We start from the raw sequence: 60469 nt of genomic DNA, 5'->3' as shown, positions 1-60469 counted from the left end.
GATGATGATGATGATGATAATTAGTGGCTCTTCCTTTGAATTGGGACATTGTTTGTCAGCATAGAGTTAATAGTACTACTGGTTGTCAGCAGCCGACTTGCCTGGTTATTCTACTTGCCATACTCTCAGCTAACCTAATAAATTTGCCTAATAAAGAAGCGGTGTTAGCCCCCCCCGCCTCCCCTTCCCCGTCAGCCGTCAGCCAGGAGTCCTTGGTCCCTGGCGGCGTCTTCGGCCATCCGGACTATTCGCAGCGGGAGAGCTGCCACCGTTATGACCAACAAAAAGTGCCCAGTAAAATGAGTTTTTATCCGCCATTAATTGTGCAGCGCCTGAATTGCTGAATTTACAATGCGAAATCATATTGCACGTGAGCCAGCGTCGAGTGCGTCAGTGGTGCTTTCTTGCTTCCACCGACATGGTCTAGAACTCCGCTGCAGTAGGAAGCCGAAACGCTAATGAACGTGGGTTGAAGCTATTGCCACGTCTATGCGATTGCGACATGTTTCGCAGCTCGTGGGGCATCTTACGAGCCTCACAACGGTAGAATGACGATGAACATTGCAAATAAAGAGCGCAGCATATGCTTCTGTGCTACGCAGAAAAGAAAAAGCTCTAAATTTCTTCAGTGACGTATTTATTTGCGGTTCGTGGCCACGAGTGAGTCTTCAGCGCCAACAACTTACTATATGGCAGCTAGACGACCCACCGCCGCCGCCTAGTTCCGCGACTTTTTTTTCTGAGATAGGGGGGGAGGGGGCGGAAGGGGGTTACAGTTACTGACGTCCACTCGGTAGTTTACAAGTGCCTTTCAGGTCTCTCATGATGGTGCCATTGATTACCTATTATGTTTTTTAAAGCCAGGTGTCGTAAAGTGGATGTAGTATACAGGCTACGCCTTTTTACAGCAAAGCTGTATATGCCCCGGTGTCCTAGCTCATACAGCGCGCATGGATAAATCGGCGTAGACAGGCAGTTTTTTGCTCCCAAGACCTATTATGCACGTTTCCTTCTTGAAGGGCGCCTAGTGTGACGATTTGGACGGTGTTTTCTCGCTCAGCTGGAAGGACTTTCGGAGCGACATCTTTGTGACTTTCACGTCTCACGCACACATCACCGGTTGCCGGCTATGCGCACACGTGTGCAGGGGTGAAGGGGGGGGGGGGGGGGGTAGACATGCACGCGCATCTAGGCTTCATGCGCTAACAGATGTTGCTGAATTTTTATTGGCTAGGATGGCTCTAGGCATCGAAGGGGAGAGGGGGTGGGTAGTACGGGACGTTGCAGCCAGTGGTCGCATATAGAGCGGAGGATGGTATGGCAGTCTTGGAAAAGGGGCCCGAGGAGTCGAAGAAGGCAAATTGAAGGCCGAACCTGGTGCAGGAGTAGACCCACGCTATACAGCTCGTGCTAGACCAGTTTTAATGAAAAAAAAGTCATAGCACTTCTGCTCTCTGAAGTAGGAAGCCAGTGAAGCTGTAGCTATGGCGGGCTTGGCTATGGTGGGGATTTTCTATTGGCGGTGAGCGCGAACACAGGCGGCGCTGCGAAGCGCGCCTCCGTGACGTCAGCTTAGGGATTCTCGCATTTGTCGTCTGCTTCACTCAGGATCGTTCTCCCTGCTGTTTCTTTGCGCTCGGTCAACGTCTGATGCTTGTCCGCATCAGAAGTGGCGTGTGGGTAAAATTTTATCATAATAATAGGCTTAAAATCGCATACACTAGCTCATGGTGTCAATTAAAGTATAGTTTTGGATACCGCTACGGGAGAAACATTGCCGGCGCCACACCATTCCTTGCGAAGCCGGTCCTGTGCGGAGCGCGAAGAGTCGGAGCTAGGCGTCAGCTTCTCATGTAAGCATTCGAACAAAAGGAACAGTCAGCTGCTAATAACCGACAACAGCGAAACTGGAAATCAAAACAAATTCTAGGCCTTCAGGGCTGTCGGCTTTGGCAGAAGGCATCACGATTCCCGGTAATCATATGTAAGGTAAAACAGTTTTTGCAACCTTGCCGAACGCTCGAACGCGTTTTGTCACATCACTTTACGTTGTCAAGGCATGAAAGTTTGCCGAAATGCACTATAGACTGCAAAAACTGTAGGTTGAGTTCCAAATAACCCAGTGTGTATATACGCGCGTGCTGATTCTAAACCAGGCATCTAACCAGTATGGAGGTTTATAGAGCAAAACGAGTCACGTCTTCGTTAAATTTTGGAGGGATATTTCGGAACATTTTGCACAGCCATATCTTCCCGATATTCGGATATGCGTTATAGGAAAACTGCACTCAAGAGGAGGAGGAGTAAGGGGAGGAGGGGAAAACTTTAACAATTAAATCGATTTGGTTAGTGGGCCGGGTCCTCAGTCCAGGACAAGAGAGTAAAAGTAATTTTCTTCAAATCATAGAACGCCATCCCGAGTAGAATAGGATTTGTTCTTCGCGCCTGGAAGGGTTGAAAAGCAATAAAGAGCTACTTGGAATTCTTCTTCGGTTTCGAGTCTTGTAATATATGCAGGTATACTATTTATTACGTTAGTTAGCGAGTATATCATGCCTTCAACACCGTAATCATGTCATCATTGTTCAAGTTGAGAGTCAATTCGTTATGATAACGATATAATTACGATAGAAATTCGGAGCACAAAAGCCGCCTTCGTGTACTGTGGACCACGTTGTTTAGGGCGCGATCGCGGTGGCGTAGCACAAACCTTCTCATTGTATTTGCATGTGAATAAACAAAGCACGCTGCGGATATGCACCTTCTTGCACGCAGCCGTAATGAAAGCCAATTTGTGAAGAAGGAAATGTATGCCATACCAAATGAACGAAATATCCACACGACCTTTGTGAGGCTCCCAAACATCCCGAAACCTCCTAATAAGAAGTTGGTGACGGCGCAGAAAATTAATGCGTTGAGTAGAAAAAAAAGCAAGAAACATTAATCCGATACAAGACAACAACGAAAGAAACAGAAGAAAGCCGCTTTATTTCCTGCTGTGCGATGAGCGTGTAGAGGCCGCTGCTTGGTACGTAGTATTAGACTGTTGAGTCTTCATAGGAGCATCTCAAAAATACTGCAGGGAAGCCTACGCATTTTGAATACTTATCGAGAAGGTCTGATCGCTGATCCTCGCGAATAAGCAAGAAAGGACGAGTTACACACGAACTTCTGACCGATACTCTGAAGAAAGTTGTTCTCTATCTCTTCGTGTGTTGCAAACTTGTAGGGGATACAGCTTCAAATTATTCAGATGCGTCAGAAGCTGGCAAAATAACTGAGTCGCTAGAAATACGCTTTTTAGCGCACTACAGCAAAGCGGGCGATTTCTAGCCCAGGCACTGTTGCCCCTCACAAGCGGAGTGTAGCAGACGACAGCGGCGCGAATCCCTAAGCCGACGTCAGAGCCAGGGGGCGCCACTCAAACATCTCACCGCCAATAGTGAATTTATATGTTATCGCTATTGGCTCGCGTCGGCGGTTCAAGCGGTAAAGATGCTCTTTATTCGGGAGAGTTTCGCTGTTACTCGATGAGGTGGAACTTGAGGCGGTAACGCCCTTGTGTGCTCGTCGGCGCTCCTTCAATTCCCGCTCTTCTTCCTCCGAGCGAATAACACGCGTCCGTCCTATAGCGAGTTAAAAGTGCAACTGTTGATTACGGCGCTAGCGCCGTTATCATCCGATTTTTCAACTTGTGAAAGAGGCATCGGTGGTGGCGGAAAGGAGCGGGGGAAGAGGCGGTGGCGAGGAGGAGCGGTGCTGAGTAAATCGTCGCCTCGGAGGACAAAACCCGGGACGCTAGCCACACACACCATTGCTGTAAAAAAATGCGATGAGGGTGAGTGTTTTCGTTGTCTAAAGTGTGCGGGTCGACAGGGCTAATATGATCGAAAAGATGACATGCCCGTTCTGATGGTGGGAAATTTCAACTTGGACGGCTCACATGGACGATGCGACCTGACTGCATGCTGCCGTGCTGCTGTTGTCCATGGACGAGCGTTTGGGTTGGTTTGTTACACAGACAGCAAGATGCCTACGACGTCGGAGGAAAATTTACAGCCACATATTTGTCCGCTAGAATAAAACTATAGAACTTCCAAGCTTCATTCACCTGCTAGGATAAAACTCTAGTACTTCCAAGCTTAATTCAGCTAATTAGCTAGGAAGTATGCTCAATCGCAAATTACAAACAAATGTGTTTTGTTTCGTGCACTCCGTGGACTGCGCATCGCTTCGCTGTTCATCGTTATTCACAGAGTGGAAGGCAACTGAATTTTTTCGTAGCTTGTTTGTGGTGGCTATCCATTGCTATTCCAGTCACGTCCATGCTTTACTTCCAAGTAACTGATAAAAAATAAACACGCAAAAATTTTCCCACCGGTAGATATTTAAAAAAACAATCCCAAAGCAGCTTAAAACCTGAGGCAAGGAGAGAGAGAGAGAAAGAGTAAACTATATTCAATTTGCCAGCTGTGTAGCTTAGTCGTCGGCCGTGAGCCCTTGTGCTCTGGCAGCGTCCTCAGCCAGCTGGACGGCCCAGAGTTGATCTTCCGGGCTGGAGCTGAGCAGCACGGTTTCCCACTGCTCACTGTTAGTGATTGTGCGGCCATTTGTGATCGCCTGCAGACACTGCCATAGCATGTGCGCCAGGTCCACTCGTTCCTGACATTATGACACTGGGGGGAATAGCGCCCTGGGTAGCAATAGCTATATACTAGGGGATTTGGGTACGAGTGGGTCTGTAGCAGTCGCCAGACCACCGAATGCCCTGCCTGACATTGGGACGAGTTCCGCATCGGAAGGGCCGTACGCTCGGTCGGTAAAGCATCGAGCGGCTTCGAGCGCAGACTCGTTCCCAAAATTTACCTTTTATATGTACCGCCAGCTCTTGAAAACACATGATGACGGGCAAAAGTACGTTAGCTGAGAAAGCACCGCCCTTTAAGGCTCACACGTAATATGCGCACAGACACCCCGGATCATTTACCTCCACTGCAGGCGCGTAGTCAAAACTTTTTTTTTCAGGGAGGGCTAAAGTTGTTCTCAATCCCCCCCCATCCCCCCCCCCCCTCTCTCGAAAGAAAAAAAAAAGCGCGGTAGTTTTTAAAGACTATGAATATAAAAGACATGTTTGGTTCATTTGCATCCTCGGCATCGTTCACGGCGTGGAGATGTGTGATTTTTTTCTCTAACGAAGCTGTGCTGTCTCTGTTGTACAAAGTGTGAAAGCGAAACGTCCGCGACCGCCGGGACAATACCCGCCAGAATCACCATAATCACGAGAGGTGCAGCAGTTGAAAGAAGACAACGACGAGTAACATCAACGGCTATCGGGGCTTTTCCTTGCGAAGGTAACGTCATTTCAGGGCCGCCTGTACTACGCTAGTATTCTCTGTAGTCTGTGCTGTGATAGCATACGTTCTTGGAAGGGACATGGAACCTACGCCGCCAAAACTATCTTTGCTCGCCAGTTTTGATGACTTCATCAGGCAGAGCAGGGACGACACGGGAGTCGAAGAGGTGCTCCTGGACGCCTTGCAGAATCAGGAGGAATGCCATCAGCGCCGGCTGGCTGTCGACCGCGAAATTGAAGAGCTGCGGAAGGAGGTCGCGGCACTTGCGGAAGCCAACAATGAGCTTAAAAGGAATCTGGCCCACGCGAAAGAAGTCTTGGAGAAAGAGGTGCTTCTCAGGGTGAAAAGCGAACAAGAACTGCTCGAAACAGAACGCCAGCTTCAGTTGATTCGAGAGTTTATCATCAGTCGCAACAACCGTACAGAGGAGACACCGACTTTTCTCGCGCAAGTTGGTGTGGAGCACCGTGACACGAAGCTGCGCAGCACTCAGGAGCCCAGTGGATCCGTCCGCTCGCCCTCCCATGCCACCCATGAGGACGATCATCACCGGAGCCCCCGTGGGAAGTAACGCTCGGTCACGGGTCGCCTCGCGGAGCCGGCTTCGGCAAAGAAGAAATCAGAGGGAGGACAGGAAGACGGAGATTAGGGAAATGACAATGTGGACTGGCGGTATAACTCTACATGTGATCCAACGATTCCGAAACTAGAGGCAAAGGAAACTACGCCCTCGCGTGATCATATTGTAGAAGCAGCTAGTGTCCTTCTTTAAAAATTGATCTTAATAAGACGAAGCTTATTCGTGTAACTAAAAATAAAGCACCGTGCTCGTCACATAATCTTTTGCTGGGTACAGACTGCACTGAAGCTGTTCAATCTGCAAAAAAAAAAAAAAAAAACACCTGAAAGTGATATCTCAAGAAAACGTATTGTGTGATTCGCATGTCGTTATAGTAATAAATAAACTCTCCAGCACAAGAGAAGTGTTACCTAAGATTCGTTTTTTACCACCACCAGCAGTTAAAGGGACCCAGAAAAGCCTTCTGTAAAAGTTACAAAAGGCCTGTATTGTCACGTAGCACCAATATAGCGATGCAATGCCGTTGGAATTATTGATCTACATTCAGTATTAGCTGCGCCAGAAGCAATTAAATGCACCTCTCCCCACTTGCCGATCGACTCCTCCTCCCTCTCTGCCTCCCTCAAAGCAGCTAGCTACATTCCTGCGCCTAGGCTCGCGTCAATTACTGCGGACCCGCCTTTACCTCGGGATCGCGCAGGAAGGAGGAAGAGCAGCCGGAAGCCAATGGCAGTGACGCCGCCGCCGGCCGACCTTGCCGGCGATTGGGCGAATCAGGGGGCGCCTTCGCCGTTGCGTCAGCAGCGATCGCCGTTGCGTCACCCGCGGTCGTCGTTGCGTCAGCCGCGGTCGGCTCGCTGCGGCGTCGCGCTCATCGGCTGAGAAAGGCGATCTTCAAAAATTGTTTACAAATTATCTGTACAACGTATGGGGCTCACACTTGGCTCAAAAATCCCCCGTTATGTGTTCTACCACCTGAATGCATTTGATTGCCACCTTCACAAAGCTTTTCGGGGTCCCTTTAAGGTGATCATGTACAACTCGATCCTCATTTGTCTCCAATAGTTCGTAAGGTCACTTGATGTGGACAATCACTACCGCCTCTAACGCACCAAAGCTGCAATTATACAAAAAGGGTACTCGCGCATTGTGGCCAACGCCCCTTTTGACTCATACACAGGCACTATTTCTAGGTAATTTTCAATTAACGCCTGCAAATAAGGTCTTATTTGCCGTTAAAGCTGCAATTTCTCCACCGGTATAGAACTTGTAAGAAAAACATGTACGCGCAGGAACAGAACTGCCAATTTAAGTCTAAAAACTATATATATATATATATATATATATATATATATATATATATATCAGTGTGCGGAACCGAAAAAATATCGGTTCAGTTCCAGTTCGACAAAGTCACGTACCGAACCGGTTCGGGAGCTTGAACCGGTTTGCGAACCGGTTCAAGTGGTAGCCAGCGCCTCAGACTGAGAGGCGGCGTTTTGCAAGACCTTTATTCGGTCGCCGAGCCCAGACCTTCGTCGTCCGCAGTCGAAGCGAGGGGATGATGATGATCATTTACAGATGATAATGGCGATGGGTGCACGGATATGACTAACCGGGAAACACACCCCTTGGTGTCCACAGTGCGAGTGATGATGGTGATGTTGCGTTCGGTAATAATAATGTTCGGCAATAACGTCCTTATGCTCACATGTTTCCCCTTCAGTTGAAGGCGGCCTCCTGGCCGGGAAAAATTACAACTGTCGACGTTGAAAGGGTTTTAAGCGGGATACGTGGACTATCTCTGTTCCACGACGCCTACGATCGGTTGAAGTGTCCACTGGCGTCACACAATAGTTGACTGGAGAAGTCTGTCGGATGACAACGTAAGGATCAATGTAACGGTGTAGGAACTTTGTTTCACAAAGTCCAGGCGTGCGTACAGGCGTCCATAGGAGCACATCGTCTCCTTCGGAGAATTGGATGGGGCGATGGGTTGCATCATACCGGGCCTTCCGTTCAACGTTCCGGAACCGCAGCGATGACTCAGAGGCACAGCACTCGCCTCGTATACGGGAGGTACTGGGTTCGAATCCTCGTACCGCCGGGCATCCACCGGTTTCTTTAACGGGCACAGGCGTCCCTGGTCGAGGGCGGACCCTTGAAAGGGGAATCCACGCCTGGAAAGCTGCCTTTATTTACCCTTGCGAGGGGCCCCTGACCCTTGCCCAACTGGCGGTGCCCCCGGTCATCATGCCGCGTTGCGCCATTGCCGAGGGTGAAAGACTCTGGCGGCATGTCGTGCCACAGGCGGTTGCGAGTTGAGTGTCCACCGTGGCAGTGGAAGGCACCATGTGCGTTCGTGTGCCTTAAAGGCGCCGGGTACCCACCGGTAGAATAGGTACAAGCGACTCCCCGGTCTGGCGCTCGGCCCTTGTGTGTGGGACTACTACGCTTGGGAAGTTCACCCGGCTTGTACGGGAAATCGCCCCTATGAAAAGGGGCGGCTGCAAAAATGCAGGAACTTTTTTTTATTGATGTGCCGCCCACTTGCATCTCACATTCGTGGTCTGCGGTCAGATGTGGTTAGTTCAGTTCACGAAGTCTCCCAGGAGTGGACGTTTGTGCGTTTCCCCAATATGTGGCTCAAGTCTATCCTCCTCCTCATAGCTCTTACCCGTTCTACTTACGCTTCGAACACAAAGGGTAGCGTTCAGCTGTTAACATCCCCATTTGACGAGATCATTCCGAAGTTCAGAGTAAGCTTGGTCAAATTCTATGTCACCTACCCTTACAGAGACAAGCACGACGAGTTTGTCCTTGCAACCAATGAAATCTTTCCTTGCAATCAATGCACATTCCTTGGAGTTCAGCTTGACAACCTCTTAAAATACAATGTCCATACCACCGCACTGAGAAAAAAGATGGCATATGGCATAAGAGTACTTGTCAAAGCCCGCTATTACTTTCGCCCGCATATACTGCTTACACTCTACAGTGCTTTCATTCGCAGCCATCTGAGATACTGCATCGAAACTTGGGGCCAGACTTACCAACTTCATTTCGATTCAGTACGGCATAGCGAGATAACGGACATAGCGAGATAACGGACATAGCGAGATAACGGACCCAAGTAGAGCCTGGTGTACCGTCGTCAGGGGGTCACGCTGAGGCTTCGAAAACCACCACGCGGTTTAAATAGTCATAACCGTTCGAACCTCGTGAACCGCTGGCGCTTGTCATATATCTCCCCGTTGTTTAGCGCAAAGAAAACTGCAGGTACATTTCAGGCAAAATCTGTGTATATAACCGGCAGCCACCGCGATCATTTAGTTAGAAACGCTCGTGCGGTTAGTTTTTACTAAGCGAGAAAAGCGGCCGCGAAAGAAAAAAATGGCAGGTTAGAAATGACGCAGAAAGGCTCCACCAGCGCAAGAAAGAAATGGCGTGTTCGAAACGCCGCAGAAAGGCTTCAGGTGCACAAGAAAAAAATGGCGCGTTCGAAACGCCGCAGAAAGGCTCCAGTAACGCAAGAAAAAAATTACGTGTTCGAAATGACGCAAAACAGCTCCAGCATACCAAATTAAAGCAAGCACAAAAAGAACAGCACTCCCGCTGGCGCAGTTTCAGGCAGGGGGTTCGCGAGCACTGCGAAAACGGGAAATTTGAATTCCATATTCATCAAGAGAGGAGTGACAAAGGGCGGCCAAGATGGGTGGTAGCAGTGAGCGGATAGCGGCGCCATCACCCATTATGGTGAATCACTGCTCTGCTCTTCCGACAGCTTTCACATTGAGTGGAACGGCTTTAATTTTTTAGCTGTGCAGATGGTAAGAGGAAAGTAAGGTTTGGTCGATTCATGGAAAGAGAGGATGAGAAGGTGTTTGTTGCCACGCATTTTCTTTGTCATTGTACCTGGTTCCTTGTGCTCGGAGATTGGCAATAAAGGGAAAAAAAAAAAAAAACGCGCTCTAGAGCAAGGCTTTCGGAAACGCCGGAAGCCAAACAGGTGATAGGGGGAAGTCGTTATCAGAAGGTGTCCGTAAGCTGACTCTACGTCAGGGGGGGGGGGGGGGGGGGAAGTTGGAGTAGAAGGTGGGGTATTTGTGGCTTGAAACATCTTGAAGATGGACAGTTCGAACCGAAACAGGTGGGCTCCTTGAGAAGGCGGGAGAGGCCGCGTGGGGTGAGGAGAGCAGACTCACGGCTCTAAACTACTCTCGCTAGAACGCTTTTTAGCGAAAAGTGTGCAAATAAAGCCAGCATGCAGGGTTCGGACAGTGCACAATTAGGTGCTGGAGATTGTCGGGTGTGAGGGAGGCGCCTCTAAGGGACAACGAGGCGGCAGGGATGGGATGTACCATTTACGGAAGATATCTGGTGTAAGGCTAGCATTGGCAAAATATTTATTTATGAAAATTTCGCCATATCTTGGGAAAGTGCGGAGGGGGTTTGTGGTAGTAGTAGTAAAAAGTTTTTATTTGGCCGAATCTTCAGGGCCAGCATGACGACCGCCTGGGAAACCAGTGTGAGTTGTATAAGCCAGACGAACCAGATGGTGATGGGAAGGAAAGAAGAGGGATACGAGCTCGACATATCTGAGCCGCCGGGAAGTAGAATAGGCAGTTAAATCAGCATACGCAGTGGGACAGCAAGGGCAGGAGGGGTAGAATCGTTAGCGGTAGAGAAATAGGAAGGAGAGAGAGAGAGAGAGAGAGAGAGAGAGAGAGAGAGAGAGAGAGAGAGAGAGAGAGAGAGAGAGAGAGAGAGAGAGAGAGAGAGAGAGAGAGAGAGAGAGAGAGAGAGAGAGAGAGAGAGAGATCTGCTCGGCTTCTTGGTTAGGTTAGAGGTCCTATAGTACTGGCGTGTTTTTAACTTGGTTCACAAGCGTGGTCCAATAGAGCTCTTCAAGCTCCTTAGGGGGTGTGACCCATGCCTCCCAGCAAGTGTGGCAGGAATTGGTTGCAGGGAAGATCTCAGGGTGCTTTGTATGTTTGGGCATGTCCAGAGGATGTGTTCATTGTTGGGGTGGGGTATTGGTCGCATGCAGTGTGAGCATTTTGGTGTGCCTGGAAGCCCGTCTGTGTAGTGTTGTATGTGTTGTGTTGGTAGCGTGCACGTCAAATAAGAACAGCGTCAGGGCGGGCGAATTGTCTAGGGTAGGGGAGGGTGGTTCTCTGATCTCTGACGTCCCGTAAGTATTTTCTACGAGTCTGATGCATTTCTCGGCGGTGCTCTTTTGGAAGCGAGGCGAAGGAGTAATCACAGCTTTCATTTGGGTGTGTAGAAGTAGTCTGGACTCCGTAGCGGTGTTTGATGGATGAGGAGGGAGTAGAGGCGTTTGTCCAGACGTAGCTGGAGGTAGATCTCCTTGATGGCGCAAGGCAGGGAGATCCTCCCACCGTTCTCCGAGGGCCCGGGCCAGGGGATCAACGGCGCCCGGTGAAGAGCATCGCGGGCTAGTTGATGGGTCAACGAATTGTCGTCAATCCCGGAATGTCCATTGACGCAACGCAGGAAAACGGTGGATGGCTGTGGAGCGAAGACCGCTCGTTCGACCTCCTGTAGAAATGTAAGGGATAGGGTGCGGTTTTGTATGCGTATAAAGGCGCTGTAGGGGTCGGTAAAGGCTTTGTAATCTGGTAGAGAGGGAAGGAAAGCAAACAACTGGAGGGTATGTGCATTGGCGAGAACCTCGAGAAAGAACCTTCCGGAGGGTGTGGGATTTGGGTTTGGTAAGGGGAGGGTGGTACAGAGCGTAGCCACACAAGGGCACTTCCTTTCCCTTCCTCTCCCACAACCCCCCCCCCTTCTCGAGGAGCCATAAAGGAGGCATCTGTGTAAGCAATTGTCTGGGTCGCTAAAAGATGAGAATGATGCTGCGCGGCCGCATGAGGACGACCTGCATGGAGGACAAGGGACATGTTTGACGGGAGAGGGAAGATACGAAGATTGGGCGCCGAAATCTCATCGGGAGAGGTAATGGGGGAAACGGGAATAGGAGGTATACCCGCCTGAACCAGTAACCACTGACCCTGACGGGTAAGGGAGAGCGAGGAAAGCTGGGGTGGAGATTGGGGAGAGAACGAAGGGAATGAAAGACTGCCGTGACAAAGCGCTTATCAGTAGAGGCGGTGATGGGAAGGTTCAGTGCTGCTTTGTATAGTCCCACCAAGGTGGCCACAAGGGTTTTCAGTTGAGCGTTGGTAAAGGAGACGTAAGGGATGAAGTAGAAGAACTTGTTGAGGGCGAGCGCGTGGGCACCCGTGGGGACCCGCTCGCCGAGTGACCACACGGCGCAGGAGGTGGGTTAACGAGTAGCAGGTCGCGGCAGCGCTGTGTAGGGCTTGTACGCTCTTGGCTGCACGCCAAGGGGCACCAGGAACCTTACATTTGTTGGCGACAGGAATGGCTGCGCCAAAAATATGGAGGGAGATGGGGTTGTGGGCGCGCTGGTACGAGGAATGGCTGAGGAGAGAGAGAGAGGTTTTATTTCCCTAAGAGCTTTCACCGGATGGGTGATGGCTGCCCGGGAGGAAGGCCCCGTGAGTTTGGCCGCCCGAGCCACGACGGCTTCTTGCACCACCGAATCCGAGTTGCCCAACGCCCTGGGCCAGTGCTCACCGGTTCGACATGGGGGATTGGCTGGGCATTGCCACAAACGGTGATCCATGATTGGACCAGCCCACAAGCGGGGCAGTAAGGCGACGAGTACGGAGAGCGGTACATGCGGTGCAGGCGGGATATATGGAAGAGGATAAGCTCGTATTTTCAGTAGCAGAAGAGCAGACTAACAGCGGTGAGAAAATAACCGATGAGATCCACGCCACGCTGCAAGGTATCCTGCACGTGACCTGGAGAGCCAGACGAACACCAGAGTGTGAAGTCGTCAGCGTCAAAGATGCGATAAAGATCAGGAATTTCAGCTAGTTGGGAAGCCATACGGGAAATAGCAATATTGAAAAGGGTGGGACAAGGGCGGAGGAAAACGGAGATTGAGTTTTTGCTAACGTGATTTCCACTGCCTTCTTTCCACGTCATCTCGTGAGAATATACGCTGTCGATGTAACTCATTTTTCTGAAGTCCAACAATTACAGAACTGACAAGAAATCCCACGACAATTTTGCCCGTACATTTTCTTTAAGTAAGGGGCATCGCTAAAAAAGTAATGTTGATAAGACAGAATTAATTTTTTCCAAACCTAAACATACAGTACCATGCTTGTTACACAACCTTTTTTCTGGGTACAGTCTGTGTTGAAGCTGATCAATCTGTAAAAACCTGAATGTGGTATTTCAAGAAAACGTGTTATCGGATTCGCGTGTCGGTAAAGTAATAAGCAAACTGTCCAGGACAACAGGCATGTTATCTAAGCTTTGTGTTTTGCTACCACCACAACTTAAGATCGTCATTCACAGTTCCTCATTTATCTCCAATATTTCGTATGGTTGCTTAGTGTGGAGCATCACTACCGACTCTTAACACATCAAAACTACAGTTTATGCAAAAACAGGTTCTCCACATTGTGGGCATTGCCCCATTTGACGCCCACGTACATAACCCCCCTTTTTAGGGGTTTATAAATTATGCCTGGAAATGGGGTCTATAAGCTTAAATTACTTTACCGGTATAAAACTTGTAAAGATAATTCTGACACGTCATGTACACAGTGGCCAATTTAAGTCTAAAAAACGAAAATATACCGTATGCGCCATAATAATTCCCCCATACATTATGACCTTCAAATGTTGCTTTTTGACCTACCTCAGTAACTAAACACGTTAGGTGCTAAGCCTGCTCCGGTATCTTAGGTAGAGGAAGTTTCGGTAGAGGGCTTTTTGATAGCCTTTTTGGGGCTCGGACCTTTCGGGACGAGGGCGGTTCGGAACAAAAATAAATTAAGGCGATCGTTTTAGGCGGCAGCATGCGTGCGTTGTTGACGTGGAAGCTGCAAGCATGTAAATCGTACCTATTTATTACAGATGTTCTTGTCCGTAAGAAGGAGGAGTACAACTTTTATTGTTTCGAAAAATCTTGTGGGTGGAGCCCTCAGTCCAGGGCGCCATTGGAGCAACCCGCCATCTTGGCCCGTTCGATCAGCTGCAGCTGTCCGCTGGGGCAAGAGCTAGCGAGTTCTCTCTCCCACTGCTCTGGGGAGGGGTTTGGGATGGGGTCAATGTGGGGGTTAACTTGGCATTCCCATACCATGTGGTAAAGCGTAATTGCGCGTTATTTTATGACACTGGAAGGTTATGCGACCTTGCAAACCATTTCCATTTATTTTCAGAAAAATTGCCGGAAAATGCGTAGCTTTCACATAATCTTATTGTTCAATAATTAACTTTTTCTAGCGGCCTATTATCACTAGTATTGTATATAACAAATCAGTAACAGTATCATGTTTTTTTCACTCAGTTTTCTTGTGATGACTTAATATCACTTTTTTGTTAATACGAAAGTGTTTTATTCCGGGATACAACCAAGATTTGACTGACGTCATATCCGTCACGGAAGTGACGCCAGTACAATGAAGAAGCTGCCTGTAAAGGGTGCACCCCTGCACACGGGGTCTTCTTGCGGAGAAGCATCCTTTAGTACTAAAGAGTACGTTATATTCGTTTTCGGGTTTTTTATTTTAACACGAAGGTGTTTTATGCCAGGATACACCAAGATTTCACTGCCATCATATCCGTCACGGAAATGATGCCAGTGCACCTTTGCCGAAGCGGCCCGCCAGCAGTACGTCGCTCGCCAAGCACACCCACAAAACAGCCGCTGACCCGCAAAGCATGATCAGCTGCAGATTTCGCTGCACATTCACATTTCACTTTCATGTTTTACCGATTCCCATGACAGAGGAATCAACCAGTTTTTTTTTTAATTTAAAGGGCGTGCAAATTATTGCCATTGTGCATATGTGTGCGTTGCTTTCTCTTGATAACTCAAAACACATAAATGCGTTATTAGCAATGCATTACCGAAGACACCTGTCGTACCCCGCGGCACGCCTCCATCCCAGCCTTATTGTCGTTTTCAGTGACTCCGGTGGGTTTATTGTGTTTGGAACTTAGAAGTTGGGAAGGCTCTGGAATAATAACCAAAGCTCTGTATAATTTTTTCTGCAACATACATAAATATATTTTTGGAAGTACTGTACATCTGTGATTTTAGGCGTTCTGCCCCAAAATATACTTGTCATAATTTAATCGTGGCTTTAGTCCTATCTGAAACAATGTCACCTGCAGCTCTCTACCATCAGTACCATTTTAACCACACAAATGTTCGTTAAAAAGGTATTGATGGTGTAAAATCTTGCCGCGTATATGCTCGCTTCATTGCAAATATGTTCGGAGGGCGATCGCCTTCTGCAGCCCCTGCAACGTAACTGCCTTTTGTAGCGCAAGCCACACTACGCTACCTCGGGCAGTCTTCGCGGGGTGACCAGTTTTGCCCTTGAGCGCTAGAGGTCAAACCGCAGCCCCTTCCGCAAGCGCCCGGCACGCAGCAGCGGCCCGATAACGGGGAGAGAAAAGCGGCAGGGAAGAGATAGGCGAGGAGGGAAAAGAGACGTGCGCGGGACGTTGCGCGGGAAGGCGAGGAGGCCGCCGCCGCAGCAGTAAGCGCGCGCCACGAAGGAACGCCATGAGGCCACGTACGGCGCAGAAACGTGTGCTATAGAGGAAGACGAACATACAGCTGTGGTCTCTCGTACAGCGGCGAGGTTTAAACAACGCCGTGAGGCGAAAAAAAGGAAAAAGGCTGCTGTTGCGTACAGCTTCGCTGCCTTCAAGTCTTACGCATTAGTGTGAGCTTGCTTCATTTTTTCTTTGTCCCCCGCCCACTTCTCACGCTGTTCCCCTCCTGTCTCGGTTCTCCCAGTATAAAGGCAATGGAAGTTTGCGAAATTCAATTCAACTTTTCCGCGTTCGCTGTGCTGGCGTGCTATCTTTTAGGACCTGTTGTCGCTCTTTTGGAAGCCGATCGCGGAGGCTATGCTTGGCGCTCCAGCCACGAGCTCCGTGCTTAAGCGAGGACCTTTGTTGTGTTTTGTGGTTAAAGCATTGTTTTTAACGCGTTTCTGGTGTTTTCTATCATGATAATTACGCCCACGTCTATTTTAATAAAAGAGCACTGCAAGAATCCCTTATGTATTTGTTTTTCCGCAAATATGCCTAATGTTTTCTTTTTGCTGAAAAGTATTGACAAGTATTGAGTATGCTACCAGATTTAATAGTTTGGAAATGTTTTGCCTATATAAACGGCTCGTTCACTAATTCTCACCTTTGGGCCGAGCGGCTGAATCGAGGGACGGCAGGACGGACGGACGAACAGACAGACATCATTGAATAAATGAAGCAAATGAATATAAATCAAACAGCCTCGACCGGTACCGCCGAAATAGAACCAGTTTATACCCAATCGTAAAATAAATGAATTTGCCAAATGGAAAGTGGACTTTTGACCACCCGAGGGTGGAGATAAAACCGTGGGGAAAGCTATATACTCAGCGACCCACAGCTAGGAGTACGGGCTCGGGAGACTTCCCATGATCTCCCCTGGGACGTAGCGGAAGGAGTTGGGTTGAAGGGAAAGGGAAGAGGGAGAAGGAAATGGGAAGAGAATTGGGACAGCGAGTTTTTGTTCTGATCCATAGATTTCTGACTCCTTTTCAGGCCCGATCTCTTACCTCAGGGAGGGCATCAGACTGTGCCAATGCAAAAATTTTACGGCCCTACAACGGGGTTGCCGATCACCCAGAGGTGCTGCTTGCGTGGCTACGACCGTCGGAGATGTAGAAAACCTATCAGGGGGTGGCGCACTGGCCCCTCCCGTGACACTCGGTTCCACAGCCGGTGATTCCGGTGGGCCCCGACCAGCGGTACTAACGATTCGTGGAGGGCGTTTTCCACTAATCAGGGTGGTACGTTGTTGTTGGCGCGTCTGGAATCTTCAGGGGCGGCAGAGGTGTCTCGTTACGTGAACGATTTTCTTGTGCTTCTGGAGTGTAATAAGGAAAGATTTGATACATGTGTCTCCGAAACACCTAATATGTTTAAGGTTTAGCCCTTCTAGATATTACTCATGAGGTTCCGGAGAATGGATCAATAAGATTTTTGTATTTGACCCTGGCAGTGGATGCGAAACATGTGTGTAAGCAGTACAAGCCTCGCGCCAACAATCCACGTGTTCCTCATCATTCCGCGCACTCCAAGCTGGGAAAAAGAGGAATAGTTAAGCTGTGCGTCTCGGATGCCCTAAGCAAGTCGTGCTCTTATGCCGTGCGAACTGCCTTCGACGAACAAGTCAGTCGGATCCAATCGGCTGGCGACCCACTCCACCTGGTAGCATCGGTGACGGAAAGCATTTTCAGGAATCTGAAGTATTGCCATCGTAAGGATGCGCACGATGAGCCTGCTCACGAGAGTGAGAAGAAAAAGGTTGCCGTTGTGCCGCACATTCACGACTTGTCTCACTGTTTAAAAGAGATTGCCAAGCGTGTAAACGTGAAGGTAGCGCTTAGCGCTCCCCACAAGCTCGTGAAATTCGCCAAAGACACTACAAAGACAGGTGCGAAGAACCTTGGATGCCACGTAAAGCATCATGTGCTGTACGTTACGTCCCATGTGTGGAGCGTGTGGTTTATCGCATTCCCCTGAAGAAATGTGGATCAGGTTACGTCGGTCAAACTGGCAGATGCCCTAATGACCGATTGAGGGAGCACGACAACAATGTCAAAAAAGGGACTGATGGGTTCTTAGCCTGGCATTGCAAATCTTGCGGGTGCAAACCTCAGTTTGACATGTGCGCGGTGACAGGAAGAAGTGGAAACCGAGCTACGCGAGAAATAATTGATTGATTGATTGTAGGGTTTAACGCGCCGACGCAACGCAGGCGATGAGGCGCGCCGTAGTGGAGGGCTCCGGATTAATTTTGACCACCTGGGGATCTTTAACGTGCGCCGAAATCTCGTGCACACGGGCGTTTTTGCTTTTCGCCTCCATCAGAAAAGCGGCCGCCGCAGCCGGGAATCGAACCCGCGACCTCGTGCTCAGCAGCGCAACGCCTTAGCCACTGAGCCACCGCGGCGGGTGCGAGAAATAATTGAAGCCCACGAAATTGAAAGGCAGGGTAGTAAATGTGTGAGCTGAGCGTCAATCACCTTGCCCCCAAAAGAGATAGATTTCCTTTCCAGCACGTGCTGTACATCGGGCATGACTTAACTTGTTGTCTGTGTAGATTGTGCCCAGTGCGTTAACGCGTGTTGATGTTGTGGTGTGCTACCAAAGATTATACGTCTGTTTTTTTGTTGCTGTTCTTGTTCTATTTTTTATCTTTTACTGGCGTTAACATGAAGAGTGCGTATAAAAGGTGCAAGGTTTCTCTTATAAAATTCAGTTGGAAGTCAGCGGTCGTCCCGTCGTATTTCTGTGTCTTTGTTTCTATTCGCGCTGTAGCTGTTTTTTAAAATGAACTACCAACTCGCTTAACAGTATACTTTGTGAAGCTTTTACGACAGTGATAGTAGGCTCCGCATCGGAAATGAAATCGAAGCCGTCAGGCGTTCTGTGCACGAAATTGGATTTTAATAATAATAATAATAATAATAATAATAATAATAATAATAATAATAATAATAATAATAATAATAATAATAATAATAATAATAATAATAATAATAATAATAATAATAATAATATTAACAACAACAACAGCAACGTCCGAACAAGCAGCCTTGAAACAGGAACAGAGCGCCTTTCGGGAATGCCTAATCCAAGCACTTGACTCCTGGTAAGACGCAGATCATCTCGAAGAGGAGATTGGCAGCCGTGAGCGCGGTGTTGCCGCTTGTGTCGTACGGTGGAGAAACCTGCGATCAGCGCACGAGGTTCATTATAATATTGACCCACTATATGTATGCTCGTCAAATTATGCGCTAAAACAAAACGCAAGTCCAACAATGGTTTCTAAACATAACCGGGCTCACGCGAGCCCATGGAAGCAACCTTTAACCGAGAGTTGGAGAGGTTCGGTAATAGCTGTTCTTATATCAATGATCGCTTTAAAATGCGCTAAGGTTAACTAGGCAGGGTTTAGACCTACTTGCCAAAGGGTGAACAACAATAATGTAATTAGGTCGCATTGTCTTGAGGACGAAAGGAAATAATTATCCGTACGGCCTGTCTGCGCGGTTTCTGCACGGGACGAGCAAGGTCCCGGTGTGTGCTATATGCTCTTTGCAAAACCTCAGGCTTGACCTATGCGTTCTTTTCGCTTAAGAGCTGTGAGAAGTAATTCATTTCCGTTGGAGCTCTAAACATTCCCAGGTATTGAAAAGTATGAACACTTGAAGACCTTTACGTAAAACAACTTAAAGGGACAGACAACCAATTTTTGTGGAGTGCATGTCGTCTAGCTCATATAAAAGCCAGTGTTTTATGTACTGGGGTAACCGCAGGTACTTTCTGAATAAACAGGCGGGAATAATTTTATTCTCACGCTAAAATTTCTGAAATCTGAAAGGTGCCGACACGTATTGTCTAAACGTGACACTAGCTTACGTGTCCAAACAACTCCTTCAATTTCAACGGGTGATTCAGAAAAACGCACGAAGGAATAGGAAAGGTTGCACATTATTGTTGTTTTAGCCGGGGACAAGTTTTTAAATACCTCCTTTCATCTCACGTGCAGTTCAAAGTACGTTGCCTCACGGCCCCCTGTCATGGTTGCCAGCATTCCTTCTGGCGGGACACGTATGGCTGGTAGATCTAAAAATTCCGATTTCAAAAGTTCTAGGGCGCTATCAGAAAAACCGTTTCGGGTTAAGGTGTTTTAAGGGTTTTAAGTGATGCCCTTTCATTTGGGATAAAGACGAAAATGTACTCGACAATGACCGGTCATGCATTACGAACGTGAAGACATTCAAGGACAGCTACAGATGATTCGGTTTTTATAAACTTGGTGAAGGCTGCGGGACATCTACTTAAATTTTTTTTTGTAATCGAAGTATAGTCACAGTGCCGATATGCCCCATTTGCACCATTTTTTTTGTCACTTTCAGCTTTCGGTACCGATAACCCGAATCAATATTTCCATTTTACTAGCCGGAAACCGAGCACAGGATTCTAGTAAAAATCTCGGAGTAAATTCATGACGCTGCACAAATGCGCCGGTATATTTTTGTATTTTGTACCAGTAATAACTTTAACTAACAAGGCTACACCGCAAAAAAAAAAAAAAAAAAAAAAAAACGGAATTTTGCATGCAGCATCCGAGGTTTTGTTAGAACGAGGTTGACCGTTTCGAATAAAGGCTGGAAAAGATAAGTCAGAAATTGCGAAGGAAATTGATAAAAATTTTAAAATACGACCGCAGTGCAATGAATTAGAAAGCAAACAAAGGAAGTTGTATGCTAATTGTTACGCTAAAGATTTGCTCAAAATTACGGTTATATTCATCAGATGCATGCCCTTTGAACTGCTTCAATGGTGGCCGCAAACAGTCCGGTCTGTCGAAATTTGCTAGTTAGTTTCAGATCCATAAACTTTCGCATTCAAGCATCCTGAACCAAATTGGCCAATGAGACGACTCCTCGATGCGCGAAGGAGAATAAGCGCTTTTGCTGGCACTAAATCCCGTGTCGTATGATTTACTATTGCTATCCCAATGAGGTTGACGGGTTAGTAGCGTTCGGGCTTGATTATTTGAACTGCCTGCAAAGCGTGTAGCGCCACGCGCTAAGCAAGTGTGCGTTGGAGCTAGCTTTAACTAAACGGTAACCCTTTTAGGCTTGATTATTTTATTTCTAGCAAAAAAAATGTTTTTCGCGTGCTTGGTTAAATTCTAGGACCCCATGATTAATTGAGAAATAAAACTGGTAGTGCAAGTATTATCAGATCAACAGGACGTCTAAGAAGGACATCAATTAAAAACAACGATGAATTTTTTTTTCAAAAAATAAATCAAATAAAAAAACAATTAAAACTGTTATTTTGAGCGCAATTGCTTCCGCGTATTTTACTCAATTTTATGACACCACAATCCTACAAACAAAATCAATCTTGTAGCGCGTATATATATAGATAAACAAGCATGGCATTAAAGCTAGGACCACAGCATTTTTAGCCGCTACGTAGTCAGCCTTTTCTTCACTGGGGCCTTTTCTTTGTAGCGTCCAGCTCAGCAATGAGCATTCTTAGAACTAATTCCTAGAAAACTAGCAGTTTTGTTTTGGCTCTCAATGCGCTAGGAGAACGTTTGTGAGCTGGCATCCATGCTCCGTGGATGGCTCCGTGCTTGCTCAGACCCCTGCAAGTCGCCTGTCCATGCAGATCTCCATGCCAGGCGTGTCTCGCTGTCAACCCCAGCGGTTTTTATGTCGTGACTTATTTGGCGCTGCTTTTAAAAGCCCAAATCAACTTATGTGATTTATTGAGAACTGCATGGTCGCGAAAGCCCCCCAGGAATTACGGCGTCAACTAAATGCCAACAATACCACAGCCCTACCGAATTGTCCTATGTACGCACAAGCACCAATAACGAAGCTCGTACATGTCGATATATCTCACCCCCTTCCCCTTAAACAAACATGTACATTGGAAGCTAGCAATTTGTGCATAACACGGGTACGAAAAAGTAGTTATCTGTATGCCTCATTTAATGTTGTTTCCCCTTTTTGCCAGATCGGGGAGGCAGTTGCAAGACTACGGAGTATAATTGTAGGCTCAGGCAAAGTTAGAGTTTGTCACTGTTATCCTTGTTTTTACTGTCTTGTTTCTCCACTCCTTTCAGAAATTTTCAGCTCTAAATTCGAAAATAAAAATGTGATCTATTGCACCTGCTTCATTGTCACAATTAAAGCTGAGTCACCCGGACATTGGATTGTGCTGTACCATAATGCCCTTACTTCTGTTCTGTATAAGTTCGTCGCAAGTTGCAACGACCGTAGTTTTGTGGTTCTGAAAACGTAAGCCAAGAGTGATAACATGATACCCGGAATTGTACGAGAACTTAAACCATGTTGGGCTAGTTGGTGATGAGATACAAAGGAAGGAACAAGGATTGCAAGAGCTGGAACATGGAAAAAGGATTGCAAGAGCTGGTGATGACCGGGACAGCGTGCCTTCGATAGCTATCACGCAAAAGGAAATCGCATTCTTGGAGGATGTGGCGATAAATGCAGTGATATCATATGGATTGACAGGTTAGGCAATCTTCTCCTCTCTTCTGTACGCGCTTGTTGTTCTTTCCATTAAGTGTGCTATTTATTTTCCGCAACTTGTAATAAAGGGATCAGTTGACAGTCAGCGCTTGTGGTGTGTGTTTCTGTCCGTCCTTCGTCAAAAAGTGTGCTGTTTCTTCCTTTGTGTCGCGAAACGCGGCTAAACCAAGTTTGTCGAGTGATAGCTCCGTTTTCGTGCCGGGGGCGCGCTGTGAATGTGCACACACGTAAACCGCAATACAAAACACAGACGCTGTTCGGCGCAGTCGGCGCAGAAGGCGCCAACGCACCGTGAACTTGGATGCAGCCAACACCTCCCCGTATCATTTTCTGATAGCACGCGCCCTTACTCTTTCCCCATATCCCTCTCCGCATCCCGTCCTCTGGAAACGAACGAGCGATTAGACGCTTTCATTGCGCAACTACAGAAGACGCTGGCTTGTCTTTGGCTGAGCGTGAAGGCCAGACTGACGCTGCGACGAACGAGCCGTTTTCTTGATTTGTACCTAGAGTAATAGAGCTTTCGCTCTAAAAGTGTGTTTCAAACAAGCACCGAGTTTGAAAGTTTTTTTAATTCGGCGTATACGCCGAATAAAAAAAAAACTCTTCAAAACGCGGAGCTCTGATATAGCGTGCCGATGTAAATTGTTGTACAGTGACGTTGTATACTGGGTTCGATTATGAGGTATTTAACCAATTCAGAAAAAAAGTGAGCGCAGTTTGTAGCATTTCCGGTGCTGCAACAAGTCCTTCGCGTCTTGCTTCATTGCGTTGAAATTCTAAATAGTGTAATTAGAGTGTACTATTTGCAATGCCGCATCAGTAAAAAAATTAAGAAAGAAAGAAAGAAAGAAAGAAAGAAAGAAAGAAAGAAAGAAAGAAAGAAAGAAAGAAAGAAAGCAACACAGTTCTGCTGTCGGAAAGGATGCTACTTATGAAACCTTGCAAAGTAATATCACTTCATCGCGAGTTTCTTTGCCCCTCACTGTTGATATCAGAATTATGAAGAAAGCGTTTTGATCATTCAATTAAAAAATCAATGTCATGGATGTAGGTATTAATTGAAATTATATAAAATTATCTCAGCTGTTCCTTAGGCCGGGGTTCAAACTGATGATGGGCTTTTTTTGTGTGAACAACCGGGAAGTAAACACAACGCGGAAACAGCCCGTCAAAATGGTTCGAAACGGAACACTGACGTCCGCTCAAGAACCTCATGCACTGTTGGAAAGCAACCATGCGAAAGTTAGAAATCTTCAACCTATAGTTTAGTGCGGCACGCTGGTGAACGCGAATACTACTTTTCAAAAATTAGATTCCATTTTTCTACCCCAGCTTTTTTCCGCTTTTGTAGTTCTTTACCTTACAAAAGTTTACTAGAACTGTTCCTCAACTGTGCTTTGTTTGGACATCATCAAACGCGGCAGATGAGATCTACGCCTGCTTACTTGTTCCCAAAAACTCGCGTACCCAGCAGGCAGTACATGGCTTTTTGTGACGTCAGCTAAAAGCGAAATTTGTTTTCAATAATATAGGTAATCAACACAATGAACTGTCAGATAAAGACGATGATCTGTTGAAGTACGTTCATGTTTCCATGCATATTATTAAATGAAGTCTGCCTCAGTGTTTTTGGTTTCCTCTGTTACGATGGTTCTGCCGAAGCAAAGAGTTTGCGCGATATTGAGGGGTACTTCCACCTTTAAGTTCCTTCATACGTAAAGAAAAGCAGTATGAAGGAACTTTACCTCAACCAGGTCGACTCCAACAATGTTCAGTCCTTTGCAGCTGCGTATGATTTCGAGTGCCTGCGCGCTCGTCAAACCACCGATTTCAGGCGTACCTGAAATTAAAAAGAAGTTGCAACGCAACAGAATGCGTATTTCGAAGAGGCAAAAACCAGATACAGGTGAGGCCTTATAATATAGGGCACCACGTGCGCTGCCATGAATATGCGCCCACTCTTATATTCATGCTCGATCAAATGACGGTAGACGCACCCAAACAGGATACCTACACGCCCAAGTATAATTTTATACTTATAAATAGGCCTGATAAATTATGAAGAACGTTATGCACCTGTTGCTAGTTTGGGAAGCAACCGATATTTGCTGCGAGCATTATGTGACGCGGAACGCTCGCTCAAGGTAATTTCATTACGATGCATCAAATCAGCTTTTGGGTGAGCTTAATGAGGTGCGAAAACACTCTGCAGCTACATTTGATGGAGTGCAAGACCACAAAAACGCTGCATGCATTGCACCAAGCGTTCGTGGTGCAGTGGATATCGTACGCAGCAGTTATGATGGGCGAAGGACAAGGAGCCTCCAACAGGCCCCCCATATCGTCGTGGCCCCGAGCTGTGACGCTTCCGGCAGCGTCTTCTCCTTTTCTTCCTTACCGTCCCTCCTCTCGCCTATATTGATGGAACCGGGCAGCGGCGCAGCCACTAGAGCACACAAATTCGCAAGAAAGCGGAGCGGCGAAGGAAGAAATAGGCTGCGGGGGAGGGCGCTGTGTTCCCCTCCCCCTCTCCCGGTTCCCGTCCACCAGGCTGCGGGAGGAAGCGGGGCGGGCATTCATAAAGTAATGCGCGTTAAAAGCGTGCGAGCCACTCGAATGTCGAAAAAGCAATAAAGGGCGGCTCGCGGCGAGGAATGGTGCGCTTAATTCCCGGCGCCAGCTCACCAGTGCCCGGCGCGAATGCGGGGTCCAGACAATCGATGTCGAAAGATATATAGACGGGGCCGGCGCCCAGCACGGGCAGCACCTTGGTCTCCATGATGGGCACCATAGATTTGAACCAGCATTCCTGCGCCTGGATGATGTGGAAGCCCTGCGAGCGAAGGAGCCGCGCGCACACGCACAAATGGCGGCCGCTGCAGCAGCGGGGCATCGCATGCGTCTGCAAGGACTGGCCGCGGACCACGCACGCCGCCGCGTCCAGCTCAGAGGCGGCACACTTATCCTGTTCTTACATCGCTTATCGCCTAATAGATGCGCGTACACACATGCGCAATACGAAGAAGAGTGTGTCATGCCTTATTTAAAAATGAAAAGTTAATTTCTACTCGGTGAATTCTGGAATAATTAACGCGGCATTCAAATCTTGGGCGAGTCCAGTTTATGCGGCCCGGACACGCGGAAAATTTATACGAGTAATGTGAGACCTTGTCAGGTTGCGGTCCTGACACGATCTTTTACTGTTAAATTCAGTGGGGCAGAACCAAAGGCAGGAACAATTTCGCTCTTATAGGGTTAACTGCCTCCCGTTTATGTTGTCGACCCAGGCCATTTGTGTGCAAAGATCCATCTCAAGTTGTTTCGGAGAGACCAAGCTTTTGGGAGGCGTCGGGTGCGTGCAAGGGGAGTCAGTTCGAACGAAGCCAAGGCACCCCCCATATGGCTGGGAGGCAATGCTCGAAAATATAAACGCTCACTGCACTGACCGCGGATCTGGGAGGTCTCCAAAATTACTATGCCCCTCGCCTTTTACGGCTCAATACGTTGTGCACAAGCAAGTAACTATGACCGGTTTCCTTTGTATTACGGAGCAACCATAGAAACAGCCTCTTCAGGTTCCGCACCATTTTAACGGTTCCACTGTAGGAATTTTAAGCCGCTAGTAAACAATGAATGCGGATGAAGCAAATCCGGTTTTCTTCTGTTCGATGTTTTCTCGTGCCGCCTAATCTAAAACGACGACTGAAACCGATGGTACCGTCGGCAGGAACGCATTAGTAGATTTTCTCAGTAGTACAAGGCTTCAGCGCATTAATACTTTTCGCGTTTACTGACGGCTGCCGAAATGAATTGTGGTATCGAATGTGCACCACAAACTGCAGCAGTGGGCTCCAGCCGAAGGTACCATAAAAGCTCCACTCAGGAAGTATTCTTGGAGGGGCATCTTTTTCGGTTCATCTTGCGGCTGGTTGGGTAAGGCTGGAAAACTTAACGAAGAAAAACAGGATTCCGCTCACAACTGCGGAAGTTTGGGGCAAGACATGATGGCTGCAAGTAGTACTGCCACAAGAACGGGTAAGTTTCACATCATGTAGAAAGATGGGGACGAGACAATCAGGGCGCGGAACGAAGGCGGCTTAGAATATATGGTAACACTTGGACATTTTTGGTGATCATATCTTTTTGTCAAGACAATGAATGACTTCACAATTTCAGAATTTTGAAATGTCTGCGATAGCGATTATGCTCAACGATTAAAACTACTTAACTTAAACACGGATTCTGGAGGTAATAGGGCAGCAACACTTGTTTGAACAAAGCAGTGATGTGGTAGACGTGAGTACGTCTTCAGAAACACGGTACGTCGTAGATACCGACGTTATGAATGTTTTACGTCACCCACTCCAACCTACACCCTAAATAATTTTTCGTGCTTCTTCCTTCTTTCCTATCTCTTCTGCCCTACCTCCTTTAGGGCCCGAATTCCTTCCACCCTAACCACGCAGCCAGCAGAGTGGCATGTAGGTCACAAAATGCCGGCAGACTTTTCTGTTTTCCTCTAATGAAGAACCTTCCCTCCCCCTTTCAAACTATCATAATAATTTTCTTTTGAATCAAACTACCAATGGCGGAGATGGTCTATGCCACAAGGTTTAAAAAAAGCGTCCGTGACGCGATATGCGACTTCTTTGCGTCAACAGAGACTTTAAAATTTCGTCTTTGCACACAAAAGAAATCATAATGGTTGTACACCTGTAATCAAATATATACTCTAATTTCCCTCCCTTGTACTTGAGACTCTATATATGCTAGCCTTCGTCGGCCAAAATAAATAGAACGTTATTTCTGCAACAATAAAGCTTTTTTTTATCTTATCTGATCTGGGAGAGAACAATTCCTAAAAACGTTAACAGATCCTACTATGAGAATATAACTAACACGCTTATCCTTTGATTTGGTTGCATGACGGCCATTACTAGGCACATTAGTATTATCCTATAATCCGTTTCTTTGCCTGACTTATCTATCCAAAACATGCCCACTTCCCCTCCACAAGCAAGAATAGATATTAATGACTACTGTGAGATTATATTGTGCATACTCAAAGAAAAACGCATAATGTAGCACCACCAATATTTTTGTAGGAAATGACACCCCCATCATGCGCGAGTTTAGACAAAAATATAACGTTTTAATGGGAGCATGACCTTCGAACAGACAGATGCGGAGAGCGCTTATGATTTACTTTAGACAATTTTTTGGTCATTCCCATGCAAGCGTCTCCGGGCATCGAAGAAAATACGCAGGTCGTATAGATTGGACAATCAGATGTGGATTAGACAAACAAGCAGACACGAGCGTTCGCGAATGTCTGCTCCTCCCTTAGAACCCCTTCCCGCGCTGTTTTCGAAGCAAGACGTGTAGCCAACTAGTCCAACGTCAAACAATATTATGTCAACGCCTCGGTTGGGACGATTGCTACTGACTGCATGCATTCAGTTGTTCTTGCCCATGGTGCCCGCAACATATTTTTCTTTCTGTATGTAACCTTTAGTGCGCAGCCCTCAAGCGTCCGCTAAGTTTGGCTGCGTTGCCGGCTTTGTAACCGAGCCAACGAAGGGAACACCGAAGACAGAAGGAAAACGGAGGAGGAAAGTGTGAGTGGGAGGACGGTATGCCGAGGCGGTGCGAGGCGTTGCCCGGCGACGACGCGCTACAAGATAACCGAGAGTACGAACGTGACCGAATATGAGCCCGCAGAAAAGCGGATGATGAAAGTATGGCGAAAGTGTGAGGGGGAAGGAAGTATGCCGAGGCCGTGCCACTTAAGCCCAGCACGCGCTGCGTGATACACCTACATGGGTCCTTCCACGCCCTCCTCGTTGCGTGGCTTGATCCGAAACACGTGGCATTTGCGCGGGAGGTTGATTGATTGATTATGAGGTTTAACTCGCCGACTCTACACAGGCGATAGGGCGCACCGTAGTAAAGGGCTCCGGATTAATTTTGACCCCCTGGAGATCTCGCCGAAATCTCGAACACACGGGCGTTTTCGCTCTTCTCTTCCATCAGAAAAGCGTCCGCCGCGACCGCCAATTGAAACCGCGTCCTTGGGCTCAGCAGCACAACGCCTTTTATCCTCTGAGCCACCGCGGCTGGTTGCGCGGGAGGTTCAAACGGGATTTACAACAACATGCTCAGAGGTGGCTACGGGCATAGAGATAGCTACGGGCTGCGAGATTACGGGAGAGTAGCGCGCGCCGCCGTGCGTTCGCTCATCAAGCGATCACTTCCTGAGACGCCGCAGCTATGCACAGTGACCGAGAAGACTGCAGTTCGCACTGCGCACAGATTTTGCATTAGGGAGTATAGCAATAGTTAGCCATTTTTGCGGTGTGATATTTTCCCGTTCTTATTCTAGATTTTTATGGCGTTTTTTGTGAGCCCATAAAAAGGCGCGTCTAACTGAATTAGTTGACAGTTGCACGCTTTCTGCTGTTGCTGACATAGCTAATGATTTTTGAAATGTGCTGTTCCGTGTGTTACACGCTGTTTAAAATTAGCTTACTATATTACATTCAATCTTAGTGGGAAAGAAGGCAGTCAAATTGTTCTTCCAGCTCTCTTTAAAGCCTCCCCAATCTCAAAGGCGAAAAATAAAGACTTTGCCATAACAATTACTGATATGACCCTGCCGCGGGTCTGTGCAAGCATCGAGACGTAAACCATACACCACACTGCATCTCCAAGACTTTGCCATAACAATTACTGATATGACCCTGCCGCGGGTCTGCGCAAGCATCGAGACGTAAACCATGCACCACACTGCATCTCCATTATATGTTCCTTGAAGCTTGTTCAGCCCCACGTATTGATCCCGTGCCGTAAGATTAGACAGTGCGGAAGATGAAGACTCCGGTCAAACGTTAGATAATTAAGGATCACGGCGACTTGTTGCAGGAACTCGGCTACAGCGACAGCCGTTCATCCGTGAATGGTAATACAACGCTGCGTAGGAAGAAGAGGATGAAAAAAAACTCTAGTAGGGCAGCTATTGCGCGTCTAGTTCGGGAGTCGTTGCTATGACGACCATCCTCATGCTACCTCCGGCGCTGCATACACCGTGGTACTGTTTTGAACGTTACTCCAGGGAAACACCCCCCGAAAGCTATTGGCGGTCGTCGCCGTAACACAGATGCACTCAACGAGATGAAATAGAGTCATAGCACTATCTTTCCACTGGCCGCAAGGTGCGCGGAAGCGGCGCGCACTTCCTGGTGCGCTCTATGTACGCACGTGCTGTAGGCTCCAGAGCTCCTCGTTGGGCCCGTAGACGGAGCCTCGGAGGCCGATCTGCACAACGCGTCGCGTGTCCAGCAGGCCCTCCTGGACAGCCCGGTAGAAAGGCGTGCCGTGCGCCAGCTCGCAGTGCATCATGGTAGGGTTAACGTCCGCATGAGCGTCTAGGTGCAGAAGACCCACGGGGCCGTGCTTCTCCTGCGTGACGAACGTGAGGCAGCTGAATCGCGCACATTCGGCGTGGAGGGGAGCTTAACCAGTGTTTAATACGGCTTTAAAATCAAGGTCGCCAATCGGTGCGAACGCACTCGGCAAAAAGGTAGTAATCAATGCTACCCAGGCCCTCTGGTAGACAAAATGGCTCCCCATGTAGCATTTGGCCTCAGCGTCTTCATATGGCCGATGACAAAGCTAGCAGTTCCCAGTCCTCAGATGCAGTGGAACTTAAATGTGTTATAAGAAGAATTCGTCCGCATTAAATTAGGGACAATGCTCAGTCAGGTGATAGAAGGACGTTATGAATGCTGTGCATGGCGTACCTTCAAAAGAGTAAGCATAGGGTAAGATTTCTGGTTCACAAGCAGGAAGTTTTGTAAAAATAAAGTAGCAATGATAGTGTGGAAGCTATATTATGGAAGCCATTGTAGTTCATAACAAGGAAGTAATAGTGCAGCTCCTATAGATAAATGATGATTGAAAGCTTCTACAGACAGTTTCCGCCCATAACAAATAAGGGAAACATTCAGTAACCGATTGTGATGGGCGACTTCAATATGAAGGTTGGAAAGAAACAGATGCACCACAACCTGCCACAGGAAATTTTCGCATAGGTACTCAACTGGGAATAATTGCCTCGCACTTTGTTTTTTTTTCTTTTAGTAGGAGGTAACTGTCACAAAAACGTGGTGGGGAGGCAGGGAAAATTTACAGCTTCGTTGCGGGAGATCATAAGGTGTTCCTGTCTGAGCGTGCCACTATAATAATTAATAACTCCGGAGCGCTTTTCGTATAGTTGTGTCTCAGAGAGAGAGAGAGAGAGAGAGAGAGAGAGAGAGAGAGAGAGAGAGAGAGAGAGAGAGAGAGAGAGAGAGAGAGAGAGAGAGAGAGAGAGAGAGAGAGAGAGAGAGAGAGAGAGAGAGAGAGAGAGAGAGAGAGAGACGTTCCGGTGTCTATCCGAATCGTAGCCTTACACATACGTGCAATTAACCACTCGACCCGGCCGGTCGCGTATCAACCTTTGTACCGACAGAAGCAGGTATTCCTGTCTGAGGGGATGCCGTAACAACAACAACAAAAAAAAAGTGTGTGCGTGTGTGCGTGTTGGGGGAGGAGGGGTATATAGTAGGTTATACAATGACTAAAGAGGGGCCGAGCTTATTGAATGTTTTGCTGATGATGTTTACCCTGACACGTCGCATGACAATTCGCAGCCCAGCTCGTCACTAACCCTGCATCAGTATTGATAATTTTTGGTGAAAAAATATATGCAACAAGATTTATTATCTGAAGCGCTTGCTTTGATTTGTAGTGAAATAAAGAGAAAATGCTTATGGCTGATACTAAATAGTATTTGCAGCAGCCTCGACACTGCCAGGATGTGTCATGCACAAGCCACATGCAGCAATGTATAAGTGTTCTATCATCTGTCATTTCCCCAATTGTATTAGTTTGTAGGCTACGGCATCAAGCTCAGGCGAGAAGATTACTTAGTTCATTGTGCGAAAACCCCGCCGTCATTAAAAGGCCTTGGCATAAAAACGGCACAAAAATTCCTCCCACTGGTTGCGACGCATTCCATGGCGGGTGCTTCAGAAATGAAACTCAAAGAGAAGGAGCGTACTGCTAGGCAACGCCTGGGTATGCGCACAGCCACGTTAAAAAGTGGAGAGGGCGGCGCTGCACCCATTTTCTGCCCACGAAGTACGCGACCATCACGACGCAGCGGAACCAGTCAACGATCTGCTGCAGAGGAACTTCACCGCAACACCAAATTCAGCGACTTAACTCAGAGAAAAGTAATGCTCTCGTGTTCATGCACCATAAGAATTGTTTAGCTGCCCTCGTGAGTTGCCTTGGAGTGTCCCCATCAGGAATCCTTTAAGATGCTGTTGCACTGACCTACAATGTTCCCTCGCGAACTCTTTCAAGCCTACATTGAGTGTTGGAAAACCGCGAGAACCGTTAGAGGCCTCCAGAACTCCGTCAAGCAAATGCGCTAAAGATCCGACAAGCTGTTATGCAGGCAATGCCCTATGCAGGCAATGCACGCTCATGAAAACAATACCTTGTAGTTACGGCTTTCGGCTTAAAATATGGTCGGTTACGACTGCCCGAGTTAAGAATGCTGCAACGCTTAGGAAACATGAGTTTAATATTAATGTATTGCAGTTTCAGGGGTTGGTGAATGCAGGGGACAGGGATGCTTGGGGGTTGTGCGTGTATTAGAAGTGATAATAGGAAAAGCAGGCGCGACACACTAATTGAATTTATGGGGATATAACAGCGCGGCTACGATAAATGCCCGTTCTCGCAAACGGAAGAAGGTGATTTGGATACGGCACAACCCGAATGACCGGCTGCGGCTGCTCAGTGACTAAGGCGTATAGCGCTGCTGAGCGAGCAGGCGTGGTTCAATCTTTCTGGGGCTACTTTAAACCCCCAAAATTTGGTCCGTCCGTCCGTCCGTCCGTCCGTCCGTCCGTCCGTCCGTCCGTCCGTCCGTCCGTCCGTCCGTCCGTCCGTCCGTCCGTCCGTCCGTCCGTCCGTCCGTCTGTCTGTCTGTCTGTCTGTCTGTCTGTCTGTCTGTCTGTCTGTCTGTCTGTCTGTCTGTCTGTCTGTCTGTCTGTCTGTCTGTCTGTCTGTCTGTCTGTCTGTCTGTCTGTCTGTCTGTCTGTCTGTCTGTCTGTCTGTCCGTCTGTCTGTCTGTCTGTCTGTCTGTCCGTCCGTCCGTCCGTCCGTCCGTCCGTCCGTCCGTCCGTCCGTCCGTCCGTCCGTCCGTCCGTCCGTCCGTCCGTCCGTCCGTCTGTCTGTCTGTCTGTCTGTCTGTCTGTCTGTCTGTCTGTCTGTCTGTCTGTCTGTCTGTCTGTCTGTCTGTCTGTCTGTCTGTCTGTCTGTCTGTCTGTCTGTCCGTCCGTCTGTCTGTCTGTCTGTCTGTCTGTCTGTCTGTCTGTCTGTCTGTCTATCCCTAATTTCAGCCACCCGGCCAAAAGTTCAAAAAATTCTTGAACAAGTAGCTTACTTAGGAAAAGCCTTCCCAAACTATTAAAGCTGGTACCATATACTTACAAACATTGTTGAGCAAAAAAAAAAAAACCGTTAGGCATATTTCAGGCAAAACATCAATGCATAACTGGTTAAAAAAAAATGCGTACTTGATTTTTGCAATAGCAAATAAAAAAATGCGCGTTTAAAATAATGGTTTCACCTAGAATACAAAAAGGCATCGCGCCTGAGCGCAGGCCTTGAAGCGGCATTCCAAGTCGAACAGTATAAGGAAAGGTTACGGTGCGCGAGCAGTCGGAATGCGGGGAAACTGAAGTGAATTGAGAAAACCTCCATCATGTTTATCGTGGAAGGAGCGAGACGGGAGAAAAGGGCGTGAGAGGTGGGCAAGGAGAGAATAGAGGCACTTGCGTGTGAAGGGCGGCAGACTCGTCGGTTGACGACATTTGAAGCGAAGTGAGAAATACGCGGCCAATTATTTTCTGATTTAGAGGAAAAACAGAGCTGCACCTGCGTACAGATTGGATCCACAGATGGATAAAGAATCATCCTCATGTTGTATAACTTAATTTGCAATTATACACCACGGCGCACACCATATAGCCCCGGTGCACCTTTGGAGAGTAAAATCCCAATTTTAATTTATTTTGAAACGCCTTAGTGAAGAAACCAAGAATATAATATCCTTATTTGTAATGCCCACCCCACTATTTTGCGGTATGTAAAGCTGCTCTCAAAATAAATAACCAAACGGGCGACAAGTATAAAAGATATGTATTGAAGATGAGGATGAGGTAAGGACCACTCCATGGTGGCTACGACAATCGTAGAGTCAGTTCCCAATACTTGAGAAAGAGAACTGAGTAAAAGGTTCCTGCTACTAGGAAAGGTTCTACTAAGCTTGCAAATTTACACTTAGCATGCCTTAGAAGATTAGTTTCTGGAAATATGTCAACGTGCATCTAATCTAGAAGAAATGTAGTGTCAAGGCGCTGAATAATTATAGAACGATTGAGTAACGTACTGTCTGGTCAAGGCATTTCGTTAATTGAAAGTGAAAATTACTTGTGTAAGGGATACCCAACATCCACCAACTTAGAGAATCGGCTATATTTAGGAAAATTTATTAAGCCATTGCTATAAACTTAGTAATCCAGAAACCAACGCAATGTAAATAAACCTCCGTGTGTGTCCCTGATAGATTTTGAAAAGTGTTAATTCAATATAAGTAGCCGCATTAATTGAAAGCATTGCAGAAAAAAAAATGGCGGAGCTTGCACTAGGGATTCAAGGCTAAACAGCAGAGATGGGGGCCGACCTAGCTTCTTCCCACCCTTACAGCGGATCCCAGGAGGGAAGGAGCAGACGGACCCCAGCAGTGCAAAGCTGTTTTGCACGGCACTGTAAGTAAAAACCATTAAGTATGTACAGTGCTTTCTTCAGTAGCAATCATCGTCATTCCTTTCGTCGTGGTCTTCCGACAGCACAGCAGCGTAGGGCAAATCCTCTTGTAGCACGTCCTCGCCTCAGTAGACCTCCACTTCTTCGTTAGCTGGACCGGTGGCCGTCTCCACGTGTGGACTGTGAAGGAATGGCTTTACAGGTTCATCGTCATCGTCTTCAGCGCGGCGGACCCGTGGCGCGCAGGTCGCTACACGACGACTAAGGCGGGAGCTTCTCATGTAGCGTAAGCTGACACGCAAGCCTGGTTGACGCCGGGCGGTCGCCGGGAGGCACACGCCCACGTCCGCTCGGGGTATTCTGCCTACGCCGGACGGATTTGTGTCGGCCTAAACAGCTCAGCTGTTAATACAAGGGCTTGAAAAAATTACATAGGTCTCGAAGACGTGCAAAAGACGTACGGGCACGATAATCCTTCCCGAGCAGTTCCCTATTGGGAGGTTCAAGCAAGACGACGCAATTTCTTCAATTTTATTTTGAGCGTGGTCACACGGCGCGTTTAGTAATCGCGATTGGGATACTTTAGAAATACTAAATTGACATTATTTAAACGCAGATTGAATTTTAACGTGGTATCCTTGTAAAGGGATTCCTGCACGCACTGGTGGTGAAAAACGGTTGAAGACCTGGACGAGGAAAGCGTGGCGGTAGACTTCATGATAAATCTGAGGAAGTGCAAACAAACTGTCAAGTACCGGTGGTGAAAAGGCTCCACGGACTCGGACGCAGATGAGTTTTAACCATCTTGGTTAAGTATTCGGTGCTTATCTATACTACAAAAAGAAAAACAAGAGGCAGATTTAGTATGGCGTTGGGTGGATTTGGAGAGCACTCTGAAGTAATAGGCAGTAGTCGCTTATAAAGTAGTCACTAAAAAGACACGCAACTTGTTACCACATGAACATAACGGAGGGATACCGAGATGCGGAATAAAAACATCTCCAGGGGAAAAGCTATAGATTAGGCTGAATAGAGTTTGTTATGAGATGTTAGTCTTGGAGAGGACGTCAAGAAGCTGGCGAGGATTCTGATAGAGCTACGTTTATTGCATTACGCGCATTCAATAGATTTCGAAAAAAAAAATACAGTTGATCCCACACAAACGCGGCAAACATGTCGATTCATAATGCGTTGTATTGACCTCCCATTGCGGCTTTTTGTGTGTGTGTGAATTTAGGGAGACTGCCTCTGAGGTGCTCTCCCGATGATTACGCATTGGCGAAATACAAGATGGTGGCGCGCAAGAAAGCTTGAAAAGAGGAGGCATGCAGTGAAATTCCGCCCTACCTCCCCTTATACGGGCGGAATGGCAGTGTAATTCGATTTGGTGGGCTGAAAAGCCACCCTCGGCAATAAGGTTAAGGCCGTGAAATATAAACTGACAGGCGTATGAATACAGAGCCGTAAGCCATTCTGCATTAATAACAGCCCGTCTCGCGCGTGCCGTGCCACCAACCTTGATGGCCCTGAGGACGGGGTACGTGGTGGTGTGGTCGCCGCCGATGCCTACGGGGATGCAGCCGTGGCCCAGCACACCCTTCACGAAGTTCTCGATGTCGGCCACAGCCTGTCTGATGTCGTACATGGTGACCGGCACGTCGCCTACGTCTCCCACCTGCAGGGAATCGTAGGGAGCCGCGCCTGCGAGGGGCCCCGCACAGCAAGGCAAGCAGGGGACGGGAAACTTGCACGCAAGACCGACTGCCTCAATACAGTTCTCCTTTGCTAACTCGAACTCGCATGTCTCGAAAAGGAGAATGTTCTCCTCGCCGTGAATTCACCTCCCACAGGTGATATGTATTCGCCCCCCTTTATATCGAAACGTTTTATGGGGTGACCACGGATATCTCGAAATGCTTACAGGGAGAGGATACACGTCAAAGTCCGCTACATGTGATAAGGTCACCCAACGAACGTTTAGCTCCCACTACGCGCCGAAGGCGGTTGTGAGCGGCAGATTTGAAATTCCTGCCGCCGCGGCCGCTTCCTATGCAACGTGTCGCGCAACTCAAGAAAACTTTCCTGGGACCAAATGCGAACTCGAAATAGGCGAGCATTACGCAGTTCTTTCTCTTCCGCAATAATGAAAAAATTCACCGACCTTCGTAATTGAGATGCGAAGACTGAGGAAACAGCGGAGCTGGTGGTCTTCACTGGCTTCAACTTGGCTTTTTCTATAGCTTTAACTTTGCATTTTCTATAAGTTGGATTTTATATAGCTTTAACTAGGCTATTTTTTAGCTTTAACGTGACATTTTCTGTAGCTAATAACTTTGTGTTTCTATAGCTATAGCTTGTTTCTTCAATATATTTATAGTGACTGTTCACTAGCTTTTACGTGCATTTTCTAGGGCCTTTTTACTTGGCTTTCCAGTAGCTTCCCCCCGCACCCATCACAGCTAAATCTTTTTCTTCTAGTAAGGCTGATGCTATCGCTGGTAGTGAAGACCACCAGCTCCGCTGTTTCCTCAGTCTTCGCATCTCAATTGCGAAGATGGCCGAATTGTATTAGCTTCGGCACTCCTCGCCCCGATTTCCGTAACTTCTCGGCGCCTTTTGACACGCTCACGATCGGCTTCCCGCTTCCTTCGCCGACACTCCACTTCTTCCTTGGGGGAGAGCCCTTTCTTAGGTCTGCCCATCTTATCGGTAGATCAGGCACTGATGTCGTTGAGCGCACGTCGTCTCTCTCAACTAGGAGAACAACTGCACGTCAGAGCTTACGTCATCACAAGGTGCAGCCAATCCCCGACGCGCGTCTCCTCAACCGAACATTTGCGCCGCGACGCGCATAGATGTTCCCTCACGCTTTCCTTCTCACTTTTTGGCCTAGCATTTTTCTCATCTCCCATTTCCTGCGCGGAGTTTTGAGCGGCGGCCGGCACGGCTGGAAGTCAAGCTTAAACAGCTCCGCTGTTAAATTTTATTTTTGCTACGAAATATTTTGCCTCTATTACAAAAGCTCCCCTGCGCAGTGGAGCTTTTGTGACCAACACGAGTGACCTGGCGGCCTTTCGCTTAACTCGAAACTAAGCATACTTCGAGATTTTTTGCGAATTTTATGACTTCGAGTTAACGATTTATTACCGTATACGGGTCCAACGGCTCATCTTAGGTCTGGCTGGGCGGTTAGTTTTTTTACCGAGAAGTCACCTCCTATTTCTGCTGCACATCAACCTTTAGCGGAGGTGGCCTAACGGAGCCATCGCCAAGCTTCGCAAAGAAGCGTACTAATTTTTCTTCACTTCACCCACGATCATCATCATCGTCAGAGAAAATTGGCTTTCGTGCAGTGCGTTTTGGGTGGACTACCGACGACATCAGTGAGAAACTGAAGGCTTCGCTTTAAAAATCGATCACACCCGAAGCCGTCCGCGAACTTTAGAAGACAGCGAAAGAATGTCTCACAGAGGAAATTGCGCAGCCAGCAATGGCACGTGCAGAGGGAGCACACGAGAAGGTTTTACAGCAGAAGGCTTCAAAGGTGGTGGGGTCTGGGAATATGCGTCGCAGGTTGGGGCAACTCACGCGTGGCCATGTTGTGAGGCCGTAGGAGGGACGATTCGCAGCGCACTTGGCGGGGTCCGAAGCGAGCCCCGCTGCGGTTCGAGGTGCCGCAGTCAAAGGGGACACCGTACACGGCCACGTCCAAACCTGCGCAGGTGCATCAAGTCCGTTGCTGCCGGTGAACCTTGGTAGGTGGGCTTGATTTGCCGACTGATACATCAAGAGTGCGCTGTGAACGTGCCGACATCATCAGCTACATCTTCCCCGGACATTATTGATGCTACCCTGTAGAAGCGCAACTGTACGAGCTTCAACGTATGATGAGTAATTATAGCGAAGTTATCGAGTGCTTCACAATATGTATTTTATGTATTTACGAGCAGGTTAAAGCCTGCATGCTAAAGGTGTGCTGGCAATTGTACTTATGTTCCACATTCACCACCACCGTACAAGACGACAGCACCACAGTTCCACGGACATACTAAGCAGTACAAAATGACCATATTTAGCAAAACTCGCAAAATTACAAGGATACTAACTTTTTATGGAATAACACTGCGACAGAGTCACAACGCATTTTAAAAGAGCTAGCTTTTTTTTTTCAGCAGCCTTCCCCCTCCAATTGTATGAAAGCAGCCCGAATAAGATGAAGCAACATCATATGTACATTGGCTGAGAATATTTTGTACCGCTTTTACAGTGTGTTATAGTATGCTTTTTACTTTTGTTTGGTTTTAAATTGTCCTTCCTCCTCCCTTATGTGATACCCCTCCCCGGGCCCTTACGGGTACTTTCAAAAATAAAAAAAGCAGAAGAAATTACGCAGAGAAGTGAAAAATTCCACCGAAATCTATTTGCCCGATCTCAGAAGGAATATATATATATGTATATAGACGATCAAAAATAGCACAAGGATAAACGCTACAGAGATAGAGCCATGCTTCTGTATCGTGAGGAAGTTTAACACGAAGATTTAAAAGTACACTTAGATTGAAAGCCCCATACAACTTCCAAATAAAAAAAAAACGATTGGCATTTATATATAAAGTTCTGTCAGAATCACTGAAAACGTTACTCGACAAAGTACTAGGTAAAGTATTAGGTCACGTTTGAAGGTAGGGAGGACAGTCCGATTTAATGAGTGCTGTATATTATTTCTTGTCTGCATAAGCTGTGTGTTCCGAAGCTTGAGCAACTTATCGTGAAGGTTTCGCTCAACGCACGCAGACTGTTCTTACAGCGCCAGCTGTTAACAGGAAGTTTCCCGATATAGTGGCCGGTGAAGCTCTATGAAAATACAAACAAAATGACCACCTACAGTCTCGAGAGTGAGTGACAAACGTGACAGTCATTTATAAGGTGACGTGATCTTGCAGCCAATCAAGGAGAGTTCCGCCCTCTACGTCAGGGTCGCACCGGGCAATCGGTGTGCGCGAGCTGTGTCAAAGGTATTATAAAGAGGAGAGGATCGCACTTGCTTCCTTGCCTCGGAATCAGAGAGCAATCGATGGCTCATTATCTTTAGCACAGAACACGTGATGCAACATCAGCTTTTTCGGAGTGTGAGAGAGGCCTTCCGCGTGGGCCTCAGCGCCGATATCGAGTCACCTTTCCCCAGAGGTCGAGATACAAATCGACATTCCGCCGTGCGTGATCGGACGGCGAACTGCAAAATTCGTCAACGTGTGCACTCCTCAAGACTCCAGCCTTTCAAAGCCAACTCCACGAGAGCGTGAACGCAGATGTGGTCGTCAAGATAGACGCAACTCAGCCCACTACCATTAGGAATGCTCGCATTAAGTTGGCCTATACAGCCCACCCTGACAGGCGTTACATTAGAGGGGACCATTCTCAGAATATTTCTATCTGTAGTGTTTTTTTTTTTTAAGTGGGAATGCACTTTATAAGCGACCCCAAACCATCCACCGCCGGCGGCGGCGGCGGCGGCGGCGTCCGCAGTGCTCCTCTATATTTAAAAAAGAAACAGCATCCGGCGCCAGGTTTCGATCCGAGGACTTTGCGGCCGCAGCGCGACGCTCTACCGACTAAGCCACGGACGCCACGCTGATATCAGTGTGAGTAACGCGCCTTATATCTTTAACGCATTCAAACTACGTCGTCAGCGGCGTGCGTTGGCGACTCAGCGGCGTTATAGCGGCTTGATAACTGCGTGGTGTACACGTGATACTACAAACCCGATGGAAGAGATGGAAGAGAAGGCGGCGAGGCGGTGGGCTGCGGGGGCCGAGCGCAAGCGCCGCAAGCGGGCCGACAACCGTGCATTCGCACTTTCACATTCTCCCCCTCGGGGAAATGCGGGGGAATTTTTTTATTACGGTGAACCGTTTTACCTCTAGCACCAGTATACGCGTCCCCGCATGTGTTCCCAGGGAGGGGAAGGGATGTACTCGAGCCGGGAAATGTCCGCGAATAGAACGCGTCCGTGAACGGAAAACCGGGTGGGGAGAAAGGGCACTGCGCGGCAGCAGACCTGGTCTATAGGTGGCGTTGATTGAACATCTTCAAGGGCAGATCAGTAGAAGAATACACCAGAAAGAAAAAAGACGACAGGACGACGCTGAACTGAGGCAAGGCGTGCGAGAAGGGGGAGAGAGGGTGGCGTCGGAGCTATAGCGCTGCATTTGAGCCGCTGTGCTTTGTACTTTCACTCCCGTCTACTCCCTCTCTCCCCCGCCGGGTTGTATGCAGATGAGCTCCCTGTCAAGCTCAATGATATCCCCAAAGCACTTCCTTTCCTTTTACTTAATTCCCTCAAACCATAACAACAACAAACATTTGAACCGCGCAGAGGGAGAGAGTGCGTAACGCAGACATCAGAAACACCGGGAGGCGGATAGAGTGTGGCGTCGAACGCGACACAGCCGCTCCCATCTCCAATCGCGTGGACATCGCCAGCCGGAAAGATGCAGCAGTTTCATGCACTCCTTTGGACTGCTTCCCTGTCAATCGTGTTTTGTTTTGTGAACATGTGCAACACAATGGAACCAAAACAGTTTCGCTGGGTTATCCACAAACACGTGACAGGTTGAGCCCACGATTTTTTTTTCTTTTTTCCTTTATTTTTATCGCCTGTACCTAGTATTTAACATTGTACGAACTAAGCCAGTCGTGCGACAACGGGCATGCGTGCGTATTTTTTTTCTACCATTTAGTGTCATTCACGCTGTTTTCATACAGAGTACGTCTTCAGCAAATTCACCGGGCTATTCTGTTCGATACTTGAGAGAAAGTAAACGGCTGACTCGAATCGTTCCGCCAGTGAGCCGAAGCGCCCGACTGCTGCGTGCAACGAAAGGAGCCCCATGTGTACACGAGCCGACCAAGCCGCCGCTTCTGCTGACGCTTCGGCCCGGCGCTCCGCGCTGCCCGTCACTCAAAACGCGCACGCTGCAGTCTTTTATTTATTAATGCGTAGCATTCTTTGCCGAAGACCCCACCCCCAGCCAATGCAGGGTAACGCCCTGCATTTCCCCAGAAATGCGGATATCGCGGAAGTTCCACGTGTAATTGCTATAATAGCGCAAATGGAGATAATTGGTCGAACGAAATTTTCAGACTTAAAAAAAATAAGAAAAACATAAAATAATTGCGGAAAATGCCGAACCGTGTAACGCCCTGCATTTCCATACTAATGCATATTTCGGGAAAGTGCCACCTGTAGTAGTTATAATAGCATAAATAGAAATGATTGGTGGAACAAAATTTTCAAAAAATAATAAATAACACAAATGTAAAAAAAAAAAAAACAGAAAATGGCGAACCTTGCAACGCCCTGCATTTCCACAATAATTCAGATTTCGCGAAAATTCCACTTCTAATCGTTGGAATAGCGTAAATGGAGATAATTGGGCGGAGAGGATATAGAAAAACAAAAAAAAATTGTCTGGAAAAACTCACACTGAAGACAAGCGGCGTACCAATGCTACTCATTAGTCGACAATTCTCTGAATGTCTCCAGAATTTTTTATTTATTCATATACCCACATTCCGCCCAGAGCGCATTACAGTAGGGGGGTAAAAACACATTTTCACACACAAAATGTGCCAACAACAAAAAAGGAATAAAGAATAACAAGGAACAGTAAAACAAACGGGGAAAAATATATATTATACAAATATACAAAATATGCATAATATACAAAAGATATGCAGCACTCAAAGTAAGACACGTATGCAGAAACATGTGTATAAACTCGCGCACAAAATAAAACAAATATGCAGTAAGCAGACATGTGCACTAGGAAGAATGGTGTAGAAATTTATCTTTGAAGATAACTGTGCAAATGTATAAGGAATTCGTTGTCACCTGCGCCTTGGATGATTTCCCGGGGAAGCTGATTCAAAAATTTTATTGTGCGGGGGAAAAATGAATTCATAAAAGCAGTTGTACGAGCGGGCATTTCTTTAATCTTAAGCGCGTGGTCAAGACGTTGCGAGACATATGTGAGCCGCATCAGGTAAGCATCCTTGTTGAGTGGTGTTCTGTCAAAGTATACCTCTCTTTGAAAAGCCTTACGAAAAAGGGCGCGACGCGGTGCAAGCGTAGGCCAGCCAAGGTAATCTTTTATCCGAGTAAGGCTACTTAAAAATCTGTAAATCCTCGTAGAGCGCTGCACGGGCCACCAAACGGGTCCGAGTCCGACCCGGGCCCGTGACATCTAGCCCAGGCCCTCCCGAGCCCGGTAATTTATTTCTAAGCCTAGGGAGGTACCGCGTGTGCGTGAACAGGTCCGGACTTGGACGCTGAAGGAGATTGGTTTACTCTATTTGGTTGAGTGCTCTTCATAGCGAGCAATCAGACGGAGCACCTAGTGTGTACAGCACTCATGAAAAATTAGGGTTAAGTAGTGCACGCATTTTAGCTTCCCCCGTCTTCAGGTGACGTCACACAGGCGTAATAATAGTTCGTATTCTTGCGTCAGAAGCATCATCACCTTTGTTGACCAGATTCTGTGCGACATCACGTGATTGTCTCGGGCACAAGTTGGTATGCCGGAATTTTTGGTGCCGCGTTTCAGTGCCCGAGTACTGTACCTGCATTGAAATGTTCTACCTGCAGTGGTTGCTCCACTGCACGCAAGTTTGGTTCCCGGCCGCGGCAGCCGCATTTCAATGGGAGCCACATGTAAAACACACGATTACATAGACATATGTGCAGAGCTACAGGTTGCCTGAATTATTCCGTTCTTCGCTACGGCGTTTATTCCAATAATATCTTTAGAATGTTATACCAAAATCATATAAAGTCTTGATGCAGTACATGAAATTTCATTAAAATAACAGTACGTGACCATCTGACTTATCAACTAACATCAAAAAGCGCGTGGAAGTTAACTAAGAGCAATCACCTTACTGCTATTTTTTACACTTCGCGGAGGAAATATTGTTACGCGGTAATATCCTCGTGCCAATATTAACGACTCAGGGCTACAGCTTCAATCTCGAACCCGGCCCGAGCCCGGCCCGGGCCCGCGGCATTGATCCCCGTCAATAAACGCTTCGAGCCACCGGGCCCGCGGCCGGGACGGGCCGGGTGGCCGCGGGCCGGGACGGGCCCGGGTTTTCGGGTTAGCCCGGGCCGTGCAGTGCTCTAGTCTCTTCGTAACAGAACGAGAAGCGCGCTTTTGTTGCTCCAGTTTGCATCCCCGCACCCGACGGGGCTTAAAATCTCAGGCGTTCTTTCTCGAAGTACAACTGATTTCTCAGCACCCAAAGTATTCAAGCCGGCTTCATTTCCCCCATTGAACCAATGCCCAAAAGTCTTCTCTTAAAAAGTTAGGTAACTTCCCCACTGATTACTCCATAAGAGACGTACGCACGCAGAAAACACAGGTTGAATTTAACTGCAATCTCACCACCTCCGTTTTCATTTTTTTTTTTCAGATTAAGAAAAAGGCCACTGCATATAAGAAGTCCGGGCGCTAACATGATCTTTTATGATTCCTAATCGCGATTCTCGAAAAATAACTTAGCGTCAATTTTCTCCATATATTTACACAACTGGCAAAAAAATACAGATAATATACGAACAAAGCCCTCCAAAAATCAAGCCAAATGAAAACTACCGGCACTGAATGAAGCCCACACTCAGTGTTATGCAGTTCCGAGGCGCTTTTGGGAGCTTATTCAGAGAAGCGAAAGTTGTCCAGGCTTAAAAAGATTGCCAAGTCGGAACTTCGGTGAGCGAGTTCGAATTGCAGTGCTGGTTTCGAACGCCATTAAAAGGGACACTATTTCAGGAAGGAATTAAGATCTTCAACTGCACAATTCATTCAACAATTTTCTAGAGAAGGCGAGCGCAGTGATGCGGAAGCTATAGCATTCTGTCCTGCAGCCAAAGAAGCGCCAAATGTATTGCGATCTCCTTGGCGTACATCTATGGCGTGGGAGAACGGAATCACAATATCGAGCGAAATTTTCCGACAGCCAATTAGGCAGACTTTCTTTCCCTGGGTGTTTAACGCTTCTGCACGCGTGCATGAGACACTCGACTGAAAGCCCCAATTCATTTGCCCTCATTTGGTGAGGTGACGATGCGGCGACGGCACAACGTTGAAACTTGCCTTTCCCGGGCAGCAGATGATCTCGCATGCCAAATTTTATCTTGCATCTGCCTTGCCCGAGTTTTTCGGACCAACTAAAAACATTCCGCTCCATATCTTTACCTTTTTCGTACGGTCACCGTGCGACCTTTCCTCTGCTCCTTTAGCGACACTGTGAGAGCACTGCAGTTTTTTTAGACTCCACTTGACATCACGAGGATGTGCAATAAAGAATCCGAATAGTGCTTGCTGCACAAAGCAGTTGCCAGACAACCTTTCAGAACAGTTGCCAGGCCACCTTTCAGTCTATCACACCTCATACGTTGTCAAATGTGGTACGCGCAGGCTCCAGGAACGATACCTCGGCGCAGGTATGTCAGCAGTTGTGGGGCTAGGAGAGATACGTGTTTATAGACAGGCACGGCGAGCGAGCGAGACGGGTCAAATATCTCGTTTAAGGCTGCACATAAAATTTCCTTCCACAATAAAAGCCTACCTACCGTACTTCACCCGTCCATCATATTCCCTGAACAAGGTGAAAGCACTTCACCGTCTATTTGAGGGAGGCTTGTTGTAATTGTTATTGTTTTTATTCCTTCGATTGTGAGCGCCTACCTTGGGAGCCCACACGTTTCTTATTACAGTATTTATTCCATCAAAATGAGGAATAAAAACGAGAACTCATATTCATTTGAAATATTAGTCCAAAATGCTGGTTTCATCTATATGTTTTATTTGTGGACTAAAATTGTACAAGAAAGATGAAGCGTTACAACATTCTGCCTCTTCAAGGAAAAGGAACCACGTGGGTCCTGCAAGGGTGTTAATATATATATATATATATATATATATATATATATATATATATATATATATATATATATATATATATATATATATATATATATATATATATATATATATATATATATATATATATATATATATCAGAGAGAGAGAGAGAGAGGGGGGGGGGAGAGGGAGAGAGAAGCTTCAATCAGTGTTGAAGTGAGCATATTTGTGGTGGTCAGAGTACTCAGTCCAAGACTCCGCTGGTACGGCCGGCTCTCTTCGCACTTGCCGCTAGCGAAAGCTTCGTTCCCGGACGGGAGCTGGCCAGCGTACCCCCCACTGCTCGCGTGAAGCGTTGAGGAGGAGGGAAGACCAAGGTTCACTCGGCATTGCCAGACAATATGGTGCAGTGTGCCTGGGGCTTGGCAGTGAATACAGAGAGGATCATACAGAGTAGGATGGAGGGCGTGTAGTCTGGTTGGGTGTGGGAATGTGTTCATCTGCAGTTGTCTCAGGATGAAGTTCCTGCTCTTTCGTGGCCTGATCGATGGCTTGAGGGTATAGTCGTCTCGTTAGTCGGTAGTGTTGAGTAATGTCGCCGTACGTGAGGAATGGTTGCCAGGATATCTCGCAACGTTTTTGCAGTGCCCAGTGGGCGAGTTTTCCGACCAGGACTTGTGCCGTCTGGTTGCTGCGAACCGGAGAATGGGCAGGGGTTTATATGATTTTAACTTGTATACCTGTGGGGGTCTTTGGAGGAGGATCCGAAGAGCTTGTCTTGAGATCCTACCTCCTTGGTATGTTCGGCAGGCAGCTTGACAGGCGGTGATGATTACTTTAGACTTTGTCTTGGAGAGGCGAGGGCGACAGCCGTCTCTTCAGCCTGCTCTGTATTGATGCTTGAAGCGTCAGACTTATAATAAGGCAGGTTCCCGACGTAATCACCGCCGATCTTACCCAGCACCTAGCATATTCCGCCGCGTCTGTATAGAAGACGTGGTCTAGGCCTCCATACCGTTTTTTCTAATGCCGTAGCTCTTGCTATGCCTATTCCCGTATGATGTTGAGGGGGCATATTCCGGGGTATTTGTCGAACAAGAATTCCGGTCCTTATGCCGGGGGAGATGTCCACTGCGTTTTTTGTGATGTGCGGTGCCGTGTACCCAAGCTTACCTATCTTTTCCTTTCGCGTTGGCTTTGCTTCGAGTCTCACTTTCTGCGCCATTAGCTGGGCCTGTATGAGTTCCTCGATGTTGTTGTGCAGGTCCAACGCCGTGACGTGGACCGTAGAGGGGCTCGTACGAAGTTCCGGGGCTTGTTTATGTGCCTTTAGAACAAGTGCATCTAGCTTTTGACGCTCCGATGACCCCAGAACATCATAAGGAGCCACGTAAACGATTCTGGAGACGACGAAGGCCTGCAGAAGACCGACCCTGTCGTTTTCTTTCAATCCGTGGTTCGTTTTCGCTATCCTACGCAGCGTCCGACTATTTTAGCCGTGGTTTCTGAAGCCTATTGTGGAACAGGGCGTTTTTGCAGTTTTCCTGGTACTTCATTCCTAATATTGTGATTGAGGATGTCGGTTTGATGAGTATACCGTCAAGCCATATTTTGATGTTATATGAAAAGTCCTGGCGGAATTTTTGTACTATAGTAAAAAAATTCCGCCAGGACTATATGATGAACTCTGACTTTTGCAGAGCACAAGCTAAACCACATCGGTTGGCACTCAGGCGGATCTTGAGCAAGGTCGCCCGCACCTCGGCTGATGTTATTGGCCCATCGAGATGTGCATTGGGACGTCCCGCGTACTCTGGCAGCTGCAACCTAGGTGTAAGCGGAAAATATCCTGCATGGAGCTGCTGTAAGAGGTCCTCTTGTGTGCCAAGGAATAGGTGAATGATGGCTTGCAGCTACTTGCTTGTTTCACTCCGACTTTTAGTGGGGCCGATTAGTTAGCAGCTTAAAAGAAAACATCACATTTTTTGCGCGCATTATTGGCATGCTGTCCAACAGCGCTGGTAGATGCCGTGTCAGTTCTCTTTTAAACCTATATGACGCTCACGGTGATGGCCTCTTACGCTACAGCCTCCCAGCACTGACCCCACTCTCCAAAAAACGTTAGAGGGCTAGAGAACCTACAGGCCAAAATACTACGAATCTGTCTTGGGGTTCAGAAGACCACATCTATACTTTGGGAAGCGTGACAGAAAGTAGACGTCTTCCGCTTCCTGCTTTGCAGGAACTGAAGCTATGTCGTAAGCAACTGCACGTTGTTACGAGACAGTGTGGGCATCCACCAGCAGCCATCTATGTGTCCAGGGCGCAGGAGGCCCTACCATCACATTACCTGGCCCCAGCCCCTTTTCTTCATCCACCCTGGATGTTATCTCCGATGAAAATCACAGTCACTGTGCCTGGCTTCAAGCTCAAGGCACACATATCGGCCCCAGCTTTGAAATGTTTTGCCTTGGATCATATTAATGACATCTGTGGAGGCCATACGCATGTGTGGGCTCTATACAAGTAATACCTCTTGGGTGATTGGGATCTGGATGCCCTCGTCGCGAACCACCATTTCCGTTCCACTTGGCCACAAGACATCAACAATGGCTGCCGAGCTCGCTTGGCTGCGGGCTGCTTTTCACTATATCTTAAAGCAGCCAGCCACTAAATGGGCTTTTTTCACAGATTCCTAGTCCGCGGCATCACTACCGAAAGATCAGATGAAATGGGAGATGCATTTTCTGCTCCTTCAAGCAACACAAAAGCGGCACAGCGTGGAACTGCAATGGCTTCCTGCTCACTGAGGAGTCGCCGGAAATGGTGCAGCTGATAATGCGGCCTCATCGTCTCACAGCCGCTAGGTTCCACCGCTGCCCATTCCTTTTACAAAAAAGGATGCGGCAACCCTTGCATCCTCGATTTCCCGGAGAACGCAATGATGCATCTGGACCGACAAAAGGCTTCAATATGCGCCTCAGCATCTATAGCTGACCCTAAATGCAGCTGCTTTCAGATGCCTCATGGGCTCAGCAAGCGTGAGGAAGCTGTACTACATTGCCTACGTCTGAGCATGGCGTACATACAGCATTTTTTCTTCAAAATTCAGCAGGACTCTTCATCACTCTGTTCAACATGCGACGTAACAGGGGATGTCGAACATGTCACCTGCACGTGTTCAAAATTAACAGTGCCAAGGCGGGCTCTCCTAACATTCGTGTGTGCTGCACTACGCAGGCCTTGAACTGAGGGCAGTTTATGGCCTTTGGTCGGACCCGCGCCAGGACGTACGGGCCACCGAAGCTCTGTTGGGGTTGTTGCCGCAGCGCTGCAGCTTGGACCGAGTGTTGTGATTACCTTCACTGCCAAACTCTATGTATCTGCATGGAAATTCGTGCGCATCACCTTACTTTTTATTTTTTATATATTCATTTTAATTCCCCCTATGGCCTAGGAAGCTAAGGGAAATGGCTCGGCTAACCTCGCTTTTACCATTAAACGTATTCTCTCTTTCTCTCTTAGTTAGCGGAGGATTTTACACTCCGTGGATGTACTTAGTCTTCATTGCAGTAAATGAGACATCTGAAGCCAGTTCTGTCTACAGAGCTCGGCCGCGTATTCAGCAGCACCTCTTTGTTGAGTGAGGCTACTCGTGTTTGGAGGCTCTTGTTGCGCATATGTACCTGCCATGTGCGAAGACGGCTGCGCCTAGCCTTCCATGAGTGAAGGAGGTGTGGGTCAACCGCTGGAATGTGAGCGGAGAGGCTGAGGTTTTTCGCATGGTGCGTGATTTCTTCCACGAGTGTCTTCGCCCATTGATTGATGTCTTCTATCTTTTACTCTGGTTGACCTCTTCTACGGGTGCGTGGTGTTTCCCAGTGAGGGATTTTTGCTACCCCGATGACCCTACGGATCTGAGACTCCGGGATTTTGGTCTGTAGTACCGTGTGATCACTCCCTAGGTTGTTCCCCGTATTACTCCAGGCGGCATATCATAGTGTTTATGCCCGGATATGAATAATCTTTCCTAAATTATATTTTACAAATCTTGGTGAAATGATTTCAAGCCACATATGGCTTCCAAATGATTCCCGAAACAAAGACGCGCACAAGCTGCTGCCATTTACACACTCCTAAAAATGCGTATAAATATATCTCGAACGCCGCCCTATATTTGCGGCGTTGTTATCGCCATTGACTGCAGACGGCCTCCTGGAACACTCGGAGAGAATATTCACGCCATTCTGCTATCTCGTACTATGTAGATTAGAGGCATCCGTTCACGAGAGGCAAACAGCTGCAAGCGGCTGCATGGATACTGGATCACTTCGTTGTGCGCCCTCGGTTGAAAGTGGTTGTGTCGACGTCGACACAGACGCCGCGGCACAATCGTTACACTGAACGGGGGAAGCAGGCCAGTCCTTTAACATTACAATTTGGAAGGCGCATTCATTCCAACGCCAACGTTCCTTAGTATCAGCAACAGAGAAGGGTTCACTGAGGCGACCCGCTTTTGACTTCAAGTCGATGGACCTCTAATGCCCCTATTTAATGCCCCTTATTAGATGCTACGACGAAAACATGGTAGGCGCGGCTAACACGTATATAGAGCCTCGTCAACGCGCAGGCATGCTGCTTTCTTTTTCCAAAGCAGAAATAATTTCAGCACATAATGAATTGTGTGTAAGGGTGCTAGCTTCCATCTAATATAAATAAACTAATGCTTTAAACATTCCTGCCCATCTTTTCCAAACACCATTTGTTATGCAGGTTTTATTTCGGTTTACCTCGTTTAAGGCAACTAGGTAACAATTCAGTGTCACTTCCCTTGACGTTTGTAAAGCTCTGTTCATACCGGGTGTCACCGCTATGATGACCGAAAACTGCAGTTCAAGCCAAGAAAATTTAGGAAGGGACAAATGTTCTGTTTGGTACCATTATAACAGCAAAGGAAAACGGAATAAAATCGACAATGCATGGCATTCATATGAACGATGAGAGAAGCACAAAAAAAAAATTCCGGTTATTTGCGGATTTCAGGCCTCACTTTGAGGAAACGAGGGCAGCCAACGTGGGAGTTCATCCCATTATTGGCACTATTGGTAGGAACGCGGAGTTGATGACAAATGACGGTAACACTTCCTCCTCCTGGGTCTCACCGTACGGGAGGAGCGGACTTCCTCCTGATAATGAAAAAGTCCTCGGGATGTAATGTTTCTTATTTGGAGCGCGCTTAATAAGCTGCATCTTGAATTCTATTCCTGAGATAATCAAGGAAGGCAATCTACAAGCGAAGTCTTCCCAGCATGCGGTATTTTAAAGAGAAAGTTGTGCTGTGCTACCTCCAGACAGCTGTTATCGAGGGACGCCACATTTGCTCTCCAAACGTATGCGTTGCTATGCCAGCGAACTTCATACTCGCCAACGTGGTATTGGGAAGGCTTGCAAGATGAGCAGCGTGAGGCAAACGGAAACGTAGGTGAGCCCCCGTAGGGTTGGTGACGTAAACTGAAGCTCCCTAGAAGCATTCATACAATGTGCGTGCGCGGCCATTCTACATCCATTGCGATTTGGCATGCCATGAAAAGTGCCGTCCAGCACTCGATATTTGATTCCCTGCATGCAACACGTTAATAATAAAATAAAGAAACAAGGTTTCTGAACTCACGCCTTGAGGAGTTATTCTGAGAGTTCTTCTTGCAGTCAGCGTTTGTCACTATAAAAAAGTTCGAGGGTTGGTCCCTGCTTGGAGCCGCTTTGCACGATACTCCCGTATGCCTGTCCCCTATGTGTATGTATAGGTAGCGACCCTCATTGGCTTGCAAGAAACTGCAAATGGAAGGTGGCATATGAAAGCAATCAGAAGACGAACTTTTATGCAAGGTGGCGGTGTCACGGTGAAGACCCTAATGTCTTCGTAGCAGCTATTTGGTATCGCGGGTACGAGGCATATCGGCTACCGATACCTTCCAGTTGCTTCGGAAGTGTCTGATAGCGAAGCTAATAGTTTTTGTTTCAACGCTATAAAGTACGAAGTTTCAAACACTTTTAAAATAACGCATACTTTGCTTTTGCCTATAAGTATTATCCGTGATACTCATCTTCGCTTCATGACTTAACAAGATCCAGGAGCTCGCCCCAATCGTGTAAGCCCCGACGATTTTTCAGGCGCTGCCGAAAGCAGTTCTTCTTGTCGTTGGTGATGCGGAGGTTGCGTATTTTGTGAGCCATATGGTTTCAGTTGGGCTTCCGCTGTTGGCATCTGTTGCGTAGTATCGTGCTGCATACGTCGAGGCTTGGTGCGAGCCCTGCTTGCAGAATACAGGTGTTCATTATGCTGAAAAATTTGGGTCAACTTTTTCAGCATTTGCAAAGCAGGACAGCTGCAATGAAGCACTGGTGAGACCGTTACGATCATCAAAAAAGGGCAAACAAAATCGGCGACCGGCATTTGCTGCCCCAAGGGCGACGGGGTGATTGTTTTGAAACAATAAAGTCACCGTGTTTGAAACAAACACAGTCCACTTGGCCCACAGATATGGACAATTGTTTACGTAAAGTAGTACAACAAGAAAGTAGCATCAAGCACAGAAAAGGGGCTCTGTGTAGCACGTTCCGCAAGATGCCTCCCTGGTTGCATGTCTGTTGTTGTTAGTTTAAGCTCGCGCATGTGTTTGTCGCTCTTAGCCTACTACTACTACTGCTACTACCACCACTACTACAAATACCAGCACCACCACCACCACCACCACCACCACTGCTACTACTACTACTATTACTACTACTACTACTACGGAAACTTTCACGCGTACTAAACCGGAATATGCATCGGCTATTTAAGGCCCCCACCAAACTTACTTGATTAATTCACTTAAATAAATTCATAATCGTGCCGCTATATTTATTTCTTCACAGTACAACCCGCGCTCAAGTATTACCACTATTGAATTATCTCTGAACCTCCCCGCCCTCGAAATCCGCCGTAAAGTTTCTCGACTATGCCTTTTACATAAACCTTTCTATAATTTCCCTTCACAACAGAATACAGTCCTCTTCCCGCCTACCCGCTCATCGCGTCGCCTCTTTAACTCGTTAAGTATACAGCGCCTACATGGGTCAACTAACGCTTTTAACAAATATTTGTTACCTGAAGCCATAGAAGACTGGAATAACCTGCCCGAAACCATAGTCAACGAACATGACACCTTAGTATTCAAACAGTTAATCGCAGATTATTACAGTTGTTCTTCATGTATATATGTATTTGCAAATGTTGCTGCCATTTCATTATGAACCTGCCCCACGTGTATGCCTGTACCATCGACCATCACCCATTGTGGAATTTTGTAATTGCCCTCCCCTTATGTAATACCCTGCAAGGGACCCTTAAGGGTACAATAAATGATGATGGTAATAATAATAATGACTACTACTACTACTACTACTACTACTACTACTACTACTACTACTACTACTACTACTACTACTGCTGCTGCTGCTACTACTACTACTGCTACTACTACTACTACTACTACTACTACCACCATTACCACCACCACCACCACTACTACTACTACTACTTCTACTGCTACTACTTCTACTACTACTACCAGTGCTACTACTACTACTACTACTACTACTACTTCTACTGCTACTACTTCTACTACTACTACCAGTGCTACTACTATTACTACTACTACTACTACTACCTTTGTCACAATTATACTAAACCCCGATATAGTGCTTTTGTCTGGGATTTAAAAATAGTTCGATGTAAAAACTTCCGCACGCTCTGAAAAAAAAAAAACGCCCATGCTTCCCTGCTAACTTTCTATTATTGTGGCAAAACACCACGTGTGCATTGTCGGCATTCTTTTGGTGGAATTAGAGAAGGGGGAGCATTTATCCTGGCTAGGGAACTGCTGCTGAGAATGCAACTGAATAAGAAGGAAATAGCACAGAGCGCTAGCTTCCGGGAGCACCTTCGACTGAAGTACAGGACAGAGAACTTTTCGGGCCATGAGTGGAGGAAGATGCCAGCAGTCCAGTAAACAGCTGTCCAGACCAGGCGTGAATACAATATACTAGCGGCGTAAGAGGGGTTTATGAAAAAGTTGTGTAGCAAACTAACTCGATAACGCTTTCCTCTGCTTTTGGCTGTAGGGCTAATCGTCGAAAGGCAAATCGTACTAGGGCATTTCGCGGTAGGACAATTCGTCGCATGGGCCAATTCGTAAGAGGACAATTCGTCGAGATGACGATTCGTCACCCTATTCTACGGCACGGAACGCCAGACTGAAGCAAAGACAACACGGAGCACAGCGCAGACAGACAACACATTTTTACTGAGGAAGCGAACTTCAGGTTATATCAAAGGCCCACCCTTCATCCCTGTGCACAACGAACACGTCTTACATTTAAAAAACGTGAAAAATTATGGAAACGACATACTTCATGCTTCAACGCAAGTACATTCAGAGGTACTTCCTTGTGCCGTACTTGCGCTTATCCAAAATCTTATTATCCAAAACCTCTTATTACTCTTATCCAAAATCAAGAAGAGCTATTTCGCTGTTATCGAGCCTATTGTTTATCGAGTATTTGGTCACCAAGTGAAGGGTGAAACAAGGTTATTGTAGAAATAACCTTTACTGGGGCAAGCTGGTTCCACCAGTAAACTAGAATAAAACACAAACCTCGCAAAAGCAGTCAACAAAGCGTTTGCTCTCGTTTCTGAAGCACCGAATAAGATCGAAAACATTATCGATCAAACAAGAACAGTCTAACATAATGACCGCAAAGCTACACCCTTTCTCTATCAAACGTAACTGTGAGGCATACGACAAGGGGAGTAATTGGCGATCAAACAAGAACAGACTAGCATAATGACCGCAAAGCTACACCCTCTCACTATCAAACGTAACTGTGAGGCATACGAAAAGGGGAGTGATTGCCGATCAAACAAGAACAGACTAGCATAATGACCGCAAAGCTACACCCTCTCACTATCAAACGTAACTGTGAGGCATACGAAAAGGGGAGTGATTGCCGATCAAACAAGAACAGACTAGCATAATGACCGCAAAGCTACACCCTCTCACTATCAAACGTAACTGTGAGGCATACGAAAAGGGGAGTAATTGCCGATCAAACAAGAACAGACTAGCATAATGACCGCAAAGCTACACCCTCTCACTATCAAACGTAACCGTGAGGCATACGAAAAGGGGAGTAATTGCCGATCAAACAAGAACAGACTAGCATAATGACCGCAAAGCTACACCCTCTCACTATCAAACGTAACTGTGAGGCATACGAAAAGGGGAGTAATTGCCGATCAAACAAGAACAGACTAGCATAATGACCGCAAAGCTACACCCTCTCACTATCAAACGTAACTGTGAGGCATACGAAAAGGGGAGTGATTGCCGATCAAACAAGAACAGACTAGCATAATGACCGCAAAGCTACACCCTCTCACTATCAAACGTAACTGTGAGGCATACGAAAAGGGGAGTGATTGCCGATCAAACAAGAACAGACTAGCATAATGACCGCAAAGCTACACCCTCTCACTATCAAACGTAACTGTGAGGCATACGAAAAGGGGAGTGATTGCCGATCAAACAAGAACAGACTAGCATAATGACCGCAAAGCTACACCCTCTCACTATCAAACGTAACTGTGAGGCATACGAAAAGGGGAGTGATTGCCGATCAAACAAGAACAGACTAGCATAATGACCGCAAAGCTACACCCTCTCACTATCAAACGTAACTGTGAGGCATACGAAAAGGGGAGTAATTGCCGATCAAACAAGAACAGACTAGCATAATGACCGCAAAGCTACACCCTCTCACTATCAAACGTAACTGTGAGGAATACGAAAAGGGGAGTGATTGCCGATCAAACAAGAACAGACTAGCATAATGACCGCAAAGCTACACCCTCTCACTATCAAACGTAACTGTGAGGCATACGAAAAGGGGAGTGATTGCCGATCAAACAAGAACAGACTAGCATAATGACCGCAAAGCTACACCCTCTCACTATCAAACGTAACTGTGAGGCATACGAAAAGGGGAGTAATTGCCGATCAAACAAGAACAGACTAGCATAATGACCGCAAAGCTACACCCTCTCACTATCAAACGTAACCGTGAGGCATACGAAAAGGGGAGTAATTGCCGATCAAACAAGAACAGACTAGCATAATGACCGCAAAGCTACACCCTCTCACTATCAAACGTAACTGTGAGGCATACGAAAAGGGGAGTAATTGCCGATCAAACAAGAACAGACTAGCATAATGACCGCAAAGCTACACCCTCTCACTATCAAACGTAACTGTGAGGCATACGAAAAGGGGAGTGATTGCCGATCAAACAAGAACAGACTAGCATAATGACCGCAAAGCTACACCCTCTCACTATCAAACGTAACCGTGAGGCATACGAAAAGGGGAGTGATTGCCGATCAAACAAGAACAGACTAGCATAATGACCGCAAAGCTACACCCTCTCACTATCAAACGTAACTGTGAGGCATACGAAAAGGGGAGTGATTGCCGATCAAACAAGAACAGACTAGCATAATGACCGCAAAGCTACACCCTCTCACTATCAAACGTAACTGTGAGGCATACGAAAAGGGGAGTGATTGCCGATCAAACAAGAACAGACTAGCATAATGACCGCAAAGCTACACCCTCTCACTATCAAACGTAACTGTGAGGCATACGAAAAGGGGAGTGATTGCCGATCAAACAAGAACAGACTAGCATAATGACCGCAAAGCTACACCCTCTCACTATCAAACGTAACTGTGAGGCATACGAAAAGGGGAGTGATTGCCGATCAAACAAGAACAGACTAGCATAATGACCGCAAAGCTACACCCTCTCACTATCAAACGTAACTGTGAGGCATACGAAAAGGGGAGTGATTGCCGATCAAACAAGAACAGACTAGCATAATGACCGCAAAGCTACACCCTCTCACTATCAAACGTAACTGTGAGGCATACGAAAAGGGGAGTGATTGCCGATCAAACAAGAACAGACTAGCATAATGACCGCAAAGCTACACCCTCTCACTATCAAACGTAACTGTGAGGCATACGAAAAGGGGAGTGATTGCCGATCAAACAAGAACAGACTAGCATAATGACCGCAAAGCTACACCCTCTCACTATCAAACTTAACTGTGAGGCATACGAAAAGGGGAGTGATTGCCGATCAAACAAGAACAGACTAGCATAATGACCGCAAAGCTACACCCTCTCACTATCAAACGTAACTGTGAGGCATACGAAAAGGGGAGTGATTGCCGATCAAACAAGAACAGACTAGCATAATGACCGCAAAGCTACACCCTCTCACTATCAAACGTAACTGTGAGGCATACGAAAAGGGGAGTGATTGCCGATCAAACAAGAACAGACTAGCATAATGACCGCAAAGCTACACCCTCTCACTATCAAACGTAACTGTGAGGCATACGAAAAGGGGAGTAATTGCCGATCAAACAAGAACAGACTAGCATAATGACCGCAAAGCTACACCCTCTCACTATCAAACGTAACCGTGAGGCATACGAAAAGGGGAGTAATTGCCGATCAAACAAGAACAGACTAGCATAATGACCGCAAAGCTACACCCTCTCACTATCAAACGTAACTGTGAGGCATACGAAAAGGGGAGTAATTGCCGATCAAACAAGAACAGACTAGCATAATGACCGCAAAGCTACACCCTCTCACTATCAAACGTAACTGTGAGGCATACGAAAAGGGGAGTGATTGCCGATCAAACAAGAACAGACTAGCATAATGACCGCAAAGCTACACCCTCTCACTATCAAACGTAACTGTGAGGCATACGAAAAGGGGAGTGATTGCCGATCAAACAAGAACAGACTAGCATAATGACCGCAAAGCTACACCCTCTCACTATCAAACGTAACTGTGAGGCATACGAAAAGGGGAGTGATTGCCGATCAAACAAGAACAGACTAGCATAATGACCGCAAAGCTACACCCTCTCACTATCAAACGTAACTGTGAGGCATACGAAAAGGGGAGTAATTGCCGATCAAACAAGAACAGACTAGCATAATGACCGCAAAGCTACACCCTCTCACTATCAAACGTAACCGTGAGGCATACGAAAAGGGGAGTAATTGCCGATCAAACAAGAACAGACTAGCATAATGACCGCAAAGCTACACCCTCTCACTATCAAACGTAACTGTGAGGCATACGAAAAGGGGAGTAATTGCCGATCAAACAAGAACAGACTAGCATAATGACCGCAAAGCTACACCCTCTCACTATCAAACGTAACTGTGAGGCATACGAAAAGGGCGAGGAAACGCGCACTTCTCTTCAAACACAAGGTAACGGGGCGTGGTCACGCTCTTGTAACAAAACAAACCGGAGAGAATGGTTCACGGCAATATTGCTTCAAATTATTAACTACAAACGAAGGTTTTACCTCATTTGGTGTTTGCTTTGTAGCGTAATGTTTATGATTTGGCTTCAATTCAGCACTTTCTTAGTAGACGTTGCCTAATTTTGTGGGAATACGCCACGGTCGAGTCATAAACATGCTTCACTACTTTTGATAGGACAATCACACAGGTGTAGTTCACGAAAAGGGCTTGATTTGATTCGGTAACTCTGCATATATCTTTCCGCTGCATGTACGACGAAAATGAACGGTTAGAACAGTTATCTTATGCCATTTGGATGTTGAAATTTTTGTTGTATGCCTTGAGAGTTGTAGAAGCTGCACGTTTACTAAAAACCAATCAACTTTCAACCTTGAGTGAAAAGATTGTCCCAGCGACCATCCCGCGCACTGCAAACTTAACAATGAATTGAACTCTTTTTTTGGAAGGCTTCAGAATTTTATCTTTTATACATGAACTTTCCCCGTCCCAACCTATTTTCCCAAGTTTGGTAAGCTATAAGTCTTTAAATGTCAAACAAAATTTTTCTTTCTGAACGACTAGCTTCTCTCGCGACGAATAGCCCTATCGAATAGCCACATGTGACGTATTGCCCTATGCGAACAATCGCCCTTTTATGAATTCCATTACTACGAATTTCCCTATTACGAATTATCTTTTGACGAATAGGCCGTAGCCCTTTGGGGCTGGCCCCGACGACCCCACGGAGCGTGTATCGAACGGAAGAAAGTTGAGATGAAGGGGTACTTCGTGACGTATGAATGCATGTACCAGAGTTTTTTTTTTTTTAATTTATGCTACAGCCAGGCGTATATCACATTTTGCGATAAAATATTCCAGCGACATCGTAAAAACAAAAGCAGCACGCTTAAAGCTACATTTTAAACACTTGTTTTGACGGATCACAATACCTTTTTCTGTGTTTTTCTAAGGTTTACTTTCAGCAAATAGTCTGCTGCCGAAAGCCCAGAACTGCCCGAACTCTCAAATGGTATGATACGAAGTCCGAAAGCCGATCTTCAGCGCTTATTTGCGACTTCTTCGCAGTGGAATGCGCGACATCCCCGAAGAAATACGCGAGGGGCTACGGACGATTAGAGGCTGACAACGCGCAAAGAAAGTCTTCAGACGTTGCAAAACCATGCATACACCCGGCTTCACTAACTTGACGCTATCTGAGAAGCAGAAACTCTGTTTCAGAATCGCATCCTTGCATGGGTGCCGCTCCCTGTTCGGCACACGAAGAGCCCAGGGGTGACTGTAGTTCGATATAGAAGCACAGTAGTCTACACATTTCCCCGAGATTGCATAAAAACTGGCGGACTGTTCGATACAAGCAATAACTCGAAATATCCCGGTTTGATCTCAAACGAGTACGACCGCGGTAATTCCGCGAGAGCGTTCGCGAGCAAAGCAAGTGAGCGAATGCCGCGCTCTTTCCGCTTGCTCGGCGGTTCCCGCCCCTACCGCGCACTCACCGTGCGGCGAGGCTGCTTACGGAAGGCGCGTGAAGGTGTACAACAACCGCGTAGAACCGAGTACAAACGAGTACAACCGCGGTAATACCGCGAGAGCGTTCGCAAGCAAAGCACGCGAGCAAATGCCGCGCTCTTTCCGCTAGCTCGGCGGTTCCCGCGGCGCGCGCCCCTCCCGCGCACTCACCGTGCGGCGTGGCTGCGTACGGAAGGCGCATGAAGGTGGCGATGCCGCCGGGCCGCGGGCAATCGTTCCCCGACAGCGGTTTGTTGAAGGTGGACCCGGAGCGGGGGCTCGTTGCCTGACCACGCAGCCGGTGGCCGGCCAGCCGACAAACCCACGGCAGCAGCACCGACCGGCCGCACCTCGCTGGCTGCTGCATGACGGAGGAAGCTGCGCGCGCTGCAAGCTGCGAGTCTCGCCCGCTGTAAACAAAACCGACAAAACTCCCGCACGTGCTACAAGATGCGCAGCTCACTCGCTCTCAACGGTGCGCCTCCCCACCTGCGTTTCGGCCAACTGGCGCGGCGACTCCCACGGCAGAGCGCGACGCCACCCATGTGTCCGTGGACGATAAGGCGCTGATAGAGCTGTTTGTCTGCGGTGCCATATACGCGACGGCATTCTCCGGTCGACACGTCAGCACGCCAACAGTTACTGAGCTTTATTTCTTCTGCAGTGGTCCCTTTTAAGTGTTTCTCGTCTTTTTCGTTTTTCAATAAAGCGAAGTTGTGAGTCTTCGCCCGTCCTGTCCCACCCTTACTGTTTTGTCTTTCACGCGCAGTTTTTCTACTCTTGAAAAAAGCATTCTCCCACCCAGGCTGGAGGTCAGGCCATATGTCAGCGATTTTAATGCATTGTACGATACGGCATATGTGGACAATTTAGAATAATTGTTAGAGCATAGGCTCACCCGAACAGCAGAGGAGCGTATGAAAGCAAAAGTCAAGATGTTGCTCAGGAAGTTACCACACTGCCACGGCTTTCGTCTTGAATCCGATAATAAAAGATACACATTTTTTACTGTAGAATGTCGTGTGTGCCTGGTTCCAGGTTAAAATTTTGAGTATACACAGGGGGTGACGAGGCATTGTCATCGTCACTATTATAACGGATCCCTTACAGGGGCGTAGCCAGGTTGGTGTTTCGGGGTCAGAACACTCCCCGAAATTCGTGCATGGAGAAATATGACATACATTGTCTGGGCGCCCGGCGCAGTCTCTCTTCCTTTTTATTTTCTTACTTTTCCGGTGGTGTATAACACCTCCCGAAATATTTTTCTGGCTACGCCACTGATTATAAACGCCCCCTAACAACTATTGGAAGGATCAGAATGAAATGTGGTCATCCTTCTGATCATGTTGGGGAATGAAAAGCGGATGTCACGAGAGACAGCGGCGAACGAAGCGGACAGGAAGACGCATATAACGTTTCACTGCACTTATGGAGCGGGACCATTATCGCTCTACTTATGAGGGATAATTGATTGGGAGGGGGACCGAGGAGGAAACACGGGTGTTTCCGTGGTAATGAATATGTATGGAGTAATGTATGGAG

General features: G+C 47.3%; 1 protein-coding gene across 2 annotated transcripts; it reads right to left on the bottom strand.

Moving 5' to 3' along the window:
• Positions 1–18507: 18507 nt before the first annotated feature.
• On the bottom strand, positions 18508–59433 carry LOC144155526 (guanidinobutyrase-like). 2 transcript variants are annotated; one of them, XM_077687031.1, is made up of 7 exons: positions 59099–59433; positions 37629–37754; positions 35557–35741; positions 29415–29615; positions 24843–24990; positions 23903–23997; positions 18513–18803 (listed from the first exon to the last, which is right to left on the bottom strand). In XM_077687031.1, the coding sequence occupies exons 1-7, from the start codon at positions 59292–59294 to the stop codon at positions 18702–18704; spliced, it is 1053 nt and encodes a 350-aa protein (XP_077543157.1). In that variant the 5' UTR covers positions 59295–59433; the 3' UTR covers positions 18513–18701. The 2 variants fall into 2 exon arrangements, with proteins under 2 accessions (XP_077543158.1, XP_077543157.1); XM_077687032.1 differs by lacking the exon at positions 29415–29615 and having other exon boundaries at positions 18508–18803.
• Between the last annotated feature and the right edge of the window lie 1036 nt (positions 59434–60469).

This window comes from Haemaphysalis longicornis, unplaced genomic scaffold (assembly GCF_048455015.1).
Source record: "Haemaphysalis longicornis isolate Haplotype H1 unplaced genomic scaffold, Haemaphysalis longicornis Haplotype H1 scaffold_1, whole genome shotgun sequence".
Lineage (NCBI taxonomy): Eukaryota > Metazoa > Arthropoda > Arachnida > Ixodida > Ixodidae > Haemaphysalis > Haemaphysalis longicornis.
The sequence above is the reverse complement of the archived record's forward strand: the minus strand, read 5'-3'. Positions and strand labels throughout refer to the sequence as shown.

Coding starts and splice junctions, on each gene's coding strand:
- LOC144155526 (XM_077687031.1), bottom strand. CDS start 59,294: ATGCAGCAGCCAGCGAGGTGCGGCCGGTCGGTGCTGCTGCCGTGGGTT. Junction 37,755..59,098: donor GTACGCAGCCACGCCGCACG/GTGAGTGCGCGG, acceptor GCACCTGCGCAG/GTTTGGACGTGGCCGTGTAC. Junction 24,991..29,414: donor AGCTCTGGAGCCTACAGCAC/GTGCGTACATAG, acceptor CTTCGCTCGCAG/GGCTTCCACATCATCCAGGC.